This window comes from Poromitra crassiceps (genome assembly GCF_964638095.1).
Source record: "Poromitra crassiceps genome assembly, chromosome: 5".
Taxonomy (NCBI): Eukaryota; Metazoa; Chordata; class Actinopteri; order Beryciformes; family Melamphaidae; genus Poromitra; species Poromitra crassiceps.
In genome coordinates this window covers 6873252-6945340 of record NC_139642.1, presented here as the reverse complement: position 1 = coordinate 6945340, position 72089 = coordinate 6873252, and positions in this window count along the sequence as shown.

Here is a 72089-nt window from a genome sequence, read left to right as displayed (position 1 = left end):
TGGAGACGAAGTCAACAGACTCTTCACTTTGTCAAAAGCCTGTTGACAAACGTGAGACCAAACATATTTAACATCCGCCTTTTGCAACTCAGTCAGTGGGGCCGTTACAGTGGCAAAATGTGCACAGAACACCCGATAGTAACCAGCCATCCCCAGGAAACGCAACAACTCGCGCTTAGTAGATGGAACAGGAAAGGCCTCTATTGCCATAACTTTGGCCTGAACAGTGCGCACTTGACCTTGACCCACAACCTTACCCAAATATGTCACTGTAGCTTTAGCAAACTCACATTTGGATAGGTTGATGGTCAAACGGGCCCAAACCAGCCTGTCAAATAAAGCGTGCACTCTTTTAAGATGTTCTTCCCATGTCTCACTACAAATTACCACGTCATCCAAATAGACTGTGCAACCCTCCAGCCCACGCACAACCATCAATCTTTGAAACGTGGCTGGGGCATTGCGTAGTCCAAATGGCATGACCGTGTAAGAGTACAGACCTGATGGTGTTACAAAAGCACAAATTTCTCTGGCTCTTTCAGAAAGGGGAACCTGCCAGTATCCTTTAAGGAGATCGAATTTACTGACATATTTGGCTGCTCCCACCTGATCGATACAATCTTCCATCCTCGGCATGGGGAAGGAGTCAGGTTTTGTTACGGCATTCACTTTCCGAAAGTCAGTGCAAGGCCTATGTGTAGAGTCAGGTTTACTAACCAAAAGACAGGGAGAAGCACAACTAGAGTAGGAAGGTTCAGCAATACCATTTTCCAACATGTATGCCACCTCAGACTCTAGTATTTTCCGTTTTTCTGGATTAACCCGATAGAAGCGCTGAGTGATGGGTTTAGCGTCGCCCACATCAACATCATGTTCTATTAGGTTAGTACAGGTAAGAGTGTCTGAGAACAGACATGGATAACTTTGTATCATGTCAGCAAGCTGTATACATTGAGTCTCATTCAAATGTCCCAGCACTGTAGCTAACTTTGATAGTGTTTCTGAGTTTCTAAGCCGAGGCTGCAACACACTTTCCTCAGACATTGCCTCTTCAAGTTCTGACATGGAAGTGTTGGCTATTAACACTGGACAACTTTGAGCAGCCTCATCACGTGCATAATAAGGTTTGAGCAAATTAACATGACAAATTTTACTTGACTTTCTCTTATTAGGCATTTCAATCAGGTAATTTTGTTCTGAAACCCGACGGATTACAGTACAAGGACCAAATAATTTTGCTTGGAAAGGAGTTTCAACAAGCGGCAGCAAAACCAAAACCTGGTCGCCAGCAACAAATTCCCGTCGCTCTACAGTGCGGTCAAACAATCTTTTCATTTTTTTCTGAGAGGCTTGTAAGTTTTGTTTTGCCAATTCCCCAGCCTCGTAAAGCCTCTGTCTGAAACCGTTAACATAAGTAATCAAGTTCTGTGGAGGGTCAGTTAACATCCATTGATCCTGTACCACAGACAATGGACCACGGACAGTGTGCGCAAACACAAGCTCATTAGGACTAAATCCCGTACTTTCTTGAACAACTTCTCTAGCTGCCAACAAGAGCCATGGTAAACCCTCTTGCCAATCCGCCTTCAACTCTGTGCAGTAAGAGCGCAGCAACGATTTTAAATGCTGATGAAAGCGCTCAAGTGCACCTTGGCTCTGTGGATGGTATGCAGAGGATTTATTATGCTTTATATGAAGTTGTTTAAGAACTTGTGCGAACAGCCGTGATGTAAAATTCGACCCTTGATCACTTTGTATTATTTTGGGAATGCCAAACACCGATATGAACTGTGTGATGGCTTTTACCACAGATTTAGCAGTGATTGTACGCAGTGGATATGCAGCCGGATATCTAGTTGACTGACACATTACAGTCAACAAATAAGAACAGCCTGATTTAGACCGAGGAAGAGGGCCTACACAGTCAATTATCAGATGTTCGAATGGCTGACTCACTGCAGGGATTGGATACAAAGGTGCCGGTTTTATAGTTTGATTCGGTTTGCTTGTGAGCTGACAAACATGACACGTCTTTATATAATCCGAAACTTCACGTTTTAAACGTGGCCAGAAAAAGTGCTGGAGCACGCGATGGTAGGTTTTTTTTTACCCCCATATGTCCTGCCACATTATCGTGAGCAGTTTGAATGACTGATCTCCGAAATTTTTCAGGCAGTACAATCTGTACTATGGGATCACCACTGAATGTCTCCCCATGAGGAGCCCACATCCTAAGCAATAGGTCTTCCTGCAGGAAATACCCCTGCTTAACCTTCCCCCCATGAGAGGGAGACAAAATCAGGTCATACAAGTCTTCTAGAGACTTGTCTTCTCGTTGTGCTTTCACTAGCTCTTCACGAGAAACCGAAAGTTCACCTGGCACTGAAAATGCAAACTTTTTTACCTCTCCAGAGTTTTCTGAAACTGCCTCACTATCAGCCAGAGCAGCAGCCATTGCACGAGTCACGGCACACACAGGAGACACCGCTTGCGCCGACTCGGTGACACCTTGCTGCTCTGGAGCCCAGAGTGCAGAATTCGCCTGCTCTGGTCCAGCAGCCTCTGGAGGTTCTATAAGTGAAGCACATGTTTTTGTTTGCATCGACAGTGACACATCAGGTATTTGTAAATCGTCTGATCTTACATTATCCGCCCACACACGGGAACCTGCCAAGTCATTTCCCAGAATGATGTCAACTCCTTTGACTGGCAGTTCGGGACGAACACCGACCTCCACGTCCCTCTGTACAAGATCACAGGACAGGAACATCTTATGCACAGGCACAAACAGAGTTTGCATGCCCATCCCTCTTACTGGAACACAGCCCCCAGTATCTGACCTTGGAGAAAAGGACAAGGCCGCCTCTCTCACAAATGTGTGCAAAGCTCCTGAGTCCCGCAAAATTCTGACTGGAACTTTCTTTTCACTCCCAATTATCTTTCCAAATCCGTCAGACATGAATGGAGCATAACCCAAATCAATCTCCGAAATCTCTATTAGTTTAACATGCATTTGAAATGGAGCCACAAGTTTTGTTGCATCACCAATAATGGGATTATGAACAGGTGCAGCCAAACCAGCTGACTTCACATAGGAGATCTTACTTTTGTCTTTTAACAAAGGACATTAATTCTTCCAATGCCCCTTTTGACGGCAATAATTACATAGTTCGGTGTCATTTTTCCAATTAAACGGTCGTTCGAATTTTGAGTCACGTTTCCCGTTAGATTAATGTTCAAATTTTGGGGATACAAATCCAGCTTTCTGGGATTTCTCAGCATTATATCGCTCACCAAAGATACGCTTGTGTGTCAACACATATTCATCGGCCAGCACTGCTGCCTCACTTGGACATGTGACTTTGTGTTCATTTACATATGTTGCGATGTAATCAGGAACAGACTGTTTGAACTGTTCGAGAACTACCAAGTCACATAATTTGTCAAAAGTTTTCACTCCAGATGAGGAGCACCAGCGGTTAAAATGTGACATCAAATCCCGTGTGAATTCCACATGTGTTTGTTTACCAGTCTTACGCCAGCCCCTGAAACGTTGGCGGTATGCCTCAGGAACTAACTCGTATGCCTTCAAGACAGCTGATTTTACAGTGTGGTAAACTTTACAGTCCTCCGCCGATAACGCAGAGTAAGCTTCTTGTGCTTTGCCTGTAAAAACACATTGCAACATTAGAGTTTGTTCCTCATCAGGCCAATTTCTAGAAACAGCAACACGTTCAAACATAATAAAAAATGTATCTACATCTTTTTCATTAAACTTTGGCACTAACCTCAAGTTACTTGTAACATCAAAGCGTGAACCCGAAGTTTCCACCTTTAAAGCAGATGCCGACATTTTCCCTTCTTTTATCAATCCCAATTTCTGCAATTCCAAATCCAATCTCATTTGTTCCTTTTTGTATTTTATTTGTTCCAACTCCTTCTCATGTTCCAATTTTAACATCAGCAATTCCTTCTGCTGTTCAAATGTTAACCCAGCCATAGGAGAAGTTGCGCCAATCTTACCTCCCCCGCCCAACAGCACACCAGATTCTTCCAGGTTGGCCCTTATGCTACTTTTTATTGTTTCCTTCAATCCCCTGGGGTCAATGTCTATTTTGTAATGCTGAGCCAGCTTAACCAATTGTTCTTTGGTGCATTGCTCCAGCAACACCTCAGATGGAGACTGAATGAACTTATCCAAAACGGTAGCCATAACCACCGACCAAAATCTAGAAAACTAAATTAACCAAATTGAGGTAAACTCTACTAAGAAAAGTGGCCAAAAACCTGAATTCCTCCCCTGCGACTTCTTCGTACAGATACTTGCGGTGGGTAATTATACACATTTCAATCAGGGGTTGGAAGGCAACTGTAAAACAGCGACCCCCCAAGAGTCCCTGAAGCGTGATCCCGAGCCGATGTAGGGGAAAAGGAACATGGGAAGCTCTACCCGCATTACAGTATCTGTCACCTAAAAATAAACAAAAACATGCAACAGACTCTCTATTAGAACCTGCTGCCACAGAGGAGAACAACAGTAAAACAAAATGCCACACCAAACATTTTCAATTAGCAGCTTACCTCAAAAGATTGAGTCCAAGATGAATTAGATTAATTCTCCAATTAACAAAATGTTAACAAAAATGCTCTCCAAATTAACCAAATACTACTGCCATGTGTGATACTCCACCCAAAAGTGTACTACACAAGTTGTTTTGACGAGCCCCCACTTTGTCACGACCTGGCTCAAGGCGTAGACAAAAGTGGAGACCACACATGACTTTTATACAAAATAATCAAATTTATTTTAAGTAAACTAAATAAAAAGGTCAATCAGTAAATCAGTAGTGTCTGTAATGTGTGGATGAGTGTAAAGGCACAAATCAAATGTCAAACCCAACCAAAACAAATCAACTGAACAGGGCAAGGCGGAGAAAGAGACTGACTGCTCAGGCCTCCATTTATAGGAGTGAGCAGCCACACCCACACAGGTGTTAGAGGTTAGCTGATTACTGTAGGTAGGTGGTGATGAGTCTCTCCTCCCAGCTCAGCAACTAAACAAACAGGCCAATTGGGCCTAAAGGGCCAAGGGCTGTCACACACTGATGATGATCTTGTGATCGAAACGTTTGCCAGCACTTTATTATTTATGCACTGAGCACTTTTGCACTTTTTATAGCATGGTTAAATAAAAGAAAAATATTTTTCTAGCCTCTGCCTAAGGAGTTTTTCCTTCTCTTCATCTTGTGGTGTGCGAGTCTTCCCATACTCGTTCATACATTCACCCCCCACATCTGCCTGAGCATTTCACTGTGGTTAATGAAGACAAAGTCAACACACACACACACACACACACACACACACACACACACACACACACACACACACACACACCATGTTAACACATTCACTGCCAGCCGTTTTTTTTTTACTGTAGGTAGGTTCTGCCAGAGGTTTTTTTTGAGGATTCTGGCTCATCTTTCAAGACCCGAGGATTCTTTTCTGCTAAGATTTTGTGAACACACAATATCTCAAAACAACTAATAGAATGTGTGCTTTCTCTGTCTAAAAGAGTTAGTTTGTAGAGTTAGTAGTTATGTAAGCATTAGCAGTTGAATACAGCATGGTTTCAGCGTCAGAAAAATTATTCAGAGATAAACGGCTTTTTGTGAAATTCGATAGAACAGTCACTTTAACCATTCATTTTTGGCGTCAGACATCTAAACAATAGTTTTGCTGCTGCTGCCTGGCAGTCTGCATGGGGCTCGCTGGATGGGTTTCGCTGGTTTCTTGGCGGTCCGGTTGAGAGCTCTGATGAAGCTCTTGCGATTCTGGGCTTATTTATGGTGCGTGTTTCAAAGTGTGCATCCAATCTATTCTTGGAACCCCCCACCGTTGCTACCGCTGTGCATCAGCGCGAAAGTGAAAGCGTTTTCGCCATCCATTTTACTGTATGAGAACGGCTTCCTCGCGCTTTTCCCTATAGTTTTGGCTCGCCTCTCCTACTGTGGAGAGACATGTCGCCACTCAGTGGGTCGGTAAAATAGATTATACACATTCAATACCTCCAATATTTTTATAGGAGACGTGGGGAGCATTGATCCACGTAGCACCGTCAAAAATGCATGTTGTGCTAACATAAACATTATTTATATCTACCACTTAGCCTATTTACGCTGATTTGGTTGCTATTTCTTGTCAATGTATTACCCTCAATGCATGCTGGGAGTGGGAGATTTCACATGTGGCTCAATTAGCCATGCACCGATGCATTCTCTTTCCAACATGTTGTGATTGAAACTGGAGCGGGGCTGAGCGGTACTGAGCGGGTGATCGGCTTTATAACTAGGAGATGAGGCCGTTTATGGGCTGGGTAGGCTACTAAACGTTATATGCCCCCGCCCCCTCTCTCCCCCAATGTCATAGGGCGCTATCAAACATAGCCAAATCATCGGAAAAGGTCATATTTTCTATACCTTTGGTGTGAATATGATAAAGTGTGGTTATTTATGGTGGAGGGAGGGTGATGCATTTATCTCCAGTCACTCAGGGAGGGACATGGAAAAATATTTATAGATCTGGGGAGGGTGAAGGAACAAAACGAAAACAAAGTCGCCCCTGCACCATACCCCCCCTCTCATAAATAACGGACTGTCCCTAATTCACTACTTGTACGGCAATCTAATCCCAACCTGTGAGAGGCAGCATTGTGCCGCTAGGCGTCATCTGCCGGAAATTCAACAAAAACACAGACGAAGAAGAAGTTTGACTCTGCGCGCCTACTTCCTTTATCTAATGTTAGCTAGTACCTACATCTACAGTCTGAGTACAGCCAGTCTCAGTCTCGACATGGATATGGATCTAATTTTCGTGTCGGTAAGTCTAACTATTTTTTACTAACCTTGTCAATATAAGTTAGCGTTACTTATGGGTCAAGAGTTGGGGAGAAATCAGAAATGGATGGAAAACAAGTCATCAACACAGGCCGAACACTGTTCTGTGTTCGGGCCTTGTAATTTAGCTCTGAAAATCGGCTCTGAATTTACAGTTTTCGCCCAGCTAACCAAAATAATCCTGCCTGACTGCGTAATGTAATGATGGATATTAGCTATGGTAACCTTAGTCAGTGACAGATATGTACAAAAATGGTTAAATTATGAATTAAATGAATGCTTAACTGGATAAGTTACATAAAAAAGTAGTTTTGGCACTCAATAAACATCATCAGTCATGAGCCATTGTTTGTTGGCATTCAGGGGAATGTATTGCAGCGGACACACTCATGTTTACAGCATGTATTATGATGGCGAGCTCATGTAGCTAGCTAAATAAGCTAAGTCATCAATGAATGCACACAATGAGAGCTGTAGCCTACTGTATGTATAGGGAGCCAAAGTGGTACAGTGCTTCAGTACCAGAGATTTTCATCCGCCATTTATTTACCCATAGACATTTTGTAAAATGCTTATAAAAATAGTTTGACTTGGTCAAATCAAATGGTTCAGCTATATTTAGAATTGGGGGGAGACCACAGACATTTCGCTCAGACAAAAAAAAAAAAAAAACTTGAACAAATATTAAATCCACATTTTTTTTTACGTTTTGGTCCAAGTGAAATGTGGGATTTTGCTCTTATGACCTCACTGATGACATAATCAGTGGGACTCTCATGACATGACTGATGTCACAGCTGCTTTTATGACATCACTGATGACATCATGACCACTTATGACATCACTGATTATGCCACAATGCCTCTGACATAATTGATGATGTCACAATTTATGACATCACTGATGATGTCATCAGTGGTACTACCAACATCAATATAGGTTTTGTTGTATGGTAATATGACATAAAGTGTTATGTCTCCCAGTCATTCACCACATTCCTCCCCTGCCCAAGCTCAATCAGCCCAATCTACACCAGCTGTGTCGAGTTCATCAGGTGCCACCAATCATCCTCAGAGACACCGCTCCTATAAGAGGGCCCGCAGTCTACAACCCAGTGCTTGATCGTACTGGTCACAGTGGTTCGTGTTCCTACCGTTTTGGTTATTTTGAATATCCTACTCTGGCTTGCGCTTTACTAATTCCAACCTGTCCTTCCTCTCTCCAAGGTTCCATCCCTCCGGCTCCCTCCAGTGTCTCCCAGCTCCTCCACCGTTCTCCTCTACTCCTCCGGATCCCTCTCTCCCTCCTCTCTCCCCCACTCCTGGATCACCCTCTCTCGGACGGACCTCCCCCATTGCTCAGGACTACGGCTCTCTCTCCCTCGGACTTCCCCCTCTCGGATCTCGGACTTGGTCAGATAGCAGGTTACACGCACATGTACAACACCCAGCGCCATCTATATAACTGCACCACACTAGCTACGCACGTTAGACACACACCCACACACACACTTTGGTTCTACACACACCTCACCTACATTCTGCCCGTACACCCATACATTCCCCTCCACGAAGGCCCCAGATTTAGTTCAGCCCCTTTTTGTACTATTATTATTTTATTAAACATTACTTGTATTTGAATCCTTGTGTCCGTCTGTCTCTGGGGTTCTGCCACATTTGACTATTGATTCGTTTGGTCACAACATAAAGGTTTGTATTGAAATTTGTAAAAATGTTTCCCCTCCTAATTCTTTCTGGCCTTGCGCGGGTCCTCTTTGGCCTGTACAATTGTAGAGGAAACACTGGTGTTTCAGATTCTTGATCACTTCCATATTATGTTATTGTGCTTGGTTGCTACTACTACTGTGTAGAATAATGGTTACTCGTCCCGCCAACTCCCCGCGGGGTTGATTAACAATAAGCCATGTGACACTCAAAAATCGTTATTACCTGAAATGAAATGATCCTGTCTCCTTTGGATCATTAAGTTTCATCTGATGGAATATTTTGTTTGATTCTCTCTGTCTCAGACAAGGATCAGGCTGAAGCTGACACGGTTGAGCACAAGGAGGAACTAGTTGAGGGGGGAGAAAGGCGCTGAGGAGGGCATGGACCTGGACCACGGCCCCTCCACCGTGCCGGTACCTGCACCCGACGAGCCGCCACGGGTCAAAAGAAAATGAGGGCGACCCCCGAAGAACCCCCACAAACCTCCCCCCACCAAGTCTGGCAGGGTGACTACCGTCAAGCCCTCCACTATTCATGGTTCGTACAAAGTCTTGAAAGTTTTGAAAATGCTTAAATTTAACAGTCATGTGTTTAAGGTTAGGAATATGCTTGACTTTGAAATTGAATATGCTCCTTGAAAAGTGCTTGATATTCAACATAATCTGATGTTTCATCTACACAGTCACTCAGTGAACCAAAAATATTTTAAAAGCTGAAATAAACGATCCTGTCATCATTTTATTGTCTCCTGGCGGCTCACACAAGACGCAGAGTAGACAGCAGAGTGGACCGGAGCTAGATTGACTGACATGGGCTCCGAAATCAAAAGGGGCATTTTTCCATTCCGCTAAGCTCCACGTCTTGAGGGTGACCATCTTCTCTCAGCACTCTAAAGTGCTTGAATTGTATTCCTAAAAAACTACGAACCCTGCTGGCATGTAAAATAAGAGGTTGCTTTCATGACTGTGAACATTTGGCATAGATAATGTGGTTAACACATTTTTATGAAGTTTACAGACCCATGATGCTACTGTATGTTTCTGCAAATGGTGATGCGTCTTCAGTATGAAGACCGCTTTTTAATGGTTACTTTTTCTGTTCATCTGACCACCTGTAGGCACCGTGTACCTTGCCTGATGTTCTGCTTATCTGGCTGCTGTTGAGAGGTCGCTGCTTGCATCACCTGTGGTTCATTGGACTGTTGCTGTGGAGGCCTACGCTAATCTGCTGTTCATCCAGTGGATGTTGAGAGACAATTCATGCCCGTGCTACGCTGCTGATCACTGCCGGCTGGTGCCGGGATGCGTTGCTCACTCTGCGCCCGTGTGTAAGACATTGAGACGACACAGATCAAGCCTGCCAACTCACCAGGAAATGACACTGTGAGTGTTCTTTTTGGGGGCGGGGGGGATGGTCTGCCATCACTGTAGAAATGTCTTCAAACCTCTTCAATTGTTGTCTGAGCTTCTCAAATCTGTGTTGTAACAATCATGTGCTAATTTTCCCCCAGTACTGTTTCTATATTCTACCAGTCTAGGTTTTACATTTTTTGAAAGGTTAAAAAAAATATATGCTGTTGGGTCCATAAGGGAATTGGGCCTCCTTGTTCAGCTGCTAAAATAAAAAATAAAAATGCTGAAAATAAGAATGCTTCTGGTGCCTTGGTTTAAGACAAATTCACTTGTTTTTATTATTCTGATTGAAGAAATTGTGTCTTATTGTAAGCTTTTTTGAACTAATTATGCATCTTAGATTTAAGATAGAAATTCTCAAAGTCAGCTTAATCAAGAAACCAAAAACACAATTTAAGGAAATATTTCTTAAATAACACAGTTTTCATGGCTTGTATTAAGCAGAACTTGCTTAAATTTAAGCATTTTTGTCTAGTTTTAAGGCCCAGTATGGTCTTTCAGTGGCTAGAATTTTTTGCTATTTTTTTAAGAATTCTAGTCAAGCAAAATTTGCTCACCCCATTGGCAGAATTTTTTGCTTGATATAAGAAAATTTGTCTAGATTTAAGAATATTTTGCTTGTTTTAAGTAGGGCTGTTTTTGCAGTGTACATTTTGTGTTTTAAATTTATGTATGTAGCTATGGATTTTAGTAATGTATATAGGTGATATACTGTATAGGTAACATATAGGTTTCTTTGCACGTAGGTTTATATATATACTTATATGTCATATATGCACCTATACTATATGTTGCATACATAAAATTTGCCATTTTCCTATATTATATGTACATATAGGTACATATATGTACATATAGGTTTCCCATATATGGTGCATACATAAATTGGCCGATTTCCTATATTATATGTACATATAGGTCCTATACATATAGGTACATATATGTACATATAATATAGGAAATCGGCCAATTTTATGTATGCACCATATATGGGAAAACTATATGTGGCCCTATATTAAAACATATAGGGTACATAGATTCTTTCCATGTGGGGAAGGTCAGGAAAACAGCAGGAAAAAGCTCCGTGATCAAAGAGAAACCGCTCTTGCTGCAGCCAGAGCCATATAGATTGCTCTGTCTGGAGCTGACGTTGGCTGCGAACAGCAGTCAATCCGCGCAATCCTCTGCCTCTGTCTGTATACTTTCTCCACACGATTAGCCGCCAGAAAAGCAGCACCCGACGCCAAACCATTCCCTGCAGTCCGTTTTGGCTCTTCCGTGTCGCGCTGGGAGCCGGCGCACAAAAACAGAGCACTCCGAAAATAGAGTGGGTGCGTGTTGGCTGTGTGTTAGTGTGGGGAGGAGTTTGCAGCTGAGGGGGGGAGAGGAGGGTGGGGCACGCAGGGCATCACACAACTACACCACGTCACTACATCAGAAAATATTATCTTCAGAGTCAGTGAATGTGCTTGAAATGCTTCATTTCACAAAAGGCGGGAAATACTCAGCTTCTAATTTGAAACGTGTCTTTTTGCTCAAAACAACCTATCTTCTCCGGCTCATAACTAAAGAAGGGAAAATGGTATCAATAAACTTTTTTTTGCAGATGATAGAAGAGAGTCTCATCGTTCTTTGTGCGTGTTCGGTGTTTACATAGTAATATCACACAATATTCTGTGGGCCTCGAGAAATCACTGAAAACGCTCTGAAACTCTGGCACTGGGAGCGTCCGTTCTCCAAAAGTGGCTGGCACTCAATGAGTTAATTATTAAAATAATTTCTACTCAAACTGATCACCTCTTTGGCCTTTGCAGGAACTGTCATCAACGCGCTCCCTCCTAGGGGTTGTCAGAGTGCTGTCACTCTCTGATGAATGGGATGATGATTGTGATGAGAGAGGGTGTCTGTACATGACGAGGACCCTGCTGGAGACTCTGAGAAGGAAGCCAGTATGCATAGTCCATTAAAATAAACAAGTACAAGATTTGCATTGATTTCGCTGTTAACTCTTAGGGCCCTATCGTTGTACGGCACTATTGTTTGCGCACCTCTTATTGCTATCTTCCCAGCGTCTAGCTATCGTCTGCCTCCAGTCCAGTTTTGCGCTGGGATGACACAGGTGTAGGCGTGGCCCAGGTGTGTCGGTGGGCCTCTAGCCTATCATGTGTCTCACGAAAGTGTAATTTAGCGCTGTGGGGAAGATACCGTCGGTATGTGCCGAGCGCAAAGAGAGGTTTGGGCGTTGCCCGTCCCAAAATAGGCGTTCCAGTGCAATGTGTTAGAAAAAGGGGCCGTGGGTGCTCTCAATTTTAACTAGGGATGCACCGATCGATCGGCACGTGACCGGAAATGGCCGATTTTCACGTGATTGGCCTCGACCGGTCGCCGGCCTTGGTCAGTCCACATAGCCGATTCTGCAGCTGCACGATGCATGCATTCACGTGACGTGCGCGCACCACAAGCAGCCAAAAGGAAACACGCCAGCATGTCATCCTCATTGTGGAAATTGTACAGTTTGTCACACATGCAAGTTGAAAATAAGCCGCGGAGGAGCAGGGTACATTGCCGAGTCCCGCTCGGCTGGAGTCCACTCCAGTCTGAGCGGCTCGCTTCACCTCACTGGCCCCTCTCTCTACCCGGCCACAGCGCAACACAGCTGGCTTGGCGAAGTGAAGGTAGGCTACTATCGAGCCCTGTGTCCTGGTTACATTCCCCGACCAGCTGCTGTCCATATCACCGCTGCCTGCTGCAGATCAGCTGCTGCTGCTATCTGTCTGTCAGTCACGTTGTAACATGGATACAGGAGAGGAGGACTATTTGTTTCGTATTGCGAATAGAACGACAAACATAATAATAAAACGCATCGGACGAGTGTGCAAGCTTTACTGTGCGCAATTATTATTTTTTCGGATGGCGGATTAACACTTTCACTGCCGTGGACGAGTTAACTCGTCAAAAAAAATCCAACGGTTGACTGCCGTGGACGAGTTAACTCGTCAATTTTTTTTTATTTTTTTTTGACGGTGGGACGTGGATCAAACCCTTTTACATCTCCTATAAAAATATGGGAGCCACCGAACGCGTACAACCCATTCCACCGACCCACTAAGTGGCGACAGTGCTCTCCAGAGTAAAGAAAGCCGAGCCAAAACTGCAGGGAAAAGCGTGAGGAAATCATTCTCATACTGTAGAATGGTTTGGCGAAAACGCTTTCGCGCTGGCGCACAACGGTGGGGGGTTCCAAAAATAGACTGGGCAGCATAAAGCGAATCGCACAAAGCTTCATCCCAGCTCTCAACCGAAACCCCAAGAAACGAACGAGCCCCATCCAGGCTCGCCCGACGAGGGGCCGCCAGGCAGCAGACAGGCAGCAGAAACTCGCTTGTGACACAGGCTGCAGAGCCACGGAGAAACACACACGGAGGGGAGGAGTTTGCAGGAGAGGGGGGGGGGGGGGTGCTGTTATATTGGACTAAACTATTACGGTAGTTTAGTCTCTCTCTCTCTCTTTCTTTCTCTCTCTCTCTCTTAGCTTATGCTTACTGTGGAATAAGTGTACGCACGCGCGCGCACACACACACACACACACACAATACAGTATACACACTTGCCCAAGGGCACCCATAATCACAGGCACGTGAGGTGGTTCTAAAAATCCATTTATCTCAAAACTCTCTGAAAATCTCTGAAACCATGCTGTATTCAACTGCTAATGCCTACATAACTACTAACTCTACAAACTAACTCTTTTAGACAGAGAAAGCACACATTCTATTAGTTATTTTGAGATATTTTGTGTTCACAAAGTGCTAGCAGAAAATAATCCTCGGCTCTTGAAAGATGAGCCAGAATCCTCAAAAAAAACCTTGGCAGAAGCTACCTACAGTAAAAAAAAAAAACTGTTGGCAGTGAATGTGTTAAAAGAAACCGACTCTGTGTGTAAACTCAACTCAAACTCATTTCCTCATCTACTCAAGAACAGCCAAATCCACAACTGTAGAGTGGGCATGGCTTCGAAGGTCTGGGCTCCAGACCTATAATAATAATAATAAATAATAATGATTGGATTTATATAGCGCCTTTCCAAGTGCTCAAAGCGCTTCACAGAATCATTATTCGTTCACACCATTCGTACCGGTGGTTCGAAAGCGTGGCAGCCACACATCGGTGCTCAACGGCCCCTCCGACCACCATCATTCATGTCTACATTCATGCCAATCATACGAGGCAAGGAGGGTTAAGTGTCTTGCCCAAGGACACAACGACAGCAGCTGGGAGGGAGCGGGGATCGAACCGCCAACCCTTGCGTTATTGGCCGACCCGCTCTACCTCCTGAGCTAAAGCCGCCCCACCTATAGGCTATAAACTCCTTGTCCAGGGATAACATTTTGATTATGATGATTTGTTTATTAATTTTTATTCTATTCGTTTATTTGGCAGGGACATATACAAAAAAAACATTAAACCCCATAGGGGAAGAGATGCTTTGTAACAGATTTAGCCATAGGCTACTTTCCATCTGGAGCCCCTGTTTTGTTGCACCTTTTTTCTTTTGGAAAAGTAAATGCATGATAGCTGTGGGATATACTGGTTGTTTTATATTAATTGTATTTACACAAAAAAGAAAAGCTCTGTCCAGTAACCTGGAACACTTTTATTTTGAGATGTTTTTGAGTGAGATCGTCCTACCTCATGCAAATTATAAGAAATGTGACATGAATCTTAATTTTCTATTAAAGCAAAGTAAGAAAAAAAATCAAAAAATAACCCGTCAATTATTGTTCTTAGAAAGAAAATCGGAATCGGCCAAAATCGCTATCGGCAAGTCAGACTATTCAAAAATCGGAAAACGGCCAAGAAAATAGCAATCAGTGCATCTCTAATTTTAACGCCAGCAAATAGCTGGTCTTAGTGCAAACAACCCCACTACGCCAGGCATACGCCTGAGCACAGAGAGCATTCAAAGTCAAAGTCCCACTGATTGTCGCACACTCAGGCAAATTTGTTCTCCGCATTTGACCCATCCCCTGGGGGAGCGGTGAGCAGCAGCAGTGCCGCGCTCGGGAATTATTTGGTGATCTAACCCCCCAATTCCAACCCTTTGTCTTTCCAACCAATTCTCCGGCGCAGTGCAAGAAATCCTTGCTTGGATAGGCCCATTACGCATGGCTCATGCGCGGACACACTTCCCTCCAATGCCACGTTGATTTTCAACTAACCTACACTGCAGAAAAAACACACACATTGACTTAACAATGAGAATTTGTTTGTCATGGTTTTGTGGGAAAAAGTGATTTGTGTTTTGAATTGGATTACCAGGGGAACGAAGGTCTGGCAGGGTGGGAGTCTGTGTGTAGCGCGGGGAGGGGTGCTTTGTGTTCGGCTAGTGTGCCGGTGCACAGGGTGGGTAGAGGCACTGACTGAGGCAGCGCCGTGCGCTGTCCCGCGGATCGAAATCGGTTTCTGGCAGCAAATCACTTTTTGACACACCACCAGCCATGTAGGCTATACAGTAACCTCTCTCCCTGCAATTGCACCATGCAACAATAGCTTAACCCGAGTGGACAATTCTGGTATAGGCTATTGAAATAAAATCTCACACATCTCACAAATGCCATTTATCCCAACGTCCCCAGCTTGAACGCTTTCCGGCACAAAAAGCCTCGTGGTCGTTGCCTGAAACGGGCCTAACCCACTCATATGTTAGAGCCTGCTGCCACTTTGGGTTAAAACGGCACTTGCCCATTGACCCGACCTGCGACTCACGAGGTGACCCAACATTAGTCCCACCATCTTTGCCTGCATAAAACCACATCCCACAATGTGCCAATGTAACACAGCAATGTTACCTGTAAAATCCTTGTCGCATCATAAAAACATTTTATACATTTGACAGTTCTTGATGACGTTAAGTTATTCCTTTATTCAAAGGGGGGAAAAAGAGACCGTTGTAAACCAAATTTGATACCTTGTAAACTAAATTCAATACTTTTAAGGCCTTATTTTGAGAATTTCAAATTGAATACTTTTTTAAAATACTTTTAAGACCCCGCGGGGACCCTGTACTTACCAAGCACTGAATTGGAATCAACAATAGTCCAAAGTATGTTTGTGTTTTGCTCTAGGACGTCACTGAACACCTCCTCATCAACCTCCAATCCTGTGTCATCCGTCAGATACACACACGACTGGCCTCGGGGATGCTGAACTTCTTTTTGGCTGAGAATACACAATTAAGATCATAAAAATAAATGCACTGAAATACTGTCATGTGCCATTCCATACCTATTTGTGTATCATTATTTATGTAATGTTAACATAATTCAGGGTCCCTCACACGTTCAACTTCAAATTCAAGAACTTTTCAAGGACTTTCAAGGCCCAATTCCCCAAATTTAAGGACCCATCACAACATAGAGACAAGGATCATGGTTAATTACTGCTACAAAGACAGAGGCTTGAATGTGTGAACACTTCTCAAATGTGCTGTGTTAGTTCGAATTCCAAATGACAGAAACCCACCGACTGCAATGCTTGTTATTAGAAAAATATTTTGTTTTCACTTGCCGAAAGCGACTGCCTCCCTCCTAATTCTCTATGCAGGAAAAACCTAAAATTCAAGCACTTTCAATGACCCATGTCTACTAGTCCGGGAGCCATGGGGTTGAAACTCGCTTCGTCGGATAAAGTTTTTTTCTCTGCTGATTCTTGTAGTTTGGGGGTACCTATTCAAAATACAGGAGGGTGCCCGGTGAGTACCCTTGAGCATTTTCAGATATTAACCCCTTAAGTGCCAAAATCGCAGAAAAATAAGGATTTATGAGATTTCACGCAAAATTCTCAAATCAAATGCATCACATTTGTTTTCTCCAATGTCTATTCATAAAGGAGGTCATGTACAATGTATTTCATTCCAAATTACATAATATTAACCCTTTTAGGCCGTGCCAGCAAAACAAACTTTTTATGACAATATGGGTCGTGCTGGATTGATTGATTGATTGATTGAGTTCTTTATTGATAATGAATACACAGTATATACAATATACATATATACATACACAGGCCCACCATTATCAAAAGGATAAAAACGCAATAAAGCTGACAGCTTATTTCCATTGCGGTCCTCATGATGACTGTTATAAAATGTGTACTGTTGTGTGTATGTCTGGATGTGTGTAAGTGTGTGATAGTGTGAGTGCCACAAGCACTTGTCAGAGTCTGAGGGTAATGCGTGGGTGTGCCTGCCACGCAGGGGGGAGAATAATATGGGAAAGTGGGGCACAGTGAATAACCAATAAAAATAAGCATAAAATAAGATAAAAGACAATTTGTGCTATTAAAAAATAAACCCATCAAATCCTAATAAAAACATACATTAAAAAATAATCAAATAAAATAAATAAAATAAATAAAATAAATAAAATAAAATAAGATCTAATAACATATAGGGTCGAGTGAGACACCGGCTCAGTTACTGGCTGGCCGACAACAGGTCGCCCCCCACCTCAGACACCTTGGCTACCATCAAATCCATCCTACATGTACCTATACTGGACAATATTTTATAATATACTATAGCATTACATATCATTACCATACAATATTATATACTATATAATAATATAGATATAATATAATATATAATATAATAATATAATACCACAATATAACACAACACATTAAGTCCAGGTTCTGTTTCTCCTGATCCAGTTCTTGACTTTACCTTTGAAGGAGGGATAGGGGCTGACTGTCTTAATCTCAGCTGGGAGACTGTTCCAAGCTACTGCCGCTGAATAAAGAAAGGAATTTTGGCCGATGCATCTTTTACATTTTACTGGGACCAAATCTGTGGGGCTCCCTCTAGTGCCGTGCCCATGTACGTCACTGACCTGACGATGAGAACATCCATTGAGCCTTTGCTCATCTCAAGTAGAGATTCAGAGTAGATGATACACATTGTGAGGTGTGAAGTGAACGGCACATTTTGCTGATGGTCTTCACGGTAGTTAAGCCTATTTGGATCTTGAGCATCCTACTCTAAAACATGCACAGAACATTGTGCATGGCAAACCATGCACTTCACACAGTTGCACTTATTGGAGTTAGAAGGGTTTTCACCTTCAAAATGTGTCTGGGACAAGTTTGCAATCTTCCGGTAGAGTGGTTGGGCTCAGTGACCTGTTGCCAGTAGCGGAGCCAGAGGGGGGGCAAGGGGGCGGTCGCCCCAGGGCCCACAAGCTCATAGGGCCCACTGATAGGGCCCCGTTTTGTGTGATACGTTCATCTATAATCGTAAATTGTAGGCTATAATAATGATAAAATGTGCAGTGTGTGTGAGTGTGAGTGAGTGTGCGGCCAATTCTTACTTTACAACTGTCCTTGAACGCATCTGGGGCTGTGAGCCAACGCTGATTGGCTGGCTGTAACTTAACTTGTTTTTTTTTTACTTGAACTAACTAGTCTGTTGTATGTGCGACTGCGACATTTTGGAGGGAAGGAAAAATGGACAAGAAAAAACACCAGTCTGGATCATCCAAAAGAAAGTTAAAAGAGAGAAAGGAGAGGCTTGTTGCTTCCTGTCCGCCACTCACCTCGTACTTTTCATTGCCTCCACAACATGTCCCTGAGAGCCCAACGGCACCGCCGGTGGCGGAAGAGGAGGCTAACGTTATTCAGAACATACCACCGGAGCCTCCGGAGGACAACCAGGAGCCCTGCTGCACCGCAACACCACCGGTACATTTAGTGCCACCACCACCACCCGCCGAAGCTAGTTGCAGTGCAAACACACCCGCATTTCACAGCGGAGGACCCGGCTCGGCTGGCAGCAACCTCGGCAGAAACATTTTGTCAATGGAAGTGTACCCGACCGACCCGGTCTTGTTTCGAGAGCGCCCTCTCACCCCTGAGGTAATCCGAGCTCTCATCGGGCATGGAGCATGTCAGCCGGGTTTGAAGGATACATTTAACGATTTTCCATACGACCAAGAAAGACGGCGCTTTAACCCCGCCTGGTACAGCCGTCATTTGGAAGTTTCGGGTACCGTGGAGCGACAGTGGCTCATTTATTCCCCCAGAGCAAACAAGCTGTTTTGCTTCTGTTGCTGGCTGTTTGGCAAAAAAACAGCTGAAAAAGCTGGGAAAGGCTGGGCTGACCCATGCACAGGATTTTCCATATACAAGAAAGGACCAGAGCGAATTGAGCTGCATGAAAAGTCTGCAGCGCACCGTGAAGCAGAGAAGGCATATTTAATGTCAAAGTACCGTCTGAGTCAGGACAACACTGTGATCGCGGGACTGATCAGAGCCGAGAAAGAACAGGTGGAAAGGAATCGGAGGATCCTGCACAGGTTAATTGATACAACTCTTTTTTTAGCTCGACAAGGCCTGGCCTTTCGTGGCCACAGGGAATATGCCGGGCTGGGCGCCCCTGACACAAATGAAGGTAACTTTCTAGAGCTCTTGAAATTACTAGCAAAATACGACTCGACTCTTGAGCAGCACCTGAAGAACCCTGTAAGCCGCACTGCAACTTATCTTAGCCACCAGTCACAAAATGAGCTTATTGAAGCTCTTGCAAGCGAGACATTGAGCACTATAATAGACGAAGTGAAGGCAGCAACAACTTTTGCCGTTATTGTAGACTCAACTATCGACATATCACGCATAGATCAGTTTTCTCTCTCACTGAGATATGTGACCAAAGCAGGCAATAGCGTTGAGCGCTTTGTGAAATTTGATGAGTTACCTGATGGCGGTGCCGAGTCATTTTATAATCTTCTCACAAAAGCACTCACTGAAGACCTTGGCCTTAATGTTAGACACATCAGGGGGCAAGCCTATGATGGCGCAAGGACGATGTCCGGACAGTTAACGGGACTGCAAGCCAGAGTGAAGCAAAACTGTTCCGACAAAGCTTTGTATGTCCACTGCTGCGCGCACAACCTGAATCTAGCACTTCTAGATGCTGCGTGCTCTTTGTGCAGCGCTAAAGTATTTTTCGGCACGCTTGAGACCTTGTACTGCTTTTTAACTTCTAGCCTTCCGCGGTTTAAAATACTGGGAGAAGAACGGGATAATGTGCAACTTGAGAAAACTGTTCTAACATTAAAGAGTCTGTCAGACACAAGGTGGGCTTCAAGGAAGCAGGCCACAGAAGCTGTAATACAGAGCCTGCCTGCAATTCTCAAAGCCCTGGACCGCATCACGCACCATAGGCAGAGCACACCCAAGGCAGCCTCTGAAGCCGATGGCCTGCTCACTAAACTCAGCACATTTGAGTTTAAATTCATGTTGGTGTTTTGGAACGAGCTGCTTAAAAGGACATATATCCTGTCTAACTATCTGCAAAAAGAGTCACTAGACATCAACAGTGCCGTGGATCTCCTTGATACAACAGTGACCCAGATCAGAGAATTACGCACAGACGAGGCCTTTAACACCATGGAGAGCTCGGCAAAAATGATGGCGAGAGAAAGTAGCGCAAACGCATCCACTGAGTTCACAGAGGAGAGAGTGCGCAGGAGGAAGAGGCAATTTGATGAGAACACAGAAGATGACCCCATCCAAGACAGTAGAAGTCGCTTCAAAACTGAGTTTTATTTTTACCTCCTTGATATTTTTGTGGGACAGTTGGAAAATAGATTTTCTGACTTCAAAAAAATGGCCGAACTGTTCACAGCACTCAACCCAAAGCACTTCGAGCGACCCGATGCTGAAAAGAAAATGTTGCAGCTTGCACGTTTCTACTCAGAAGACGTCTCCAAGCCAGAGGAAATTGTGGAGGAGTTTCACTCTTTTCGCACATTATATTCTGAGTTAGAATTGGAGCTGAAAACAGATGCAGTCCTGCCTTTCCTCATTGCCAACGACATGGATAGAGCATATCCCCATCTGACCATTCTTCACAGAATTTATAAAACAATTCCCATCAGCAGTGCCAGTGCAGAAAGAAGTTTCAGCCGCCTGAAGCTCATAAAAAGCTGTTTACGTTCATGCATGGATGAGGCCAGACTGTCTAACCTCACTTTGCTGAGTGTTGAACGGGACATTGACATTGATATTGAGAAAGTGGTTGGCAAGTTTGCCGCCATGAAGGAGAGGAGGGTACAATTTTAAGAAGACAACACAGCATGTAAATAGTTCTGAACCGTTACCTTGTTTTCCACGTTACTTGGAATATATTGTTCAAGCCGAGGATGATGTTCTGGAGTACGGAGTCCGTGAACCGCGGCAGCGGCAGCAAGCGCAGAGACGGCAATCGGTGAGTACATACATAATTATCAATTGAATGTGCCTTGTGTTGTCAACTGTAATAGACCGCCGAGTCTATTTTCTATTTGATTGCGTATTGTGTGCAGTTGATACATTTTTAATAGGCTATGGCATGCGTTTTGTTGTGTATAGACCGCCGTGTCTATTTTCTATTTATAGATCTCATTAATGGCATTATAGATAATTGTGTGTCTGAATCTGAATATGTTGTGTAATTGTAGTTTACATTTTATATTTAATTTGTATTAAAGGTGGTTTGGCTCTGTCCCTGTCTGTCTCAGCTTTCAGCACCAAGGACAGCGATGCTGTGTGTGTGTGTGTGTGTGTGTGTGTGTGTGTGTGAACTGGTTTGTGGCTTTACTCGGCTTTCTGAGGCACCTAGGCTTGCTTGGCTCAGTAAAAGTGAGCATTTGTGTTGTTTGCTGGGTAGGATGAGGTGACCGTTATCTTTCAGTTGTTGAATGGTAAAATAATTATCATAAGGGCCCATTGAGAATGCTCCGCCCCCTCTGTGCTGAGACCCACGCTCCGCCACTGCCTGTTGCATGTGTCTTTTTTTGCATCCAAATTCCTTAGTATTCAATGCTGGTGGCAGATTTACATTGAGATTTCACCACAAGATTGCATGAAAGTGGGCCCTTCTTAACATTCTCAATGAATGCTTCATTCGATGGTGGTAGAGCAGCTAAGTTTGGAACAGGCTGAGATGAAGGCAGTGACTTGGTCGCGGACCTGCTGGAACAGTGCAACCACATTGTCAATGGCCGATAGTTTGTACAGTTTTGAGGACTTTGATGACAGAGCCTTTTCCATAGTAAGACGCTACAGTGTCGCATCCCAATATGGCATGGGCTGGTAAAAGGTTCTTCACAACTTGTGAATGCTTGGCCAGTGTTGACTTGATGTCCACTATTGCCCTTTCCTTGTGGGGCGATTCCATGATGTGTGGGACATCCAGTCCTTCCTGATGGTAATGGTGAAGGAGTAGGATGAACACATCTGTGTCATCAGAAACCACTGAGATTTGATGTGCTTCTCCAGCACACCGGACCTTTTGGACAATGATGGTCTCAGCTTCCTCCTGCTGAGTTTGTAGATTCAAAAAACACAGGATAATAAGATGTAAATATCCCTTGTGCAAGCACTTACTAGAGAGTCTTTTGATGGTATCTGCAACACTGAAGTGGCTAATGATGGAATTTGACACAGAGGGGCGAGGGTTAAAAGAGTCATTGGAGTCATCAGGTGGTAACCCCCCTTCACCGGCGTTTCGACGACAAAACCACTACACCTCTAGAGGGCTCGTCGGCAACACCTGGCGTCCCAGGTGTGCCCTCCTCTGCTTTCAACCCTCCCCTCTGTGTCGTCTCCCACAGTTTATCAGCAGCACCGGGCAACAGCTTCCGTGCCAACTCCAACTCCTCCATGACAGTGGTATTGATGCACTGCAAACTTTGGTTTACATCCCGTTGCTGTGCTTCACTCGACTGATTTGACCTTGCCTTCGCAGATGTATGACAGTCAGAAGGGTATAGTCAACGCGAGGCCTCTGTCCCTCCTCCCTCCAACACGGAAGCCTGTGGGCAACAGCCTCCGTGCCCGAGTCAGACTCCTCCATGACACCATTCTCCCTCAAACACCGAAGCTTGTGGCCCGCCGCTGCGATTCCTGTGGTGCTCTCTTGCACTGTGCTCGTGTTGCTCATAGTCGTTTCCGGTCCAAAGTCTATTACCGCGATATCAGCCGATGAGTCCTCTTCCGCCCCCACTCTCGCAGACTCCCGGGGTATTCTCTTATATTTACTTTTCGTAGCTAAAGCGGGTGTTTCCAACGTGCTGAAATGCCTCGGAAACTACAGCCATGGGAAGCTAACCCATGCCTGTCCCGGTGGGGTCTGTTCCCTCCTGTCAGCTGTCTCTCCATGCCGCCACAAGGACTTTCCCCTGTCATCAGCTGACCTTTCTCAGCAGTCACTGGACAAATCCAGAACATAAGATTAAAAAAACACAGGATAATAAGATGTAAATATCCCTTGTGCAAGCACTTACTAGAGAGTATTTTGATAGATCATATCGGCTCCTTCTTTCTTCCAACCTGATCTCAATGGGGCATGGCTCCTCCCCTGTCACATGGCTCCTCCCCTGTCACCACCAACTTGTAGATGGAAAAGCCGATCTTGGGTCAGCTCACATAAGAGCTAAGGGATGGTGTTTCTAGCTGAGCTCTGTCTCTGTGACATCTCAGGTGATGGACTTGATACTGTAATCATAGCACATGTCTAAGATGAGGTAGACGTCACTGTCTGATAGATATAAAGTCAGCCGTGTCATAACATTTTTGATGAAATCAGCTATGGTGCCATCAGCTGGCCAGTGGATGGTCCAAAGAAGGGCTGATCCATCAATGACAGTGACATCTGCAACACTGGCATTCCTCCTGGAGATTTTGACTTGGAGTGACTTCTTCAGTGTAGACTTGGATTTACAAATTCACATTCCGTCCTCGGTAAACATGGCAGTTGGGACTGGTGCCAGCTCATAGGCGAGGACATCCTTCATGTCAACTTCATGGTCACTAGACAACAGTGTGATTACCCTTGAATCGATGGCATTTAGGTCATAAATTGTGGAGATGCCAACTTGGATTGATTTGGTTGTTGTCATTGTCTTCACTTTGTTTGAGATGGTGAGACTTTGTTTGAGATGGTGTTGTAAGATCCCTCTGACCAGGTCTTCTCAACATCTTCTAACATTGCCTCCTCAATCTTTATGGCACTGTCTACAATAGACAGTTGGTAGGGCGATCTTGATGTTCATGATGCTTTCCCCTCGGTGTTCATTGGGATCCAATGGATGGAGGCAGGTTTCCAGTTTCTGACAAAGTCCTTGACTTTGGCATGTGCTTAACCCATGGCTTTAGCCTCCACCTTGTGATAGAGATGAACCTATCTGTCTTATCCTCTTCTATCTCCTTCATGTCTGACACAATCTTGCAGCATATGTGGTGGCTCAGGGCCCATATCTTCAGTGCCTATGGCTTCACGGTAATCCAATGATCCCTCCATCACTGTGGCCGTACCTCATGAAAGTGGACTCTATGAACTGGTTGCTCCACAGGCCATTCCATATTCCACTAATGTGTCGCATCACATGCTGCTCCTGGAGAAAATTGCTTTGTGGAGAAAGCTTCTCCATGGAATGAAGATACTGTAGTATGGCCATACCTGATATGGTTGACATGGCCAGCTGCAAAGTAGTAGGTAAGCATCTTCTGGAATGTGGTCAGATGGAGAAGCCAGTCACCCTCACGTTCAGCCCAGATGTATGACATCATCAGCATCATTGGTTTCACCACGCCCTAAACCCAAAGTCTGGCTGTTCTGGTCTGACTCATAATCTGATCCAAGGCTGCTTTCTGGAAATTTCTTACCGGAACTCCAGAGAGCCCACTATCAGCCATCAGTGAACATATAGCCCCAACAAAACTCATCAATGTGTGCATACCCCCAAGTAGGGATGTAACGATAACCGGTTTAATGATAACCGTGATACAATTCCTTACAATAACTGTACCGTTTAAAATGTTCATTATCATTAAAACTGTGGTACCATGATTACCGTGGTACCGTGATTACAGTGCTTTGAAAAACATGGTAAATACTGTCCATCATCAACCAAAGTTGGCAACAGTCTCCCAGATGCAAACATGCAGCCTTTGAGAAATGATTTCAGTGAGTGTATCAATCCTTTTTGGATCTGAGTTTTCAGTATAAAATGTTGTAAAATTATTTCAGTGAGTCTCTCAGTACTTTTTGAACATTTTCAGCATTTTCTTTATGAATACAGTGATAATACAATAATCGTGATAATTTTAGTCATGATAATCATGATGTGAAATTTTCATATCGTTATATCTCTCCCCCCAAGACGTTTTAAGCGGCACAGCCGCATCTATAAGTGACGTGTGTCTGTTTGAGGCGAGATGTGTGTGAGGCGAGATGCAGTGTCCCAGTCATCTTGACTTGGGTGGCCCAAGTGGGGCACAGACTCAAGAAAGGGTAGCACTGATTGTGGCATTTAGGAAGGATGTAGAAAGTTTTCCCTCACCAAAATTTAGCCTAACTTCACTCTAGCTTAAAAATAAGCCCACTACAGCCTCTGAAAGACAGTATTGTTGGCCACAGATGCCAGCATCCTCAGGATTTTGGGGTGGCCGATTAGATTTCAGGGGTGGCCAGTGCCACCCCTGGCCACTCCCTAGAAACTCCCCTGCCGAGATGTGGACACAGGATTTGAGCAGTGCACCTAGACCCCTCCCCCCAGCTGTACAAGGAATTGAGAGTGGAGACAGAAAGTGTTGCAGCTCAAAGCCAGTGAAACATGCACACACCCACACAGTCGCGCACATGCACACACACACACACACACACACACACACACACACACGTACACACACACACACACACACGTACACACACACACACACACACACACACACACACACACACACACACACACACACACACACACACACACACACACACAGTGCCAGAGAGAGGGGAGTGGGGGAGAAGGGTCTGACTTGTGCAAACATGCACGACTTCAACACCTGGGAGTGATTTATCAGACTAAAAGTAATCTGCTTATTTCATGTTTTTATTGGGATGACATCCTAGCTCCTTTATGAATAAACATTGGAGAAAGCAAATTTGAGGCATTTGATTTTGCATGAAATCTCATAAATGCCGATTTTTATGGGATTTTGGAACTTAAGGGGTTAATATCTAAAAATGCTCAAGGGTGCTCACCGGGCACCCTCCTGTATTTTGAATAGGTACCCCCAAGGTACAAGAATCAGCAGAGAAAAAAACTTTATCAGACGAAACAAGGTTCATCAAAAAAACAGCCTTTGGCTCCCGGACTATACTATCAAAAAACGTTTTTAACGCGTTAATTTTTATTTTTCAAATTTACAAACTTTCAAGGATTTCAAGGACCCTTGAACCCTGATCATTATTACTAACCTTCAATTAACATTCAGTGTTTATAAGGTGTAGGCAAGGGGGCAAGTGAGTTCAGGTGAAATTCAAATCTAAAATCTAAACTGGATGATCTTGAGTTGGTCAATAAAAACATTACCTTCCTTGAGAAGTGATGAATATGAGCCTCCATTTACTTTGAGGTAAGACTTCCTCCCTTGGTATTTCACTCGGAACAGCATTGCTGCTGTCGTGGTTGCCTATGAAATCAGATAAAAACACAAATGTATCAAATGCACAAGAACTGTAAGTTTAACATTTCCAGTGTGACTGGATGTTATAATTTCAGATGGGGAAAGGGTGCATCTGTGAGGAATACTATGTTATTGGTACTTCTCAAATGGTGAAAAGACATTTTGGGGGTCATGTACGGGCATTTCAGACAAGCATAGTATGATATTTACTGGGAACTATCCAGGCCCAGCCTGATTGACTGAATTGTTAACTTGTTACACTCCATTTCCTCCAGAAGCAGCCAAATACACTCGATGGGATTTTGGTTCTGCAGACTGCAGCAAGCACCTTTGCCAACACGTGTTAGCAAGCTAGCTAGTTAAAGCTCCGTATACCAACACGTCCATAATGTAACGTTACCATTACGTTTTACTTTGTTGGGTGGCTCAAATTAACGTTAGCTTTTAAGTGAGCAAGTGCTAACTAGTATCGTTATTATAGAGTAGGCCTATGCAGGCTGTTGGCTAACCAAGCGAGGTTGGATAAGGCTACTTCCTGGTCGGTGTCACGTTAGCTGAACCTGCCATTGGCTAAAGGTATTTTGGAAAAGAAAGGGCTATTTAACGCTACGAATACTGCATTCAAAAGTTGAATTCATGCTGATATTCCCCCTTGGATTATTCTCCTCATTTAACGTTAAAGTAGCGTTCGTCACCGATGCCACGTTTAACCAGGCTAGTAGCCCCTTGCCCCGTTGGGACTCATTCTGCTAGCTAGCTGAACAAGTCGGGCAAGGTAGCAGCCCAGGCTAGGTAGCCACGCTAGGTAAAGTCCCCCCGCTAAAATTAGTGCTAACTATCATGGTTTTCTAAAACATGATACTAACCAACCGAAATGATTATTCCATCTTACTTGTTTTATTTCCTTGGGACAGCAGTAGTCCGTGCATCTCACGCGAAGCTTGGCAGAAAGAAAGAAAGAATTCCGCTCAGTCCGCCGAAATGAAGTTTATGGGCGTGCCTAATGTTAGGTTACGCTGCAGACGTAATCACATAGCATGGTATAATGAGGACCGTGTAGACTCAACCATCAAATAAACACTATTAGGTTTCAACTAACACCAATTGAACTCCACACCAACACTATACCACGAATAAACACCACACAGTGCTACTGTATCAGTAGAGCAAGTGTACATTACACCAAATGTGTAGAGTGTAACCAAAACTACACGTCAATGTTTGCTTACCCAACACTACGTGCGATTGGTAAATACTGTAAATGCAGAGGTGGATAAACTATCCAGAGGAGTTTAACCCCCTTGTTCCCCCTCATTGCTTGATAGTTGATCTAACGTTAGCTAGATGTATAACGCTATAGCTGGTAGATGAATCTATGCTCCGAGTCTGCCTCATCTCAAAGAGGTAGGTAAACAGAACTGTGTTTGTTTTCCGTCTACGTCCGAATCTGTGCAGCATGCAATACTCTTTACGTTGTATAACGTTAACTTCTGCTACTCTAGTCTAACCTTAAGGCCTAAACATGGTCGTCCGTCCGCCTCGAATTGGAGCCGTCTCGCCGTCTGGCGGCGCCAGCGAGCCCTACATGCTCGGACGCCACTACGCCCTCCCTCCTCCCACCCTCCTCCCACCCTCCCTCCTCCTGTGGGAGCTCTGTGTGAAAATGGCGGAGATTGTGTGCCAGGCAGTCTGAATGAAATTGAATGTAACGTTCCCAATTCTATGTAGTAAAAATTCTAAAAAACGACCCTCAACATTTGGGAAGGCTAAGCCACACATCTAGTTCGTTATAATCTAACGTCATGCTTTGAAAGGCGACTTTACGACGATGAGCTAAGGCAACGGCCAGTCACAACTCTCGTGCAGCTGACGTCACGCACGTATCGTCGGCGCTGAGTCACATTTTCGAGCAGCCCCCGTCAGAGGACGGCGCCCCTCCCCGTAGGACGGCGCTCCACCCGCCGTCCTACGGGGAGGGCGGGGCGAGGCTCTGACGGACGACCATGTTTAGGCCTTAAGTCCTCCTGTAATGACAAATGGACATGTAGCTAGTGTTGATGTCATGCTATGCAATTACGTTAGAAAATACGATTACCTCGATTTTGTGGAAGACAGGAAGATGCAAGCGGCATGCTGGTGACGCGAGGTCTGGAGGAAATAATACTCTCTGGTTTTTCTTCAGGCTAATGTATTCACTGTGAGAGCAATGGAGCAAGGCTAGCAATAGCAACTAACGAAGTGAGCTTCATTTTGCCATGTCAAAAACAATTAGCTAAGGTGGTCCATACTGTAGACTCTACAGTATGGACCATACTCTACAGTATGGACCATACTGTAGAGTACAGTGTAGAGATTCCATCCCAGAGAATGGGGACATTTTGAAACAATTACTTTCCATTGAATGAGGTGATTCATAGTAGATCAGGACCACCCTCACCGTGGAGGCAGCCCTGCAACGATTAAAACGATTCTTCCCAGAATATCACCCAGGACAGACCAGGGGTCTCATCTATCAATCCTGGCGTAGGATCCCTACTAAAACCATGACTAACCTGTCCAGTGACTATCTACTCGATCCAATCTGTGTTTCACCACCCAGTATTGTCTTGTAAAGGTATCCCACACAGACGTATAGATGTAAAAACCAAAACAACAGAACAGTTTAAAAGTAAACAAGACAATTTACGCAAATAATCTACGCAAACCCTGACCCATCTTTAAGTCCAGCCCCCCAGTTGCTTAGTGGCGAAGACTGAGAAGTGCACACATACGCACCTTATCCCACACAAATGCCGAAATGCCTGACCGGCCGCAGTCCAATTGAAGTGTGCGGTCTCCCTTTGTTGTGACAAGCGGAGATAATGGTTGGTAACGCAGTGAATGCGTTTTGAAAAGTAGGCCTAACCTATCATAATGGGCCTGTATTTCGTTGTAAACATTGTTTCGCTCCTGTATCAATAAAGTCTGTTTTTCCTCAAGTCATTGGAAATGTTTAGAATGTTGGAACAATCATAGTCTACCAGCCAACACAATCTCCCTGATTAATTATTTCAATCCAATGGCCATGTGGCTGTTAATGGTCATCAGCCTCGTATATATAAGAGGCTCGTAAAACTGTTGTCCAATCACTAAAATAAAATGAATCTTTACCCATGTAATATGTGTGTGTGTGTGTGTGTGTGTGTGTGTGTGTGTGTGTGGCTCCACAGCTTTATTCAAAACACATTGGGTTTTTAGATGCTATTATGCTTATGTGATGATGTCACAATGTAAAAGAAAAACGTTTGGTCAATTGAATTGATTTTATGTAAGAGCTTTATTACAGACTAAAATATGTAACTCCATTACACAGTAAAAAAAGTTATAGAAAGAGTTATAAAAAACTAATATCACACAACAAAGTGGAGTTCACCTTGCACAGGTTAGTTGAAGTAACTTAGCAACAAAAGTGTAGAAAATATATATACAAAAAAAATAGATACAAAAAATTAAAAAAATGTGTACAATAACTGTGTGCATACACAGGTGGACAATATCAATTTGGCTCGATTAAAGCAGAAAACCTCCTAGCCCACAGCACGCTCCCACTTTTGCAAAATGTCTTCCAATATGTGACTTTAAGTCCCCGGGGCTGGGCCACTTAAAGCCATAATATCAAAGCCTTTGCATGGAAGGGAGAGAGAGGGTGAGTAATCATAGCCACTCCAAATCAAGGCCTTCCCCACGGAAATCTTTCCTCGAAATTCCGTAATTAAAGAGAAGTTCCTCTCCAGGTTTAATGTCTTTTTGAGCTATCAAAAGGATAACATCCCTCTCCTCGCCGCCATCAAATTTAAGTTTGTAGTAGCGAGGTCTGAGGTTGGCTCTTTTCCTAGAGTGATTGACCATCCTGCCATATGTCACCCGGTCAGGGTGGCAACTGCATCTGGACGTGTGAGCGTCGATGCACATCTCCTGACGGTTCTCATTCGTGTAAAAGAACATGTAGCCTGACTCTTCTGGGCTTGTGGTGGAATGGGTAGCCTCCCCCACTTCCTTAGTGACTACCATACCATGATAATCACAGACAACCTCCCTTAAACATTTTAAATTCGACGTATTTGACATACAGGTGCAAATAGCATATACCTTATTAACTCATTGAGTGCCAGCCACTTTTGGAGAACGGATGCTCCCAGTGCCAGAGTTTCAGAGCGTTTTCAGTGATTTCTCGAGGCCCACAGAATATTGTGTGATATTACTATGTAAACACTGAACATGCAAAAAGAACAAGGAGACTCTATTGTATCATCAGCAAAAAAAAGTTTATTGATACCATTTTCCGTTCTTTAGTTATCAGCCGGAGCAGATGGGTTGATTTGAGGAAAAACAGCCGTTTCAACTTAGAAGCTGAGATAATCACACTTTTGTGAAAGTAAACATTTCAAGCACATCACTGACTCTGAACCTAATATTTTCTGATTTAGTGACACCTAAAACATTTGAACAGTCATTTCCTTCAATAAAACAGCAAAAACAAAGGAATTTTCATAGCAAAATATTATTTTTTAGCTGCAACAGCAGCTCTGTGGGATCGTCACTTTGGCTGTTTCCAAAGTTTTTATTGAATAATTCAAAAACCCCTTCACCAAAAAATATAAAAATTTACATACGGCAAGTAGAGACCATGAGTGACTATGCCAGAAAGAATGGCCAGGATTCATCCATAGGTGGCGCTATACACGTGTGTACAACATGTGTAAGCATTTCAAAATGCACAACTTTGTTGAATAATTCAAATTCAAATCCCCTTGACCAAAAATGTTCAAAGAACAGTTCAAATGGTAACAGAGGCCGCCGGTCCCATCTGTATACCAGTAGTAGCATCGTCGTCATCGATTACTCTACGCTGAGAGGAAAAGCGTGCCGTGCTAACAGAGGCCGCCGGTCCCACAGTTCAAATGTTCAAAGTACAGTTCAGTTATTTTGAGGAAAAAAAGAAAATAAATTTGTACAGTTATGTATGTATTCAAAGAACAGTTCAAATGGTAACAGAGGCCGCCGGTCCCATCTGTATACCAGTAGTAGCATCGTCGTCATCGATTACTCTATGCTGAGAGGAAAAGCGTGCCGTGCTAACAGAGGCCGCCGGTCCCACAGTTCAAATGTTCAAAGTACAGTTCAGTTATTTTGAGAAAAAAAGAAAATAAATTTGTACAGTTATGTATGTATGTATGGGATGCTGCAACGATGCAAGTCCAGTTCAAAGTTATTGTTATGATGTACAGTTATGTGTGTGTGTTTATCCATAGTGCTGTTGAGTGTGGTAAGCTATGAAACACTCTCCTGGGTGCAAGGGGACACAACAGGTCTTGCACCACCATTTGCTCTCTTTGCGCTCGCCCCTGCGTATGCAGACCCTACACCTTCTTGTTGGTCTTGCTTTGGTGGTGGGCCTCAGGCGTTCCAGCTTGTGTCTGCCAATCGGGATAGTGAGCCTGCAGGCTGGGTCCTTGTTGTATGGTGCCCTGCGTGCCCCAGCCCCCTCAACTGCAACTTCCTCCTCCTCCTCCTCCTCCTCCTCCTCCTCCGGCTCCGGCACAGGTCGCTTTGAGGTCCATGTCTTCACCACCCTCCGCATGAACTCCAAGAGGGTTTTACACTCCCCTGGGTTCCTGGCTTTGTAGAGGATGTAGGCGTTGAACATGCACACTTGGAACAGATAGGCTACAAACTTCTTGGGCCAGTTCAGTGTCTTCCGGATGAAGGGGTAGTAGGCTATGTTTTGGTCTAACCTATCCACCCCATTCATGGAGGAGTTGTATGCTACAACACACTCTGGCTTGAGCTGAGCCACTTTGCTTGTCTGTCCCTTCTGCCACACGTCCACGCTCTGCATGGTGTCTTTGTGGCACGTTGTCACCATCTTGACCAGCCGTTTGTCCTGCCAAGCTAAAACCATCACCCTCTCATTGTGACGCACAACTCTTCCCCCCACCCCCAGCTCAGCCTTTGTCACCTCCCTGATGATCGGAGGTTCCCCCCTATTTTTCCTCAGCGTTCCACACACATTGGTTTTTGCTCCCAGTAAACGCTCACACAGTGCAACAGAGTTGTAAAAGTTGTCCATGTAGAGCGTGTAACCATGACCTGGCAGGCGATCGAGGAGCGAGAACACAGTGTCTGGCAGAGTGCTGGGTACCCCAACATATGGCTGCATGTTGAAGCAGTACCCTGTGGCAGAGTCACACAGGATATACGATTTGATGCCATACTTTACCGGCTTCAGGGGGTTGTACACCTTGAATGACAGACGGCCCCTCCACAGCATCATACCCTCATCAATACAAATGTTTTGACCTGGTTGATACAGCTCCTTGAACTTGTTGACTAAATAGTTCAACACAGGACGGACTTTAGTCATTTTGTCCGTCGCATCCTGTGCTGCACTGTCACTGTAATGAAGGAAGCGCCAGATCAATTGGAACCGGTTCCTTGCCATTGTCTTGTTGAAATAGGGTGTGGCATCTATTTCCTCAGTACTCCAATACAACGCAATGCTTGGTTTCTTTATATAACCAGTGATGAACGTTAGTCCAAAAAATGTTTTCAGTTCTGAGACTGACACTGGTTTCCACGCATTACCCCTGCTATGTGGCAGACTGTCTGGGTGTGCTTGGAGATACTGAGTGGCAAAACTGTTTGTCTGGTCCACAATGTGCTGGAGCAGCTCGTCTGTCAGGAACAGCTCCAGGAAGTCAGCTGGCAGGCCGGAATCCAGCTCCGCAGCAGCATTCTGGGGTCCACGCCTTGCACTGAAGGGGATCGGGTTTGGTTCCCAGTCTGCCTCCTGCCAGCCTGCATCTTCCCCACCTCTGCTCGATGCAACTGTAAATGATTGAAATATATATAATTATCAAATACATTTTTTATTGCTTGGTTATGTGTATATATATATATATATATATATATGTATATTTTTTTTACCTTTCTTCCTTGTCCTTGTGGATGTGGGAGTGGGAGTGGGTGTTCTCCTCGATGTAGGAGCTGTAAATTATTGAAATATATATATAAATTATCATAAATACATTTCATTATTGCTTGGTTTTATGATGTGTAGGATATATATATATATATATTACCTGTCTTCCTTGCACTGCCCGTGGAAGCCGTGGGAGTGTCTCTGCTCGATCCACAGTCTGTAGAAATATATAGGCTACAATTATCAACCACAATTGACCACAGTTTTATTGCTGTAGTTTTACTGACTATAATGCCTGAACCTGCTCAATCCATGATCTGTGGAAATATATCTACCATAAATATACATTGTGTTATTGCAATGTTATGGCTATTTAGAAAAAAAGTTTTACCTGCTCTGCTGCCTGTGTCAGGCGACGAATCTCTGCTACCTCCGTCAGGCGACGAATCTCTGCTACCTGCAGATCCATAATCAGGCAACCACTCGTCGGATGAATCTGGATCCGGCTCACTGAATTCATCCGACGTATCTGATGTTTCAGTTGTGAGCTGAGATGATGAAACTATGTCCGATTCTTGACTTGTACCATCGTCTTCTTCATCTCTTTCTTCTGCACGCTGAGAGGAAGCGCGCACTCCACCATGCTTCACTGTGGTGGGTGGAGAGCTAACGCTACGCTGAGACACTTGTTCTTCTGCACGCTGAGAGGGATAACGCACCCGCCTACTCCTAGCTCTCCCACGCTCTGTGGTGGTGGTAACAGAGGCCGCTGGTCCCATCTGTGAAGAGCGCCCAGATCTAGCTCTGGTGGTGGGTCCCGTGGCAGTAAAAGAGGCCGCCGGTCTAACGTTACCTCTGGTGGTGGGTGCCGTGGTAGCAACAGAGGCAGCCAGTCCCATCTGTGCGTCGATCACTCTACGGGGTGCCGTGGTAGCACTAGCAACAGAGGCAGCCAGTCCCATCTGTGCATGGATCACTGTACGCTGAGAGGAAGCGCGTCCAGGTCTAACGTTACCTCTGGTGGTGGGTGCCGTGGTAGCAACAGAGGCAGCCAGTCCCATCTGTGCGTCGATCACTCTACGGGGTGCCATGGTAGCACTAGCAACAGAGGCAGCCAGTCCCATCTGTGCGTCGATCACTCTACGGGGTGCCATGGTAGCACTAGCAACAGAGGCAGCCAGTCCCATCTGTGCGTCGATCACTCTACGGGGTGCCATGGTAGCACTAGCAACAGAGGCAGCCAGTCCCATCTGTGCGTCGATCACTCTACGGGGTGCCATGGTAGCACTAGCAACAGAGGCAGCCAGTCCCATCTGTGCGTCGATCACTCTACGGGGTGCCATGGTAGCACTAGCAACAGAGGCAGTCTGTGCATCGATCACTGTACGCTGAGATGAAGAGCGCGCTGGGCTACCGTTAGCTCCACCAAGCTGCACCGTGGTTTCTGCAGTGGGAAACGTTTTTTCCTGGTCGCCACCAGAAGTGGTGGCACCGGTACCACCACTAGTGCCTTCTCCAGCGATCGCCACGCGTTTAGGCACAGAATACAAGCTCTCTTGCAGAGTAAGCTGCTTGTACTTGTCGGGGTTTCTTTTACGCTTCGCCATGTCTCTCTCATCAAAGGATCGCCGCTCACTACAAAAGACCACCGCGTTTCCGTTTCCCCAATGACTTCTTCTGTGTTTTTACTCCACATTCTCTCATCTGGACAGCACTGTCGCCACCTAAGGGTTCTGTAAATTAGGTTATAGACCTCCAATAGCTACAATACTTGTACCAGAGATGTATCAGGGATTGATCCACGTCCCACCGTCAAAAAACGCAATTGACGACAACCGTCGTCATTGGCACTCTACGTCAGTATTTGAATTGACGACAGCTGTCGTCATTGGCATTCAATGAGTTAAACATACAATTAAACATTAGACATACGTAATGGTAGCAGCTACAGTACGGTACAGTACGGCTACTACACTATTTGTGTATGTTAAGGAATCTCGTGGCCTGCGGGAAGAAACTATTCCTCAAGCGATTTGTGCGTGCTTTTGGAACCCTGTATCTCCTCCCTGAGGGTAACAGGGAGAACAGGCTGTTGTGGGGATGGTTTGTGTCTTTGATGATCTTCAGGGACCTCCTGAGGCACCGCTGGTTATACAGTTCATGCAGTTCTGGCAACTCACATCCTGTTACGTGCTGGGCCGCGCGTCTCACTCTCCGTAGCGCCCTGCGGTCCATGGTGGTAAGTTCCCGACCAGGTGGTGAAGCAGCCAGTCAGCAGGCTTTCAATTGTGCCTCTGTAGAAGTCCCTAAGGATTTCTGGCCTTAGCCCAAATTTCTTCAGGCGCCTGAGTCCGTGTAGTCGCTGTTGGGCCTTTTTGACAACAGTGGCGGTGTGACCGGCCCAAGTCAGGTCCTGGTGGATGTTGACTCCCAGGTACTTGAAGCTGTCCACCCTTTCCACCACTGTGCTGTTGATGGTGATTGGGGGGTGTGCCACCCCCCCCCCCCCCTCCTGTAGTCTACAATGATCTCCTTGGTCTTGGAGACGTTCAGAGAGAGGTGGTTGTCCTGGCACCATTGTTCCAGGGCCCCCACCTCCTCTCTGTAGGCCGTCTCGTCGCCCCCCGAGATCAGCCCCAATTCAAATAGTAACGTAGAGTGCCAATGACGACTAAAGTCGTCAATTGCGTTTTTTGATGGTGGGACGTGGATCAAAGCCTGATGCATCTCCTGTAAAAATATGGGGCATGTTGAAGGTGTATAAAGTATTTTACGGACCCATTAGGTGGCGACAGCGCTCTCCAGACCAGAGAAAGGCAAGGAAAAACAGCAAAGAAGCTGTGATGAAAGAGAAACCGATGCATGCTGGAGCCAGAGCGGCACAGATTTCTCTGGCTGGAGCCAACGTTAGCTGCGGACAGCAGCCAATCCGCTCCCACAACTGAGCCCCTCTGTCTCGGCTGCATAGTTTCTCCACACGATTAGCCGCCAGAAAAGGAGACACCCGACACCGAAAAGCCAAACCATTCTCAGCAGTCCGGTTTGGCTTTTCGGTGTCGCGCTGGGAGCCGGCGCACAAAAACGGCGGATCGCTCCGAAAATAGACGCTGGGTGCGTTAGTCTGTGTGTTAGTGTGGGGATGAGTTTCTCCCAGCTCTGGCAGGAAGAGATTCGTCGCCTGACGCAGGTAGCAGAGATTCGAGCAGAGCCACCAGAGACACTCCCACGGAGGAGGAGTTTGCAGTTGAGGGGAGTGGGGCACGCAGGGCACCACACAACTACACCACGTCACTACATCAGAAAATATTAGCTTCAGAGTCAGTGATGTGCTTGAAATGCTTCATTTCACAAAAGGCTCATTATCTCAGCTTCTAGTTTGAAACGTCTGTTTTTGGTGAAATCAACATATCTTCTCCGGCTGATAACTAAAGAACGGAAAATGATATCAATAAACTTTTTTTTGCTGATGATACAAGAGAGTCTCATCGTTCTTTGGGCGTGTTCGGTGTTTACATAGTAATATCACACAATATTCTGTGGGTCTTGAGTTATCACTGAAAACGCTCTGAAAGGGCTGGCACTGGGAGCATCCGTTTTCCAAAAGTGGCTGGCACTCAATGAGTTAAGCAGCAGCTCCGGACGAAATCACATTATAATAATCAACTTACAAGTGGAAGCAGCGAATGTCATTGGAGGGGTTGTGAATTGGCAAACCACTTGTGGACAGGAAAAACCTTTCCTTGGGGTCTTCTTCCACTTTGTCCGCCTCTTTGCTTTTCCTGAACCTCTTGCAAGTCTTCATCTGGTCCCTCACCACATCAAAATATGAGACGAACCACTGTTTGGAGAAAGGAGTGCAGAGATTAGATTCCAGGCATGACATTTTGACATTGCATTGTGAATCATATAAATTCAGTCAACTTACAGCCTCCTCTTCTGCGTCGAGGATAAAGCACGCCACCTGCTGTGCTCCCGTCTTGTGCTCTTTGACAGCGAGGGAGACATACCCATCGCCCACATCTGTCCTGTTTTTCCACTCCTCAGTCTGGGTAACACACACATGACATTGCATTAGATGATGACAGTTTCTTTGGTACATGAAAAAAGCATGAATGAAAATCATAGTACAACACTTACAGTCATGTTTGCGACGACACTAGGCTTCTGCAGATGTTTGAGAATCACGATGGCCTCCAAGTAATTCAAGACGGTGAGGCACTCAGTACTTTCGAGCTGAAGGCTGTAGGTCTGCTCAGGGTCAATAATCTTGCCCACAACGTTAAAGAAATCGTTCTTGGCCGCACTCAGCACAGCCATGCAGTCCTGCGGTGTGATGTCCTTGTCCTCACGGAAGGCCATGTCACTGTAAAAGTACAACATACATTACTCTATTGGCTCAAGGTTTTAAACAGTGCAGTAAATATGAAACAACTGTCATTAAACTTACTGCTTTGCAACTATTTCTTTGCTGACCGCTTTGCTGAGGTGCCTAATCTGGGAAGCTAGGAATTCCCTGTAGGGTACTGCATCCGTGTGGAGGACTTTATCACTGTGGATCAAATTGGTGTCAACTATGTTATAGCGCAGGAACCTCCTCACGCATTTTAAGTAGTTTGTTTTCGTCTGGTTTGATAGCTTGGCCTCATCCAGCTTCCTGATTTATTCCTTGGCCTTCACTCTCTGTCACGAACAAACTTGAGGGATGGCTCGACCGGATCCATGTAATATAGAAACCTTGCGACATTTTCCACCTGAGGGGAGACACAATACAAATGTTATACATTTACACTTAATGACCTTGCAGTCATGGCTATGTATGTATTAATCAGCAGTTGATGTTAGTTCTCACGTCTTGCTTGTGGTTTTCGACACAGATCTTTTTTGAGATGGGCCGCAAATGACATCAGCATAGGATGGTCAAGGGAGTGCCTTTTGTACATCCCATATTTTGCATTAACGCCCTCTTGTTGACTCTATAAGCTGGGGCGCGGTCACTGCAATTAGAAAAAAAACGACGACAATTACAATAAAGATCATGTCAATTCTCACACACATACAAATGTGAATACCAGTGGTTTGTTGAAGATAATGAGTTCTTACCATTGAAAGGTCTCCCCACTGCTTTCACTTCCACCCTGGCTGCCCTCCTCAGCGGAAAAATTTAAAGATTTTTGCCACATACCTGCGGAGCGGGTCCCTGGAATCAAGTATTCCAGTGAGCTGATCATAGGCGAAAACCCGGCCAGAGCGCAGCAATTCATGGACATCGCCTTTTACCATTTAAACGGCCTCATCGATGGTCTCCTTTCCTGCATCCTTCATGCAGCTACGGCGTATGTGAACTCCAAGGGCCTGCTGTGTCTTGTGACATACCAACCCGTTCTCACTCCGAGCGCGTAGCATATTGACGCTTTGTCCCGTCCCTTGTGCGTCGCTTGTTACTAACATGGTACCCTTGAGCGACACATGAAACGACTTGGGCTTTCCGACTAAACTCAATGCAAACCCATGGAAGTAATCTTTGACGCTTATGGCAACTGCTCCCCCATTAGCCTAACTGCTCTCCCATTAGCCTAACTGCTACTGAGGAGCTAACCTCTCCCAGACCCTAACCCTAACCATAACCCAGTCCGACCACTCAATGTCCCTAACCCTAACGTTAACCTTAAACGTTAACGCTAATGGTCGGAAACAAAGAGAGGTCGGAGAAATGGGCAGTCTCCAAGGTTTTTAATGTCCAATTTGTATAATATTATAGCTGTTCTGTAAGTTTTAAAATATTCTGAGTTGATTTATAACACTAAAACAGCTAGAAGAGTATTTGTCTGACTTTTGGTTCTTCAGCTGTTCCATTCAAAGAAAAAACATCATTGAAGAGTTTTGTTTCATCAGCGCTTGTGACAGATGCAGCAAAGCAGGATATTCTCCAGTTTGCGGAAAAGGGTCAGAAGCGATTTGAGGACTTTGTTTCTGAACGCTTGATCACTACGTCAACACTCTCAGTGTCGGACAAAATGAAGAAACTCAAGTTGAAGACCTTTTCAAACTGGATGGAAAAAAAAGTGTGTGTTGGAGACAAGGTCATCAAGTTGCGTGAAGAACGTGAACTGCTTGGAAGATTTCTCATCATCCAAGGGAGTCGACCAAGTCTAGTTCCCAAACTTCAGGAGACAATTGGAGACTATGAAATGTCAATGGCTCTCTGTGTGCTGTGGATGGAACCTTGTACATCCCTACAGACAAAACTAGTCTCATGCATGCAATTGAAGATGTCAAGGCAGAGCTCCCTGAAGCTGTCCCACAGCCTGATCCAATGAAAGATCATCTAGGTGTCCCTATCAAAGTTCTGATAGTTGATGCCATGGCTGTGCTTCAGAGCATGAAAAAGACACCAACCATGCGGAAGCTGTCGGACCTTCAGGATGCATTCAACAAACGCATCAAAACAATGATGGCAGGCTATTCTGAGGGTCGAGTTGTCTTCGATCGATATATGGATGAGTCATTAACTCATTCATGGCCAGTTTAGGACTGCCAATATTTAGCACAGGCCAAAGATTTTCATAATTGTTGGTCATCTTTCAAGACCCACAGTAAATGATCTATTAGCACCAAAGTGATTTGCATACCTCAAAATGAAGATGTACGTCTCTGGGTTCACCAGAAAAAAAGTGAGCTTTTAGCATGTTCTGTACTCTACTTATAGCCATTTATATACACCCTGTTTTCACCAAAAAGGTCTCTCTGAGACGAGAAATGGGAGAAAATGGCATTTTTGTAAAGGACACAATCTCAGGCAGAACTCGCTCTCAATTCTTTTATTTTGAACTGTATTGACATCAGACATGTAAATATTATTCGTTATGACACAAATGACAAAAAAAAAATATATATATATATATATATACATGAAGTGCTTTTTTTACATTCAACAATACAGTTTACTCAGTGTGAATGTGTGTGTCTGCGCGGGGCCCATGTGTGTCTCTTTACATTACATTTCGTCATTTAGCAGACACAGCAGTAGAGTAACAACACACACACACACACACACACACACACACACAGAGTTCTGTCCACAGCTGCTGCTGGATCGCACCTCCTTCCCAGGGAACACTATCTCCCCGCAAATTAGCATAGGAGGAGAACACCAAACTGGTATGAGATCAGCGTCTAGCCTCCTCTGCCTCTGCATCGTAACAAAATGTGTGGCGAGGCTGCCAAGCTCTACGGGCTAACCGAACTACAATTTTGCGTGATCTGTGTTTGAAAGAGCCTATAGTCACTTTCAATGTAATCCCGGCGGGTCTTTGATGCACGGCGCAAATGTGCTGTGAAAAATGGCTCCTGTCTTTTGCTGTGGTTTCCTGGTTCTCCTCCTCCTCCTCTCGTTCCGCCTGGGACACAGGAACCGGGTCCGGGCTTGGGTTTGCGACCAGGCGCTGGAACCGGATCGATCATGTTGGTCACGGGTTTGACTACCGCGAACAACTCATCCAGGTCCGCTGCCCTGCAGCAAGGCGACCAGCGCAACACGCCGAGGGGCGTTTCAATGGCGTTTCTCCTCTCTGCAACAGGCAGCGTTTCTCCGTTTTCTGTTCTTCCTCCTGCTCCATTTCAAAACAACAGCTGCGTAGTTGTTTGTTCACGTGTTGTCGGCTAGGCTTTGAGGCCAGGGACCTGATACCATGTCACAGGCTGGGGAAGTCTTTGAACTACGCGCTGCACTAATAAAAACAAAAACACGTCAAACACGTCTTTGGCGGGGAGGCACATTCCTGATAAGACGTTAAAGACGTATTTGGCCATGAATGAGTTAAAGAACAAAACAGAAGAGAGCAACTACTTCTGTAGAATACGAAATCCATCCAGAGATGAAGCTCACTATGTCGATCAAGGATCTTCTCTCTGCATCATCGACCAAGAAGAAGCTGACATGTGAGTTGGCCCAGGGACTGCTGGAGTACTTCTCAAAGGACAGTTCTTTCCTACTGGTTGTTATCTATGACACCTTCATCAAGGGACGTGATTTTGTGGAGGCACACACACATGAAGAGGCTGATACCCTAATACCTTATCAAGTCCTTGCCTCTGCTGCCAATGGTGCCTCACAAGACATACTGTATGTGTTTGGTCACCCGACACTGATGTCCTCTTACTGCTACTTGATTTAGTATCATGTGAATGCATTGCTACTCCAACTTCTCTGACATTTTCAACAGGCATAGGTGCAAAGAAACGGAAAATAAATGTTTTTGAGCGTGTTCAAGTTATTGGACGTCACAAATGTCAGGGATTACTTGGCCTGCACAATTTTTCTGGTGCTGACTGGGGAGGAAAATTTGTTGGAATCTCCAAAAAGATGTGGATCAACGCATACTTGAAGCTTGATGATGATGATCCTGCCATTGACTGCTTCAAGGACCTTGGCAAGGGTTGCATTCCCCCCGAGCTTATAAATGGTGAGCTCCAATCACTGGTGAAGGCATTAGAGAATTTTGTGTGCTGCGTTTACACCTCAAAAGGTCCAACAACCCTGCCATCACTCAGATGGTAACTATTCCGATCAAAGAACCTGGAGGGTGAGATGCTACCTCCAACTCATGCTGCATTGCTACCCCACATCCTACGGGCCAATTATGTCACAATGCGTGATAAATCTTACAAGACAAATTGCCCTGAGCTTCCACCAATTGAACAGAATGGCTGGTGTTCAGAGAGTGGTGGATATGTTCCAGTCAGGTGTATTGCCCTCCCTGCACCACAGGCAGTACTTGAGCTCATCAAATGTGGCTGCAAAGTAGGTTGCAAGGGACAGTGCAGCTGCTCAAAGAATCACCTCCCTTGCACTCCTCTCTGCAAATGTTGTGGTGGAGACTGCACAAACACAAGTGAGGACATTCCAGAAGAGGAAACTGACGATGAATAGATCATCAAGTATTATTTCCTAAATTCCTTTATCTCACCTGTCTTTGTTCTGTTATGTTTTTGTGGAATTTAGCAGTATACAGTATGCTTAACTGAACGATAAACCTGTCTTACTGGATTACCCGGCTACTGTGTGGTTATTTACATAAAAGAAACATGTTTAATAAATGTCTTCCATTTTAAACACCATTTATCACAATAAATATGACAGGTATTTTCTCTTTCAATAAAAATGGCAAATGTGTTGTTTTTACCTAATTCAGTACAATAAGACATCACCGTAGGATGGACGCCATCTTGGATTTGTAATAAATAAATAAGTAAAGGATTACAATTTCACTTAATCAGTTGAATTCCTTGAGCCCTAAAACCTAGGATTAGTTACCAAAATCAGCTTTCTAGCTTGAATATAATCTGAGATATAGCCATTTTAAGCTCCTGGCAGCCTAATTGGACGCCATCTTGAAAATGATGCATTTCCAGGAATTACATTTTCCTATATTTTTTGTATGTTCTTAACACGTTCACTGCCAATGGCGAGTTGACTCGTCAAACACAATCCAACCGTTCACTGCCAATGACGAGTTGAGACGTCAATTTTTTTTTTTTTTTTTTTTTTGGCGGTGCTACGTGGATCAATGCCCCCCACGTCTCCTATAACAATATTGGAAGTATTGAATGTGTATAATCTATTTTACCGACCAACTAAGTGGCGACAGTGCTCCCCCGACAGAGAGAAAGCCAACCAAAAACAGCTGCGGGAGAAAGCCATTCTCAAGGAAATGGCTTGGCGATTTTACAGTCATCAGTCACCAGACTCGCCCGAGAGCGGCCGCGCCAGCAGAGCAGCACACCGAGAGCGGAGAGCGGTGCCTGGGTGCTGGCGTGGGGGATTGCAAATTTGCATAATAGATTATGGGTGAAACACACTTTGAAACACCCGCAGAAAGGCCAGAATCGCACGCATTCCGAAAACCCAGAAACGAACGAGCCTCATTCTCATACTGTAGGCGAAAACGCTTTCACGCTGCTGCACACGGGCGCACAATGGTGGGGGGTTCCAAAAATAGACTGGGTGGGCAGCATAAAGCCTAGAATCGCACAAAGCTTCATCAAAGCTCTCAAACCCAAGAAACAAGTGAGCCCCCCTATCCACACTCGCTGCCAGGGAGGGAGGCTGCTCAAACTCGCAGCAGCAGCAGCAGAACACTCGCTTGTGACAAACGCAGGCTGAAAGCCACCAGACACGCCCACGGAGGGAGGAGTTTGAAGGAGAGGGCGTTCAGAACTATATTGTTTAGATGTCTTATCTCTCACTGATGCCAAAAATAAATGGTTAAAGTGACTGTTCTGCCTGTTTGATTGAATTTCACAAAACTGCGATTATCTCAGCTTTCACTCTCAGACGCTGAAACCATGCTGTACTCAACGGCTAATATCTACATAACTACTAACTCTACAAAGTAACTCTTTTAGACAGAGAAAGCACACATTCTATTAGTACTTTTGTGAACTTTGTGTTCACAAACTCCAAGCAGAAAAGAATCCTCGGCTCTTGTAAAATGAGCCAGAATCCTCAAAAAACGGCTTGGCAGAAGCTACCTACAGCAAAAAAAAAACGGCTGGCAGTCAATGTGTTAAGCATGCCTAGATGTACCATAATCAATACAAAAAACTATGTTATCTATTTTCTTGGGATTAAGTTATATTTTTTCACATATTGAGCCATCTATTTTCTATAGGGGGCGCTCAGAAAGGGGGTGGGGGTCAGAACATTTGGCACCCTTCATTTTCTGTTAGTTTGGTCCCTAAAGAAGCCAAAACAGCAAAAAAATCTATTTTGGCACAAAAATCCTACGGGAATACATACCATACTGCACTAGAAGGTGAAAGGGCCCAGATGTTTGCCGAAATGGACAATTTGAGAAGAGAGAGGGATGAGGCTTTAAAGGAGAGGTGTTACGATGTAAGTTGGTTGGACCCAGGAGCAGACACGGACACAGTTCTCAAAAAAGGAAGAAAGTTTATTTTCACAATGATAATCTCCACTGGAGTGAATGGCAGGCTGACAGGCCACAGCAGAGACAATTCCCGAACTCCGCTCACAGCTGCGAAGAGGTCTGGTGCTGAGATCCGACCTGAACACAAGAGATTGAGTCAATTCAAAGATCCACAGGAAACGCACGAAAAAACACGAGAAGGAATTCAAGGCTCCACGTATAGCTACCACGGTAGAAGACTTAATAATCTGACGAAGAGTGGGTGCAGAGCCAGGGTCTTTATGCCGGTTACTGGTGATGAGTGGAGTGATTTCCAGCCGTGCTGCGAGGTCCAGGTACTCAGTGTAGATTGCTGCCAGCCGTGTCAGTGCAGAAACACACAGGGGAGGGGGAACACAGAGGAAGAGAGACACACCAAAACACACACCCCGCTGTCTCCTGACAAGAGGGATGCCAAGGAGTGGGTGTCTGCCAAGTCTGTGCAAGGAGACGATCTGCAATGCAAAGCCATGACTGGGCTCACATGGAATGTGTTTGTAGGATTGCATTCTTACCTGGTTCAGTTTGTAAGGCCTGATAAAAAATGTAAGCTATCCACTGAAGACCAGCTATTCATAACACTGCTGAAGTTACGACAGAATCCATCCTTTGCCTTGCTGTGCCGCATCTTGGACCTTGCTAAAAGCACTATACAAGCCATGTTCCGAAGATGGATCAACCTGATGTCCAGCAAAATTACTCATCTGATTCACTGGCCAGAGCTGAAATCCATGTCAAGCACAATACCACCAGACATGAAAGCAAAGTTCCCTGGCCTCACTTGTATAATTGACTGCTTTGAAATTCGTATTGAACATTCCAAAAAGCTGAAAGCAAGGTACGTGCATAATAAAACCAGATAATGTACAAAAATTGCTGTTCTAACATATAAACAAAACTGTTTACTGAGACAACATGGGTGTTTGCATTCATTTGTTCACAGGGCAAAATCATACTCCAACTACAAAAACTGGACAACTGTGAAATACTTAATTGCATCATGTCATCCAGCCGGCAGCATCACCTTCCTTTCAAAAGGCTGGGGTGGAAGGACCTCTGATGTGAAGATTGTCAGAGAGTCAGGCTTCATCTCACCATCATACCACCATCCAGGGGATCAGGTAATGTATTGTGCATTCCAAGTCGCCTAGTTTGCAGCCCCTCCAGGTTGCAAACATCAATTTTGGTTTATTTGGTAAAAGTGGAACTGTATTCCTTCTGGTTTTCTTCATTGATCATGATTTTGTGGAAAGCATTCATTATAGAGTCTATAGTGAATCCTGCTATTAACTTGTGTTTACTTTTGCTACTAAACCAACATCAGGACATATAAGCAAGTTCTGACAGAGAGCAATGCCATTGGACAAAGACATTTGCATATCCGCATTGGACAAATACATTTGCATATCCCCCAGGATGCATTGTTCCTTCCAAACTTTTGACAAGAAAGTAACCACATTAAATAAGTGGTGGGTGGAAATAATCATTAGCCTATTCTTAGTAAAACATGCAGTTTTGGAACATTCAATAAAGACAAAAAAAATTGACTATGACTCGCCACCCTAAGTGATACACACGTGTTATGAGAGTGGTATATATACCCATCACACCAATATCCGATTCAGTGTAGAATGGTTAGTTCCTTGCTCTGCTCTCCGCTAAGAGTACAACAAATTCTGTGTCACCCCATATCGTGCTGTGAATCTGTGTTTTCCAAGTACAGAGGGACAAAATAGCAGCATGCTGTGAATCTGTGTTTTCCAAGTACAGAGGGACAAAATAGCAGCGGCATGCGTTAGGGCGTTAGGGACAAAATGCGTTAGGACAGGGGCATGCGTTAGGGACAAAATGTGTTAGGGCAGGGATACTCAACTTGCTTTGCCCGGGGGCCACTTTCATGAAATGATAGAAGGCCAGGGGCCAGTTAATAAACAATCAATATACATTTTTCTGTAGCGGATTGTAGGTTTTTGGGGTGTCAGCCGGAGTTTAGTCTGACAATGTTGTGCACACCGGATAGTTAGTTAGGTTAAGTACATACATAAGTGCCTGGGTAGCGAGCAGACAGCGGTATTTGACAATTTAGCAGCTAAATCATAGATTATTGAAAGATATTCCATATTCCAGACTGAAATGTACTGAAAGTATTGGGCAGGAGTATTGGCCAGAATGACATGAACATTTGGAGACTTATTCAGCGGGTATCTTGCATGTTGCGCTCAGGTGCACTATAAAAAAAAAATATATATATATATATATATATATATATATATATATATATATATATATATATATATTTTTTGCAATTCCATCGCGGGCCACACAGGGGGCGCCCGCGGGCCACATGCGGCCTGCGGGCCGCCAGTTGAGTATCACTGCGTTAGGGTGTTAGCGACAAAATGCATCAGGGCGTTAGGGACAAAATGCATTAGGGCGTTAGGGACAAAATAGCGGAGCGGATTAAAAAAAAATTGCGGAGCAGATAAAAAAAAAGAATAAAGCAATACTCTTAACAGCTCTGGGCCCACCGATCCTTAGGCCAGTGGCGACAGTCGTGTCTGTCTCAGAGCTCTGTGTTTCTCAATACATGAGTCGAGAGGACTTTGGAGGCGGCTCAGTGCCCACTTAATCAGAAGCTAGAATCGCTACTGGTATTTTCTGTGCAATTTTTCCATTGGCTGGGGGTGAAAATAAAGATATTTTCCTAACTTTTGATTGGGTGGGCAAGACTCATGTCTGGGTGGGCATTGCCCACCTCTGCCCATGGCTAAAATCGGCCTCGCATACAGTAGTTTACTAAACTCAAAAAATTTTAAACAAATGAAACAGAAACAGCTAAATTGGGTGATTTAAGTTCATTTGGTAGGGCTCCTATAATAGTTATGTTTTCAACTTTTGCCGTCTCTATCACCTTGAGGACTTCAGCCAGAGATTTCAGTATTGACTTGAGGTCACCATTACTCTGGTAGAGACCCTCTGACATTTATTTTTCAAGCTTGCTTTTCAGTGGGCGGGTCTACTAAATTGTGTAATAACCATGTAACAGCCGGAACAGTAATGTGACATCTATTTTTTAGATTTTGACATTGTCAACACCAAAATTTTGTACAGTTTCAAGTAAAAATGGATCAAACTGGCGCACGTTAAGATCAAAATGAAGAGACTAGATCTATGAAGAACTACACACATCAATATCTTCTTTACCACTCTGTGGTTTTCCAGCGATGAAAAAATAATTGTTTCCCTATATATACTATATATATTCTGCATACAAGTTACTATATGGTAGAATTATGCTTTCCATAAATAATACCAAAATCACTTCAGGGGAGTTTCAAGTAAAGTAACATTTTGCTTTGTAGGCAAAACAAAAGTAAAATTAAATCAAAAGGGAACTTCCTAACTTATTGGCTGGAATAATATTCCGACAAGATAATAATATACTGTAAGCACTAAAGAAGGAGTTTGCAGTCAACTAGTTGAAATTAATATGTGGCAGTATTTGTGGGGGTCAAAATCTATGTAGGGTGTACCACCACAAATAGATCAGTGTATGGGAAACACTGACTATTAAATTGTGTGACTAGAAAGACACCAATAAATCTGAGAAAATGTACTTTAATTTTGAACGGTGGCATTACAAATGGTATTATGAAATTATTGTGGGAAAAAATAAGAATGCCACTTTTTTTCATGAACTTTAAGCAGAAAATTAAAAAATAGTTTTAAAGCAAAAATAAATAATAAATAAATAAAGATCATTTTAACATTGGCTCAACCAGCCCATCTTACTGACCACCAGGGGTCCTGGTCCTTAATCCCTTTTTATTACTACCATGCCACTGGTACTGTACACAAACAAGGCTGTTTAAATATCTGCCTTGCACTCCCTTAGATACTGAACTAACATCACAGCAAGACATAAGTGATGGCATGCACGCATGTTAAGCTATCGTCATCATCACATCAGACAGGCTGTGTAAAGCAGCCACTTGCGATTCTGAAGGGCTTAATTTCATTCAGATAACAAGGGACCCATTTGAAAATATGTTTGTCACTTATGCCCATATGTTTCTCAAAAAACATTGCATCCATTTACACCCGCTTTACTGCGAGCTAGCATGACATGGCTGGCTGGAGCCATGGTAGCCTACCTACCTTCCTCCAGTCCACCTGTTTGTCTGGCAGGCAGTTCTTTTGTTTAGCCTACGAAACAACTTTAAGCGCTAACTTGTATATCAATATGCGCTAATTAAGTAACTACTAACGACTCTGACTACTCAATGCTCACCTCACAGTTTCATTGATCATGAGTGGGGAGAACGATTGTGTGGACTGTGGAGGACCACTTCGCTGCTGTACTGTGTGTGTGACCTGTGTGAAGTGATGTGGGATTAGGCAGATAGATGGAGGAGGGAGCGCCTGCGCAGCCGCGGTTCTAGAAACTTTTCGGGTGGGCTGAACCCCCCTAAATTTTTGTCTCAGCCCACCCTGAGAACATAGAGGGGGGGGGGGGACATGCACACAGCGCATTGAGTGTAGTCAGAAACTGTTACTAATGACCACCATGGATTTGGAGAGAATAATTTTTTTTTTTTTTTTTTTTTTTTTGCCTCTATTTTTTTGGGTGGGCTGAGACTATTTTTGGGTGGGCTAAAGCCCACCCAAAAACGGCCTAGAACCACCCCTGTGCATTTATATAGCGCTTTTATCCAAAGCGCTTTACAATCAGTAGGTACATTCACCCATTCATACACCGATGGCGACAGGCTACCACGCAGGGCGCTGGCACACCATCGGGAGAAATTTGGGGTTCCGTATCTTGCCCAAGGACACTTCGACATGCAGACTGGAGGCGGCGGGAATCGAACCACCAACCTCTTTTATCGAAAGCTATTAGTGGACAACCCGCTCTACCTCCTGAGCTACAGCCGCCCCTAAATAATCTGTCCCACTCATGTTAAATACTCCACAGCCCTAGTTGAAAGATGAAACTCCATGAGCAGAGGGGTTAGTTTTGTTTAAAATGGACAGCAGGGGGCGCCAATGTGTTGAGAATATCACGAAAAGCATTAGCAGTCAGTGACATCTACATTTCTAGAAACACTTCTTCAGCACACAGTTGATGATGTGAGGTGGGAGGAAGGGAAACGTTACATTATAAACTTTTGTACGGTGACTTTGTGAACAAGTTTGCACACATAAATATTGCTTGGAATGAAATGTCCAGCAAATATATATTATGTAAAATTGTGTAATGACTTGTATGGTGGTGTTTTCCCCTACAAACATTTAGATGAAGCAAGCTCTCAGGTCTGTATTACAAATATATTTAGTAAGTGTCTCTCAGAAAACAAGAGAGACATCATGTGGCTGGTCCAGTTGGCAGACTAGCAGTCCGAGCAGTCGTCAAGTGGAGCTGCTTTGTCACAACCAAAGAGTGTCCTATGGACGACTGCAAGGAGGATGAAACTATAGAACATCTGCTCCTAAAATGTGAGAGATCTAAATATGATTGGGGGAAAATGGTTAGTATTGGTTTTAATGTTACTGTGAATTATAAAGTGATGTATGGTGTCTTTAATGAAATAATGCCAGGGCCACACCAGGACATTTCTGGACAGTTGTTTGTGTGGTCGTGGCCAAATTTTGGAAGACGAGGTGTGCCACAGTTATCCACCAAGCCATCATCCCAGGAGAAGTGGTCTATAAACAAATCATAACAGAACTGAAAAGACAAAGAACACTGGACATCAGAACAAAGAGACCCACACCCTGGCACCTGCTCTCTTTCTAACAGGCTTCTTATTTTTGGTAACTATTCCTTTCTACTGTTTATAAAAAATTAAATAAAAATTATTTACTGTAAATGTTTGTAACCCCTGATTGAATAATTGAATAAAGTATATTTAAAAAACGGAGGAAGGGAAAAGGCATGTTGGCTGAAATGATAAAATACATATTAAAGTCTAAGGACAAACACAAACTGCCTTCTCTCCTTCATAAACCAGAACCAGTGTGGGCAGCAGGGCGCCATGGAGCACTGCTTCCCAAACTGGGGTCCAGTGATCCCCCAGGGGTCCTCTAGAAGTTTTCAAGAGGTCCCTGCAAAATAACAATCAGCTTAACATCACTGCTATTTCATTTACTACATATAAGCATAGTCATGGGATCTAGTTTTAAGTAGGGGTGCTGTGGAGATGCAGGGGGCGGGGGTATTCAGTCGCAAATCATGTAACGATTGGCACTGGCTCATGGAACCAGATTGACATAATAAACGATGATGATAAAATTGCAACCGACCATGTCATTTACTCGCTTGTAGCCAAGGCTCCTTCAAGGCAGGGCCGAGGGAGGCGGTTACATGTCCTAGCTGGGCATGTAACCAGGAAAAGCTGGTGTGTCTGTGCTGGAGGACTGAAATGTTAATATTTTACATTTCTGTGGATTTAAAACATTAACTCATTGAGTGCCAGCCACTTTTGGAAAACGGATGCTCCCAGTGCCAGCCCTTTCAGAGCGTTTTCAGTGATTTCTCGAGGCCCACAGAATATTGTGTGATATTACTATGTAAACACCGAACACGCCCAAAGAACGATGAGACTCTATTGTATTATCAGCAAAAAAAAGTTTATTGATATCATTTTCCGTTCTTTAGTTATCAGCCGGAGAAGGTTGTTTTCACCAAAAACAGACGTTTCAAACTAGAAGCTGAGATAATTAGCCTTTTGTGAAATTAAGCATTTCAAGCACATCACTGACTCTGAAGCTAATATTTTCTGATGTAGTGACACCTCAAAAATAATTTCCTTCAATAAAACAGCGAAAACAAAGGAATTTTGTTTGGCAAAATAATATTTTTTAGCTGCAACCAGCAGCGCTGGCCCCTGCGTGCACAGACCATACACCTTCTTGCTGGTCTTGATTTACTGCTGGTGGGCATCAGATATTCTAGCTTGTGTTTGGCAATCTGTCCATCGAGCCTGCTGTCACGACACCAACACTGTTGTATGCTGCCCTGCGTGCCCCACCCCCCTCAACTGCACACCCCTCCTCCGTGGGAGTGTTTCTGGTGGCTCTCTGCTGCGTTTACTCTGCACTGAAAAGTGCGCTACACCCAGCTTTTTCACAGCGTTCCGCCATTTTTGTCGCCGGCTTCCAGCTGAGAATAATGTAACTTTTCAGAAAGACACTGGTGTCGGCAACTAATCATGTGGAGGGGCTATCGCAGCGGAGACGGAGGGGCTCAATTGTGGCAGCAGCTTGGCTGCTGTTCACAGGCACAGCTAACGTTATGCTTCATGCATATCGATGCATACCGATGCGGTTTGCGTTTCCCCATGACTTCTCTGTTTTTTCCTCACCTTTCTCTAATCTGGAGAGCACTGTCGCCACCTAATGGGTCCGTAAAATAGCTTATACACATTCGACATCTCCCATATTTTTACAGGAGATGCATCAGGCTTTGATCCACGTCCCACCGTCAAAAAACGCAATTGACGACTTTAGTCGTCATTGGCACTCTACGTTACTAGATAGTCATCATTGGCACTCAATGAGTTAAAGATATATATATATTTTTTTTCATCCACAAATCAACCACATGTACTCGCATGGCCGCCACCTATAACAAAGTAGTAGAAGTAAATTCCACTAGATGAAATTTACAATGAATTAAATGGGTAACAGGTAAGTACCAGGTAACTAAGTGCAATTTTGTTGATAGCCACACACACACACACACACACACACACAACTCAACTCAACTCAACTCCGGTCCATTAGGACAACTTTGTCCCAAACTGCCATCGGTGTGCGGGGGATTATGGTGGATGATGTTTTGAACCGGCAACCTCCATTTTCTACCCAAAATACAGAGTTGGCTGCAGAAAGCTTTTTTTCTTTAGTTTCAAGTCTTGACATATCAGTGGGGACTGAGTTACCATGGTTTGGTTTTGCATTTCTCTCAAAGATACAAACTTAAGAGTGGTGTTATAGCATGTTATATGCATTTACTCTTTTCTTATCTCATCATAGATACAGACTCATGGGTGATGTTAGCTTGTTTTCATGATAGTGTTAGCATGACAGGGCAGGTGTAGAGTGAGTTAAGCAACCTAGACAGCAATATCGAGGTATGGTGAGCGGGGAAAGTCTTTGGGGTGGGAGGCCAAATGCCATATATCCATTCACGCATTCTTTACAGAAGTGGAAGTAGAGTTACTTCAATCCCCCCCCATCAGTCCCCGCTGTTGACGATGTCATCAGTGATGTCACTGGTGATGAGGTGCAGGATACATGTGTGTGTTCACTTAGCTAATATACCTACCTTAAACCAGGATACATGTGTGTGTGTGTGTTACAGTGTAAGTGAGTGTTTCTGATTCTTTATTGGTGGGCTCAGTCAGTTGGACTCAGTTGGATCAGTGACAGGTAACATACTCTCTTGGTCAGGTTATTTCTCCAGAAAAACACCTAAATTGCACAATATTGCTCAATAGTGATTAATAATAGAATACTATTTGTAATAATTTGTAATTATCATTTGTAATCATTTGTAATCAATCAATCAATAATTACGTTCTTATTAATTACACTCCAGGTTATGTTTCTAATTAAATGCAACACCTGGTCAGAAGTATCCGAAAGCCAGTGAGTGATAGTGTGCGGCAGGTCCCCAAACTGGACACATATCCTCATGTGTGTTAAAGTAGCTCAAAGCTAGCACATCTTATACTGCTATTGGTGGCTGATCTGGACATGACGCAAGCACTCCACAATCATCAACACTGGTTGACAGCAAAGAGATAGGTTCCTAAAACGGTAGGGTGATCTATTGTACTTGATTAAGTAACAGGGAGGGGACATTCATATTAATTACACTCCAGATTATGTTTCTAATTAAATGCAACACCTGATCAAAAGTATCCCAATTACTAACTTTTTTTTCATTTTTAGGAATAATCATCCCACATCATCAGTGACACAGGTAAGCTCTAAATGTATATGTTCTGGAGGGGGGCTATGGGGAGGTACGCAGGGGCAGGGGAACGGGCAGTTGACATGTTAGCAATAGCCAGTAACTCTTGATAGCCCCTTGTGGGACACGTGTGGTACCTGGGGGCGTTCATGATGTTAGCATGACAGTGCAGGTGTAATGAGTTGGCCTGTGTTAAACATAAATTAGTTATTTCTTTTCATTTATTTTACAGTCATGAAGCCCAACAGCGCTCGTCCGTGCCCCCTCCCCGGATGCAAGGGGAAAGTGTTTGAGGTGCTCTCCAAGCACCTCAAGCATACCCACCGCATCCGCAATACCCGGGAAAGGGACATTTTAAACAAGCATGCCGCAGGATGGCTCATCCTGGCGGGCGAGCAATGCCCCGTGAAAGGCTGCAAGCAGCAGCAGGCCCTCAAAGACCCCAAAAAACACGTTCAGCTCCATTTGGAGTTGACTGAGGCTGAGGGTGAACATTATAACAAGGAGCTCACCAAAAAGGTTGCACGAGATTTGTTGGCCTCACTCAGGGCGTCACAGCCGTCCTGCCCTCCAATGTCAACAAGCCTCGACTTGGAGGACGGAGGTGAGGCCGAGGCCGACGGGCCAGGCGACAGCGACGGGCCAGGCCCCAGCCGACAGCCACCGCCCAGCCAGACCCCAGCACCCAGCCAGTCCCGAGCATCCAGCCAGCCCCCAGCACCCAGCCAGCCCCCAGCCAGGCACATCCGGGGAACCCTCCACCTCCGAGCTTAAGAGGGAGAGCGCCGCTCTGAAGCTGCAAAACGCTGTTCTGAGGCAGGAGGTCAAAATGCTGCGCCTCCAAATACAGGCATACTGGAAGGTGAGTGAAAGGAGAGGGGCAATTTTAAATGTTCTTGTTTATCTAAATAGTTATCTTCATCTTTGATCGTCTTTCCATTTATGTTTCATGTCTACAGAAAGATCCCAGCATGGCTGCATTTGCGGAGGGTGGGGGGCAGGTGAGAGTCAGGAGGAGGCCTAGGCGATGCCAGCAACCTGTCAAGGTCAGTGGCTGGAGAGGGAATTGCTTTAATGCTGCACAGTAATGTATGTACGGTGAAATGGGAAGTGACTATCATTTTCTGTCCATCTTATTCTTTCTGCATGAACAGGTGTCTCCATCTCCAAGTGCAGAGAGCAGCAGCAGCACCGTCGACTTTGTGAGTACAATATTTTAGTGCCATAAGACATTTTATTACAACATATGAATTTGTAATAAAAGGAATGTTGTTTTGAACAGGGTTAGGGTTTCCCAAATGATTGACAATAAAAATGTTAAACCCTATTTGAAATTTGTGGAATGAATTGCACACACACACAGACGTTCATTCAGCTGCTTCTAAGTAGTCTTTTGAATAACTAGATTATCAGGCCGCTACATGGCCTTCAAATCCAGTTTGCTGGGGCTCCGGACCGGTATTGTGTTGTGTGTGTAAGGTATCGATAGGTGGCGCTATGCCGTACTGCCGAAATTCTGCACTGCAATCCGTCAGGTGCCCCAAGCGCACTCCCCGAGGTTGAAGATTCAAGATTCAAGATTCAAGATTCAAGATTTATTAAGTGTCCCAAAAGGGCAAATTGGATTGCAGAAAGCGTAGTACGAAGTACATACATAAAAACAAATAAGACAAAAAAAAAAAACATTGTAAAAACAGTCTAGAGCAGCAGTTTAAAGTGCAACACAATAGTTAAAGTGCAAATGACAACAGTAGCAACGATCTAAAGTGCACAGTAGAGATATAAAGTGCATAGTAGCAAAGTGCAGTTCGCTCACAGCAGCACATTTATATCACAAGAAAGAGCTACAATGTATCATTGTATTAAAGACAATGATACATTGTCTTTATACAATTGTATTGAAGACGATCCCATGAATGGTTCTCGAGATAAACCCCCTTTTGTGTTTGCCAGTAGGTGGCGTGATGCCGAGTCTGGGGGGGGGGGGGCGGGGGGGGGGGGGGGGGGGGGGGGTCTGTGTGTGTGTGTGTGTGTGTGTGGGGGGGGTGTCTGTGTGTGTGTGTGGGGGGTGGTGGCGTGTTATTGGTCGGTCAGCCAAGTGATGTCGGGCCACAAAACGTGACTTACAGACAGACACCGCTACCCGCCCGCCCATCCACCTAGACAATTTTATTATAAAGATTACTAGGTTTTTTTGTTCCCTACCCCCCCCCCCCACAATTTTTTTTATCCCATCTTTATTCCCCATTAGTGCAAATTTTATTTTGTTTATCCTTCATCATTTAGACATGGGCAGTAGCCAGCCACTTCTTTTCACCTGACAGGGGAAGCTTCACCGGTAGGACATAGCACGTGGGAGGATCATGCTTTTCCAACGAGTTCCCCTCCTTCCGAACAGGCGCCCCGAACAACCAGAGGTGGCACCACTTCAGCGACCAGGATATTGCATGTTTTTGGTGAGGGGTTCCTTTATGAAGGAGGAAGGGCACGGGGAGGAGAACATGTAAACTCCACACAGAAAGGCCCTTTTGACGACGCCATCCGGGCAGTGGGCACTCGAGGACATGCGTATGGGCACGCACTCCTTCAGCGCTCACAGCGTCCCCGGTGGGAATCGAACCCAGGACCTGCTAGCTGTGAGGTGACACTGCGCCACCCTGCCCCCCAGGATTACTAGTTTAGAGAAATCTCTCAAATCTATTTTTATTTTATTTTAACAATATATATAAACAAAAATGAACAAGCTCAGAAACAGTAACGGAAAACAAACAAAAAAACATACATATATCAACAGTTATCATAATGTGGTGCTACCATCCATACAAGGTGCCTATATACTTGCAAGAGATATCGCGCATGAGGTCCCACACAAGGTGTCCAACAGAAACCAGCCGGGCAAGTCACCCACCGCCCCCAACCTCGTCGAGGTAGGCCAGAAACGGCTCCCAAATATTTTTTACTTTTTAAGTGAGTTGTTTCTCAAGGATCTGAGCCAGGCTCTCCATTCTTATAACATAGATAATGTCCGTCTAGAGAAATCTACTTGAGTAAAAGTTAAAAGTTAAAATGTACTCAGAGTAAAAGTTAATTTTTATGGGCGGCCGGGGGGTATATCAGATCAAATTTGAATAGAAGAGAATAAACTTTATTGTCCAGCCAAGGCAGGACATTTGTCATTGGTCTCACCCAGTTACATAAGAAGACAAACATGTTTACAAAATAGCAACATCAACAGGACATCACATCACATGAATCAGTCTATAGTGCATTATACTCATGTGTACACACACTCCCATATTTGCATTACTGTTGTTGTTTGTTGTTTATTAACTACATTGATTACATTACATTGGGATAAAGGAACCCTTGTATCTACTAGGCATGGGTCAGTGTAATTTTTTTAAAACCGGTTCTATATTGTACATGAAACCCCACCTCAACGGGATACCGAATTTTACCACTAGGTGTTGCACTTGACTAGTGTTCCTGTGGAGCCCATAAATGACTGTAGTGCGACTCCAGTCCACTTGGTGGTGATAATGCACCTCTAAGCTGGTTTGCAAACCCCCAACAAAACAATTGAAAAGAAGAGGCAGAAAGACTGAAGGGTGTAACAACTTAGAGAAATACTTGGTAACGCTTTAGAATACAGCCCGCAAATAACCCTGTAACTACAGGGTAACAAGAGCTGTACTTATAGGGTAATTACGGGGTACAGGTGTGGTACCCCGTAATTACTATATATATATATTTTTTTTTGGTGCCCGCAGTCAGGCCACTCACTGAACAGCAGGCCAGGCACCGCCTACTGGTTTACTAGTGGTTTTATTACTTTATTCAGGGTTAAAGTGGGTGCATCTCATTGTAAAATTGGACTCTGCCCAAATTGGGCTTCAAACGGCCCAAATCTGGCTTCAAACGGTCCAAATCTGGCTTCAACTGGCCCAAATCTAGCTTCAAATGACCCAAATCTGGCTTCAAACGGCCCAAATCTGGCTTCAAACGGCCCAAATTGGGCTTCAAACGGCCCAAATTTTTTGGACATCGGCCCGTATCCGCCTGGCCTGCTTGGTATCTAATGCCCGGCCTGAATTATGATCCCAGTCCGCCCTTGCTTGCATGTACAGTTTAACAATCAAACCCTTTTACATCTCCTATAAAAATATGGGAGCTATTGAATGTGTATAACCTATTTTACCGACCCACTAAGTGGCGACAGTGCTCTCCAGACTAGAGGAAGCCAAGCAAAAACAGCAGCGTGAGGAAGCCATTCTCATGAAAATGGATTGGCGAAAACGCGTTCGCTTTCGCGCTGGGAGCTGGCGGTGGGGGATTGCAAATTTGCATAATAGATTATGGGTGCAACACACTTTGAAACACCGGCAGAAAGCCCAGAATCGCACGCAGCTTCATTCCAGCTGAGCTCACAACCGAAAACCCAGAAACGAACAAGCCCCATCCAGACTCGCCCAAAGAGCGGCCGCCAGCAGCCAGGCAGCACAGACAGGCAGAGCCTCGCCTGTGACAAATGCTGCAAAGCCACCAGAGACACACCCACGGAGGGAGGAGTTTGAAGGAGAGGGGGGTGGGGCTGCTGTTATGGAGGAAATTACTGTTCAAATAACTATTGTTTAGATGTCTGATGTCTCACTGATGCCAAAAATAAATACCGTAAATTCCGGACTATAAGCCGCGGCTTTTTTCCCGTTTTTTGGCCTTTTTTGGCCCCTGCGGCTTATATAACGGTGCGGCTTATCTATGGATTTTTTCCAAAAAAAAAAAAAAAATCTCTCTTTTTTAGCACTCTTTCTAACTATAAATCCACTTCTGTTTTAATTTCCTCTCTTGCCCTCTTTTAACAACATAACATAACATAACATAACACAACACAGGTAAGCAGAAAGAAAAAGACGAAGCAATCATCGCCATGAATGAGGAAATGACTCACCTGCTGGAGGCTGGAGATACACGGCTTGGGCTAAACTTTTACTCCGTGAAACACTATTGATTAAGTCCGACATCGCTCAGAGGTTTGAGCAGCTTGAAAACAAGTTTGAAAACGTGCAGAAGTCCATCCACTCACTCACTAAAGAAAATAATGCAACCGTGAAGAGTTTCTAATGCGGAAAAGCGCATCAGCGCACTGGAGGACAAAAACAACACAGTGAGTCCGAAAGTGGATAAAATGCAAAAACATCGAAACGCTGCACACGCAGGTTGATGACTTAATCAGCAGGAGTAAAAGAAATAACATTCGCCTGATCAATGTAAAAGAGGGAGCTGAGATTGGTGACATGGACGCTTTCGTGGCAAAATCCTGTGTTACATCCTGGACCTGAAGGAAGGCGAGAAACCACCAGAGGTGGACAGGGCACACCGGGCGCCTCGGCCACGTCCAGACCCCGGCCTGCCACCGAGGGCCATCTTCATCTGCCTACTCTGCTGGCCCGACCGTCAACTCATCCTCCAGGCTGCGGGGAAGAAGCCCCTCACCTGGGAGGGTACGCGCTTTTTCGTCCGGCAGGACCTCTCCGCGTTGGTGCAACAGAAACGCGCAACATACAACAGCATCATCGAAAAGGTTAAAGTCAATGGATATCGCTTTGGCGTACTGTACCCAGCGAGACTCGTCATAACCATTGATGGACAGCAGCGGAACAAGAGCTCAAAGTGAAACTGCCGAATATCTTTTGAGTTGGACTGGTCAATAGTACTGTGAGTAACTAAAATAAAAAAATAAAAAACGGAATTCTCTCTTCTTTAGCACTCTTTCTAACTATAAATCCACTTCTGTTTTAATTTCCTCTCTTGCCCTCTTTTCACCACACCGCGGACACTGTGTGCACTGTAAAAAAAACAAAAAATACCATTAAAACACCCGCGGCTTATAGTCCGGTGCGGCTTATATAAGAAAAAAATAGTCACCTTTGAAGGTGCGGCTTATAGACCGGTGCGCCTTATAGTCCGGAATTTACGGTAGTTAAAGTGACTGTTCTATCGAATTTCACAAAAATGCATTTTTCTCAACTTTCCTTCTCAGACGCTGAAACCATGCTGTATTCAACTGCTAATGCCTACATAACTACTAACTCTACAAACTAACTCTTTTAGACAGAGAAAGCACACATTCTATTAGTTCTTTTGAGATATTTTGTGTTCACAAATTCCTAGCAGAAAATAATCCTTGGCTCTTGAAAGATGAGCCAGAATCCTCAAAAAAACCCTTGGCAGAAGCTACCTACAGTAAAAAAAAACTGTTGGCAGTGAATGTGTTAACTGTGCCTACATATAGTTCACACCATTCAATCTGTCTTATTTTTGTGCTTTGCAACACAGACACAGACACCAGACCCTGCAGACCTCGAGTCCTTGAAGAGGTCAATGGGTGTGAGGATGCCAGTGGTGGTGTTAAGCCGTCTCAAACTTCCCCTCCCTTAGCCAGAAGAGCCAGCCCTCCAGCCAGAAGTACTTAGAAAAACTGGCTAGCAGGAAACAAAAAAAATCAAAAAACAAAAAAAACATCAACCTCCACACGGACACTGCCTTGACGTTGGCGTGGCGGCTTAAGGCCCGTGTGATCCCAGAGCCTCTGGAGAATGGCTCTCCAGAGACTAGAGGATCACCCAGGCTAACTAAAGTGACCAATTAACCTTTTTTTCAGACTGTCATCTTGCAAGAGTTCAATTATCTAACCTTTAAAAATATGTTTTAGTTAACTAACATGTAATATACATATATATCTGTGCAAAAAGTGGCCATTTCAGCCCTAAACCCACTAATTTATTGATTATAGTTTGATTAAAAATTAGAAATATGAATTGGAATGTTGAATATATGAACAGAAAACATTCTGCTTTATCATGTGAATCTATATCTTGAGCGATTTTGGTGTTTTGTGGCGAAAAAACAGCAAGAAAGTTACCTGTTTCACTGTGATGCTCTCAGTTCAACTCTCTGTCCAAGTGATGTCTCCCTCCTACTGCAAAGTTTGTTTACACAGGTGCAAGACTGAAAGGCGCCGGTACCATTAGGCCCCGCCCACCGATGAAGAGAAGATGCTGCAAATCCCGCCTGTCTCCTGTGCCTCGTATTTTTTAAAGGGTACCTATGCCCGTTTTTTTCTTTTCTTCCCCCCCCCCCCATTTTTTCAGGATTGGCCACTAATAATGAGACAATGGCACAGTTAAAATATTAGCCTCCAAAAACAAGGCCTTGTGGAGTTATAGCCCTTTCAATTGGTCAAATGTAGAAATAAAGTAAAAAAAAAAACGACCCGATTTGGCTCTAATTTGCTGACAGTAGGCGTTGAAAGATGCCCTAGCTGACAGGCAAATTTTGTGAAGTTACCTGTGGGGTCAAGGTTCAAAGGTCAATCCAGCAGGCCAGCAATGGAAACTGCAAGCAATGGGCGATGAATATAATTAAATGTATATGCACATTGTTCCCAGTCACCCACAAGCCCCTCGTTTCGTTCTCCAAGTGGTTTCACTTAGTCGGAATGAAGGCGACTCTATTTACTTAAGCCTATGCCGACTTTATATTAGGCTATATTTGTCTGTATTCATGAGTTCCCTTGGTTGCTATGACTTGCCGTACATTTCCAGACTCATGCCTACATAGTGCGTCAGTCTTCATGTGATTTCCATTGACTATTTATGGTTTGGTGGGTGTGGGATATGGGGCAGCCAGTTGGACTGTGATTGGTCACAGGGGAATTGCCTGCAGCTGTGCACACAGTTGCTGATAGGTTAGTCATTCTTTTCCACAGTCGCAGGAATCGTTAGTAGGGATTCTATGCAAGGTTTGATAGATGAGACCCCTGGTATACTTACCTCATACCTGTGAAACAAAACAGTTATACATTGATGTATCTATGCACAGGTGGCTTCACTTCACTTCCTGGAGTTTGTCCACATGAGGAAGTCCGCTTCCAGGCGGACCAATAAAGTGGTATCCAGGACCGTCACACTGCACCGGGTCAGAGTGAAGGAGACAAAGGAGAAAAGGCTTGTCCCGAAGCAGCACCTTTTGACCGTATTCACCGTATTGCACATTTGAATGCATCAAATATATATTTATTTTATTTGATATATTTATTTTTTCGGTATAGGACCATGTTTGTCTTGTGGCAACTACATGTGTCGCATGGACATCTGGCACTCCCTGTCTAGTAGCTAGATGACATGAAAAATACAACACACATTGAGTTTAAAAATATATAATGACACTATTTAAACACATATGTATAAGTATTGCGTGTTACTTAAGTAAAACTTATTTTTAAGTGTTATATAATTGAACTTTTAGTATTTTAAACTGACCTCTCACTGATGGTACATCACTGCCACCACCTTTACTATGAAACTGTGCATTCATGGAGTCAATTGCATAAATCAGAATCTATGGGACTAAATACACATTTGAATGGATCAAATATATATTTATTTTATTTTATATATTAATTTTTTCGGTATAGGACCATGTTTGTCGTGTGGCAACTACATGTGTCGCATGGACATCTGGCACTCCCTGTCTAGTGGCTAGATGACATGAAAAATACAACACACATTGAGTTTAAAAATATATAATGACACTATTTAAACACATATGTACCGGTATATGTATTGTGTCAGGATCGGTGTTAGACGTGTGGATCTATTCGCGGGTAGTTGATGAAGCTGGGGTATTGTGGAACTTGATGGCTGGGGCTGCACAGTTCGAGGTTTGGGAACGGTCGCAGAGATTAAGTTGCTGGTTGCAGGAGTTGCAGGTTGCAGACGTTGCAGAGATTGGTATGATCCTTGATCTTGATGTGAATTTATGAATCACTGGCGAGGACCTGCAGGAACAGGCCCTTATAGATGTGAATATGACATCACCTGTGTTATGACATCACCAGCGAAAGGCATGAAAGACGCTTATGAATCATGACATCATCAGTGATTGATTACATCATAGTAGGAATGACGACGTCAAAGTAGGAATGATGACGTCATCCTAACAGTACCCTCCCCTCAACGGACGTCACCTGGCGTCCAATGAGGCCATCAAGGATGGCATCTGGGAGACAAAAAATCTGCAGGTTCTGGTGGAGGTGCTCTTCCGCAGGTGGTTAGACGCAGGTGGTTAGGCCCCAAAGGGGGTGTAAGAGAGTGAGGTGCTCTTCAGCAGGTGGTTAGATGCAGGTGGTCAGACCCCAAAGGGGGTGTAGGACAGTGGAGGTGCTCCTCCCTAATACAGGATATCGAAGCCATAGATGGACCGATACGTAGATAGAACTTCCACCGGGTCCGGTGGATCCTCTGGGGCCGGCCATCCCCCGGGGCACGATCCAAACACGGGAGGCTGGAGACCATCAAAAGGGTCAAATGCCGCCGTCACCGAAGGCAGAGCCGCAGGGGGATCTGACACAGCGAGGCCTGCCCTCCCGACCTGTAGTTTCGGGGGGTCACCCACCGTCTCCTCCTTTAAACGCCTCTTATTTCTTCTTGCTCTTGACCGAGGGCTGATTGGCCGATGATTCATTCGCAGTCTGATGTGGCGAAGTGTACTTTAATAGATGGTGTGTCTCTGTGTAACGCCCCCCCCCCCCCCCTCTCTCTCTCCTGTCATGCTGCTAACTGCCAGCAGGGTGGCGGCTTGAAGTGCCAGGTGACAGGAGAGAAGCATTGAGATAATGTCACGCGATAATGTAACGCGGGCTGTTGGACAGGCGACGCAGGGGTCGTGGTTTGAATACCTGGTGGATTGGGAGGGGTACGGCCCCGAGGAACGCAGTTGGGTTCCCCGCCGGTTCATCCTTGACGCTGCGCTCATTCGGGATTTCCTTGCGGCTAATCGGGCGCCGGGTGACGCCCGTTGAGGGGAGGGTACTGTTAGGATGACGTCACCATTCCTACGTTGACGTCGTCATTCCTACTATGATGTCATCGATCACTGATGATGTCATGATCCACCTGTGATCCACCTGTGTCTCCACCAAGTGTCTCAATCATGCCTTCCGATGGCCTCGCTGGTGATGTCATAACACATGTGATGTCATAACACAGGTGATGTCATATTCGGGTCTATAAGGGCCTGCTCCTGCAGGCCTTGGCCAGTGATTGATAAATTCTCATCAAGGATCATCCAATCTCTGCAATCTCTGCAACCGTTCCCAAAACCTCGAACAGTGCAGCCCCAGCCATCAAGTTCCACAACACCCCAGCTTCATCAACTACCCGCGAATAGATCCACATGTCTAACACCGCTCCTGACATATTGCGTGTTACTTAAGTAAAACTTATTTTTAAGTGTTATATAATTGAACTTTTAGTATTTTAAACTGGCCTCTCACCGATGGTACATCACTGCCACCACCGTATTGCAAATGTTTACTATGAAACTGCATTCATGGGGTCAATTGCATAAATCAGAATCTATGGGACTAAATACACATTTGAATGGCGATTGGCTCTAAGGGCCGGGTCGGTCGGGCTGTTAGTTAGCTGTTAGGGTATATTAACTATATTTAAGCAATATATCACGAGAGCAAGTGTGTTGTGGTGAATATATCCCGCTGATAAGCTGCGGCCGAGTGGGATAACAGCTTATCAGCGGGATATATTCCACAACACACGCTGCTCGAGTGCTATATTGCTTTTATAAAACGGTTTCCAAGTATAATAATATAATAATAATAATACTATAAGTCCGACTGGCATCGTATTCTGATAGAGTCAGTTGAAACACTACTGTAAGGCGGGACCTCTAGCAAGAAGATAGACTTGCGGGTGATTTGATTGGATCGTTCTGGAGACTGAAGTCGACATTGGCCAATCCTGGCGCTTGCTGACACCAGACACCAGACACCAGAGCCGTATGCCGACACCAAGTAACGTTACGTCTTATTTAGAAATGCGGGGGTTAAGAGTGAGGGCGCGCGAGAGAGGGGTTAAGACATTAGCCCGCGTCTATTCTTGTACAAAACATCATTTTCTGCGAAGTATTAGTAAAGTTATAAGCGAAGATCGATTCACAAGGATCTGAAAACTGTCTCCGCCATTTTGTTTTTGAGGTAACCAAAGCCTAAGAGAGTTGCGCCATCATGCGTCTGGCTGCAAGCGAGTAGCTTTTTGTTTTGACACTACTGTAAGGCGGGACCTCTAGCAAGAAGATAGACGTGCGGGTGATTTGATTGGATCGTTCTGGAGACTGAAGTTGACATTGGCCAATCCTGGCGCTTGCTGAGAAGCTGAGAGCTTTCTGGAAAGCCCAACACGGACCTCGAGCGCAGAGCTGCCTTTTAGTAAGAGAGTTGCCATGGCAACCAATAACCCATGGCCATGGGTTATTGAACTCGGTTACTGGAATTATACAATGGCTGTGAACCAATCAAATTGCTTGATTTGAGAGAGCCGTTTTATAATTAAGCAATATATCACGAGAGCAAGTGTGTTGTGGTGAATATATCCCGCTGATAAGCTGTTATCCCACGAGGCCGCAGGCCAAGTGGGATAACAGCTTATCAGCGGGATATATTCCACAACACACGCTGCTCGAGTGCTATATTGCTTTTATAAAACGGTTTCCAAGTATAATAATAATAATACTATAAGTCCGACTGGCATTTTATTCTGATAGAGTCAGTTGAAACACTACTGTAAGGCGGGACCTCTAGCAAGAAGATAGACGTGCGGGTGATTTGATTGGATCGTTCTGGAGACTGAAGTCGACATTGGCCAATCCTGGCGCTTGCTGAGAGCTTTTGCAAAGCCCAACACCAAAGCCGTATGCCTACACCAAGTAACGTTACGTCTTATTTAGAAATGCCGGGTTAAGAGTGAGGGCGCGCGAGAGAGGGGTTAAGACATTAGCCCGCGTCTATTCTTGTACAAAACATCATTTTCTGCGAAGTATTAGTAAAGTTATAAGCGAAGATCGATTCACAAGGATCTGAAAGGTGTCTCCGCCATTTTGTTTTTGAGGTACTTTTAGTAAGAGAGTTGCGCCATCATGCGTCCATAATGACTCATTGTAAGGACTAGTGACCCTTCATACAGCAGATCAGGAGAAAGCTGTTTGGCTCGAGCGCAGCGCTGCCTTTTAGTAAGAGAGTTGCCATGGCAACCAATAACCCATGGCCATGGGTTATTGAACTCGGTTACTGGAATTATACAATGGCTGTGAACCAATCAGATTGCTTGATTTGAGAGAGCCGTTTTATAATTTATGTTATACCATGGTCTGGGTGAATACTCGTTTCTGATTGTCCAGCAGGTGTGAATTAAAAGCGCATAATGCACACAATGGCCCCTATCGTTGCATCGGCGCTGTTTCTAGGCCGAGCGCCTGGCGCAGCGCAAATCAGTGGGCGTGGACCAGCGCACTTGATATCTTGGTCTTGGCGCTAGACGCAGCCTCAACCATTACAACCACGCCTTTTAAGCGTAAAATTATGCACCGTCAGTTCATTGGATAAGTGCAATAAACGAATTGCATGCTTGCCTTTTAAGCTCCATTGCAGTGGTCCAGCAAAACCAGACGAAACCCAATCCTCTGATCCCCCCCCCCCCACCTCCCTTCATCCCGTCTGTCTCCATATATCGGCTATTATTCCATATTATGATGCTTCTCAAACCAATATAACTGCAGTTTAAATACTGCAAGCATGTAAAAACGCTACACTATAGCAAGATCAAAGTGAAAATAATGTTCTAAACGCATCGGATAGAAAAAAATATAGCCGGCTGGATGTCATGAGATTAGATGAAATTTGGCCAGTATGATATCGTTTTCTCTCTTCTCCCCCACTGCACGATGCAACATCCTCTGAATGACACCTATCACTTTTACTGGATCTGATTACTTTATTCTATTTTATTTAGCCTACTGGATTTTATTATTGAGTATTTGTATTTTATTTGGCCTATGCTTTATTTGGCCTATCCCCAGGTCCCGGTGGAGGGGAGGGGGAGTGGATGGGAGGAGAGCCCTCGCCCTCCGACTCAGTGGTTTCCACTGCTGTAAATAAAATAATTAAATGAGCACTCAATCTGTTTGTCAGTCAGCTCCACTGCTGCACGACCCGCCTGCACGACCACCAGCGCATCATAGCGCACCAGCGCGGCTCCGCTCCCCGCATCTCCTGCGTGATGCCCGGCGTCCTGTGAGGAGGAGAGGATGGCCCCGTGCAGGGAGAGGAGAGAGGACGCCCCTATTAAATTAATATTTTGCTTTGTCATTGTTTTTCATATTTTATTTAGAATTGTAGCCTAATTAAATATCCCCCTCTCTCTTTCTCATTCTTTCTTGCACTTAATGTAGGCTACACGGCACCTCGGACAGCTCCGCTGCCACAGACGGGGGAAACATTTGGAAATAATTCTAACTACTCTGCTTTGCAAACAGAAAATATAAATACAACAGACAATTCTGTAATGAATAGCTGTAATGAGAGTGGGATTTGAAGAAGCCCTACACAAAAGTTTATCCAGTTTCTTTCTCTCTTTCTTTCTCTCTCCCTTTCTCTCACATTAAACGATATACATGCCTATAATGTCAATTATCTGAATGAAATAATAATACATATTAATTAGGAATATTAGTAATATTAGAAGCCTAGCTAATTTCGGGGGGGGGGGGGGTAATAAAACGTTGAGCTATATTAATACAAAGTTAATATTGCTAATCAAAATGTTCCAAAACGATTTTTTTATACATCAAATATGTGTAGTTAGACAGCTATCCCATTTGAAAAAGATCTGACAGATATAACTCTGCTGCTGTCTGGATGCTGCACATAAATGGGGATTATTATGATAGCCTAAACTAAATAAATGAAACTGTGCATTGCAGCTTCACCCAAAGCCTGAGAAGGGTTGCCACTGCATGCTGTAATCTTCCAATCTTATATTCTATTGTGTTCTAAACTATTTTTTTCTATATATTCTATTCTCTATTCACTATCCTGTCCCCGGCACTGAATAGGCCTGCTTTTCAAAAGCGCAAGGCGCTAAATTTACGCCAGCTCGGAAGATATCAGTAGGCCGGTATTTAGCGCCGACACGCCCACTTTGGCCCATTCTGGGACTGCGCCACGCCCATTCGGCCTAAAGCGCATTTGGCAGCGTAAAGCCATATTGATATCGTCCCAAAACAGGCGCAAGGCACGTTTTTTTGCGTTTAAGGCCCGTTTTAGCGCCGAAGGCCTGTGGGAGAATAGGGGCGATAGTCCGGCTCAAGTCTAATCACATGTAAATTCATCCGCTGCCCAACCTGCACAGCTGTATAATTAACGTAGCTTACTGTAAACAACCAGCACGCGCACAGCTGGCAAAGCTTCAACTGCTGCAACTGAGTTAGCAACAATGTCAGATTTTAAGATGAACTCATTGAGTGCCATGGACGAACATGTTCGTCATTTGGTTTAGTAACGTAGAGTGCCAAGGACGAACATGTTCGTCAATTGCGTTTTTTGACGGGGGGGGGGGGGGGGGGGGGTCCATCGAAGCCAGATCTATGTCCTGTAAAATTTTGGGACATGTTGAATGTCTATAACCTATTTTACCGAGCCATTAGGTGGCGACAGTGCTCTCCAGATGACAGAAGTGTCAGGAATACAGCCTGACAAAGCCGTGATCAAAGACAAACCGCGCTCATGCTGCAGCCCAGAGCCATCATGTAGATGGCTCTGGGCTGCTTGCCAACAGCAATCAATCCGCGCACACAACTGCAGCTCCTCTGCCTGTCTGTCTGTCTGCATATAGTTTCTCAACACATTACCCACCAGAAAGGCAGCACCCAACGCCGAAGGGCCAACCCTTACCTGCAGTCGCTGCGAATAGACTTTGTGCGTGTGGGGAGGAGTTTGCAGCTGACTCGGGGAGAGGCGGGGAGAGGGGGGGACAGGGGGGTGGGGCACGCATGCACCACAGAACTAAACCAGGTCACATCATCAGAAAATATTAGCTAGAGTCAGTGAATGTGCTTGAAATAATGCATTTCACAAAAGGCTGAATATCTCAGCTTCCTGATAGAAAAGCATATTTTTGCTGTTTTTGACCTATCTTCTCCGGCTGATAACTAAAGAACGGAAAATGGTATCAATAAACTTTTTTTTGCTGATGATACAATAGAGTCTCCTTGTTCTTTTTGCGTGTTCGGTGTTTACATAGTAATATCACACAATATTCTGTGGGCCTCGAGAAATCACTGAAAACGCTCTGAAACTCTGGCACTGGGAGCGTCCGTTCTCCAAAAGTGGCTGGCACTCAATGAGTTAACTTCAATACATTTAGACAGTACAACGATTTTGAAGCACGCAGTGATGGATGCAGCAGAGGAAAACGAAATTGAGAAGAAAAAGACAAACAGAAAACGGCATAAGGAACTGACACCCGCAGAGCTCAAACTGATGAAAGGATGAAATTAACCCAAAAAAGTCAACAAAATGGGCAGTCAATATCCTGACACTTTCTTCACCAAAAACAGAAAGGGGCAGACTTGGAGACATGGGTCCCTATCGTTGCATCGACGCTGTTTCTAGGCCGAGCGCCTGGCGCAGCGCAAATCAGTGGGCGTGGACCAGCGCACTTGATATCGTCGTGCTGGCGCTACACGCAGCCTAAAGCATTACAACCACGCCTTTTAAGCGTAAAATTATGCACCGTCATGCTCATTGGATAACTGCAATAAACGAATCGCACGCTTGCCTTTTTAGCTCCAATTCCAGTGATCCCGCAAAACCAGACGAAAGCCAAACGCTCTGCCCCCCCCCCTCCCTTCATCCAGTCTGTCTGTCTGCATTATAGGCTATTATTCCATATTATTATGCTTCTCAAACCAATCTAACTGCAGTTTCAATACTGCAAGCATGTAAATACGCTACACTATAGCAAGATCAAAGTGAAAAGAATGTTCTAAATGCATCGGATAGAAAATTGTATAGCCTATGGCTGGATGTCATGAGATTAGATGAAAGTTTGGGCAGAATGATATCGTTTTATCTCTTCTCCCCCACTGCACGATGCAACATCCTCTGAATGACACCTATCACTTTTACTGGATCTGATTACTTTATGATATTTTATTTACAGGATTTTATTATTGAGTAATTGTATTTTATTTGGCCTACATATGCCCCCCCCCCACCCCCTGCCCACAGGCTCTGACAAATATGTTCATTCTCAATAAAATCTTCAGTAATCAATCAGAGTGGCTTTAAAAGCCAGATTGGCAGCAGCTGGCGCAGTGTGATCAATATGGCAGACCAAAACCGATCCACTAAATTCACAGCAGAGGAGAAGATGGTGCTGGCGACTCAGGTGATATATCTGTCCACCATCCATTTTGAATAGCTACAAAACAACTCTTTACTTAAGTCGTTTATTCATCTATCCATCCAGGTTCAAATGTACCATCGCGCACTGTTTGGGGAGGGGAATTACCCCGCCGGGAGGGCCGATATGCGCTGCGGCTTGTTCAGCACCTCGGACAGCGCCGCTGCCACAGACGGGGGAAACATTTGGAAATAATTCTAACTACTATGCTTTGCACACAGAAAAAATAAATACAAAAGACAATTCTGTAATGAATAGCTGTAATGAAGAGTGGGGTTTGAAGAAGCGCTACACAACAGTTTATCCAGTTTCTCTCTTTCTCTCTTTCTCTCTCCCTTTCTCTCACATTAAACGATATACATGCCTATAATGTCAATTATCTGAATGAAATAATAATACATATTAATTAGGAATATTAGTAATATTAGAAGCCTAGCTAATTTCGGGGGGGGGGGGGGGGGGTAATAAAACGTTGAGCTATATTAATACAAAGTTCATATTGCTAATCAAAATGTTCCTAAACGATTTTTTTATACATCAAATATGTGTATTTAGACAGCTATCCCATTTGAAAAAGATCTGACAGATATAACTCTGCTGCTGTCTGGATGCTGCACATAACTGGGGATTATTATGATAGCCTAAACTAAATAAATGAAACTGTGCATTGCAGCTTCACCCAAAGCCTGAGAAGGGTTGCCACTGCATGCTGTAATCTTCCAATCTTATATTCTATTGTATTCTAAACTGTATTTTTCTATATATTCTTTCTCCATTCACTACCGTGTCCCCTGCGCACTGAATAGGCCTGCTTTTCAAAAGCGCAAGGCGCTAAATTTAGGCCAGCTCGGAAGATATCACTAGGCCGGTATTTAGCGCCGACACGCCCACTTTGGCCCATTCTGGGACTGCGCCACGCCCATTCGGCCTAAAGCGCATTTGGCAGCGTAAAGCCATATTGATATCGTCCCAAAACAGGCGCAAGGCACGTTTTTTTGCGTTTAAGGCCCGTTTTAGCGCCGAAGGCTTGTGGGAGAATAGGGCCCATACTCTGCAAGTAGAAGACACCTTGCGTGAGTTTTATGCGTCGGTTCAGTCCACTAAAGCTGACGAGTACAGTGTGGCAAGTTTAATATGCATCCGAGCAGGTATAAACCTCCATCTATCACAGTTCAATATAATAAGTGACCCAGAGTTCAAATCAAGCAATGCTGTCTTTAAAGCTATGTTGAAACGCTATAGGAAAAGCGGCAAAGACACCAGTAGCCATCATCCTCATCATAGGCGATTCTAGGCTTTGCAAACAGGGGTAGCACCAGCAGGATGAAAATAGTAGTGTGACTACTAGGGGGGGCTGTGGACAAATACATTTTGTACATTTTAAAGTAAAATGCATGAATCTGATGCACTGTCAAACAGTGTTTATGGCCCTGCGTTCAACGAGTGAATTTTACTGAATTGTTCTATGTGACATGGTATGGCGATTTTCTGGACGACAACTTGTTCCAGTGGCCGCCATTTTGAAACGCTGAGTGCGATCTGCACCAAATCAACCACATGTACTCACATGGCCGCAACCTATAACATACTAGAAGATGAGAGCGCTGGCACTCAGCGTTTCAAAATGGCGGGCAAAGAGCAGCCCAACAGTAGCCCTATCAGGATAGATCCGGATTGGATCTATCCTGATTACTATCTAGTTAGATGCCATTTCAGCCCCACTTACCATTCGACATGCTATGGATTTATTTTTAGTTGTGGACACTAGTTAGCCTGCGTGATCCCAGAGCCTCTGGAGAATGGCAGTCCCCTCTCCAGATGCTCTGGGATCACGCAGGCCTTAAGCCGCCACGCCACGTCAAGGCAGTGTCCATGTGGAGGTTGTTTTTGTTTTGTTTTTTTTGTTTTGTTTTTTTTGTTCCTGCAAGTGCAGTTTTTTTTTTCCCCCTGCAAAAGCAGGTTTTTATTAAACATAGAACAACATAGAACAACATAGAACAACATAGAACATAGAACACTGTTCGCCTACTGTCCTCCTCAGTATCGTACTGTAGCTACAGTATGATACTGAGGAGGACAGTGGCAGAGGGAGGGCCTAAGCCCTCAGTGTCAGGGGTCAGCAGGTGGTGGAGGAGTGGAGGAGGGGGGGGGCAGGTGATGTGGGTTGGGGTTCAGGACGTGCAGGAGGAGGAGGGGGGGTCAGCCATCCCCCGTGGCTTCACGGCGCTCCTCCAGGCCTTGTACTTGCGGCTGATTTTCCTCTCCGCCTCCCTCTCCGCAATCCTTATCTTGCATGACTGCATTGTGTTAGACAAGAAAAA